Source organism: Sorghum bicolor, chromosome 5, assembly GCF_000003195.3.
Source record: "Sorghum bicolor cultivar BTx623 chromosome 5, Sorghum_bicolor_NCBIv3, whole genome shotgun sequence".
Classification (NCBI taxonomy): domain Eukaryota; kingdom Viridiplantae; phylum Streptophyta; class Magnoliopsida; order Poales; family Poaceae; genus Sorghum; species Sorghum bicolor.
Window position 1 is genome coordinate 1897486 of NC_012874.2, and position 68691 is coordinate 1966176.

The 68691-nt window shown below is 42.1% G+C and overlaps 8 protein-coding genes and 2 long non-coding RNA genes across 19 annotated transcripts in view; 5 read left to right on the forward strand and 5 right to left on the reverse strand.

Moving 5' to 3' along the window:
* LOC8083048 (type I inositol polyphosphate 5-phosphatase 10) lies at positions 3517-10236 on the forward strand. Of its 4 annotated transcripts, none has more exons than XM_021460942.1 (11): positions 3517-4067; positions 6557-6642; positions 6739-6823; positions 6986-7066; positions 7224-7296; positions 7429-7533; positions 8097-8760; positions 8897-9090; positions 9166-9274; positions 9397-9542; positions 9690-10236. In XM_021460942.1, the coding sequence occupies exons 2-11, from the start codon at positions 6610-6612 to the stop codon at positions 9901-9903; spliced, it is 1704 nt and encodes a 567-aa protein (XP_021316617.1). In that variant the 5' UTR covers positions 3517-4067; positions 6557-6609; the 3' UTR covers positions 9904-10236. The 4 variants fall into 4 exon arrangements, with proteins under 4 accessions (XP_021316617.1, XP_002448929.2, XP_021316616.1 ...); XM_002448884.2 differs by having other exon boundaries at positions 3518-4067; positions 6528-6642; XM_021460941.1 differs by lacking the exon at positions 3517-4067 and adding an exon at positions 4831-5533 and having other exon boundaries at positions 6528-6642.
* On the reverse strand, positions 13395-17490 carry LOC8069257 (probable inactive serine/threonine-protein kinase bub1). 2 transcript variants are annotated; one of them, XM_021460939.1, is made up of 7 exons: positions 17304-17490; positions 17012-17156; positions 16286-16443; positions 15836-15920; positions 15689-15749; positions 14096-15469; positions 13395-13783 (listed from the first exon to the last, which is right to left on the reverse strand). In XM_021460939.1, exons 1-6 carry the CDS (start codon positions 17405-17407, stop codon positions 14166-14168), a joined length of 1857 nt encoding a protein of 618 aa, XP_021316614.1. In that variant the 5' UTR covers positions 17408-17490; the 3' UTR covers positions 13395-13783; positions 14096-14165. The 2 variants fall into 2 exon arrangements, with proteins under 2 accessions (XP_021316614.1, XP_021316615.1); XM_021460940.1 differs by lacking the exon at positions 17012-17156 and having other exon boundaries at positions 17304-17441.
* Positions 18080-23312, reverse strand: LOC8083049 (protein DETOXIFICATION 21). The gene is made up of 8 exons (XM_002450147.2): positions 22756-23312; positions 20262-20803; positions 20018-20104; positions 19595-19651; positions 19268-19506; positions 19038-19156; positions 18847-18933; positions 18080-18712 (listed from the first exon to the last, which is right to left on the reverse strand). The coding sequence occupies exons 1-8, from the start codon at positions 23131-23133 to the stop codon at positions 18632-18634; spliced, it is 1590 nt and encodes a 529-aa protein (XP_002450192.1). The 5' UTR covers positions 23134-23312; the 3' UTR covers positions 18080-18631.
* LOC110435421 lies at positions 20696-21467 on the forward strand. Of its 2 annotated transcripts, XR_002453081.1 has the most exons (3): positions 20696-20830; positions 20943-21174; positions 21321-21467. It is a non-coding gene; the product is annotated as an uncharacterized LOC110435421 (long non-coding RNA). The 2 variants fall into 2 exon arrangements; XR_002453080.1 differs by lacking the exon at positions 21321-21467 and having other exon boundaries at positions 20943-21320.
* Positions 30177-35330, reverse strand: LOC8083050 (GDSL esterase/lipase At5g08460). 2 transcript variants are annotated; one of them, XM_021461391.1, is made up of 2 exons: positions 34231-35330; positions 30177-30545 (listed from the first exon to the last, which is right to left on the reverse strand). In XM_021461391.1, exons 1-2 carry the CDS (start codon positions 35252-35254, stop codon positions 30283-30285), a joined length of 1287 nt encoding a protein of 428 aa, XP_021317066.1. In that variant the 5' UTR covers positions 35255-35330; the 3' UTR covers positions 30177-30282. The 2 variants fall into 2 exon arrangements, with proteins under 2 accessions (XP_021317066.1, XP_021317067.1); XM_021461392.1 differs by lacking the exon at positions 30177-30545 and adding an exon at positions 33944-34122.
* On the forward strand, positions 31392-34199 carry LOC110435632. Its single transcript, XR_002453427.1, has 3 exons — positions 31392-32227; positions 32313-32373; positions 34047-34199. It is a non-coding gene; the product is annotated as an uncharacterized LOC110435632 (long non-coding RNA).
* Positions 35410-39086, forward strand: LOC8083051 (ELMO domain-containing protein C). 2 transcript variants are annotated; one of them, XM_021461393.1, is made up of 10 exons: positions 35410-35602; positions 36226-36384; positions 36473-36581; positions 36987-37096; positions 37635-37703; positions 37873-37988; positions 38091-38145; positions 38242-38362; positions 38498-38640; positions 38738-39086. In XM_021461393.1, the coding sequence occupies exons 2-10, from the start codon at positions 36250-36252 to the stop codon at positions 38837-38839; spliced, it is 960 nt and encodes a 319-aa protein (XP_021317068.1). In that variant the 5' UTR covers positions 35410-35602; positions 36226-36249; the 3' UTR covers positions 38840-39086. The 2 variants fall into 2 exon arrangements, with proteins under 2 accessions (XP_021317068.1, XP_002448930.1); XM_002448885.2 differs by having other exon boundaries at positions 36223-36384; positions 38738-39022.
* LOC8069258 (AP2-like ethylene-responsive transcription factor At1g79700) lies at positions 39705-45645 on the reverse strand. Its single transcript, XM_002450149.2, has 7 exons — positions 45258-45645; positions 44452-44537; positions 43965-43973; positions 43675-43763; positions 42792-42916; positions 41795-41871; positions 39705-40602 (listed from the first exon to the last, which is right to left on the reverse strand). Exons 1-7 carry the CDS (start codon positions 45521-45523, stop codon positions 39992-39994), a joined length of 1263 nt encoding a protein of 420 aa, XP_002450194.1. The 5' UTR covers positions 45524-45645; the 3' UTR covers positions 39705-39991.
* LOC110435932 (circumsporozoite protein-like) lies at positions 49849-51668 on the forward strand. Its single transcript, XM_021462041.1, has 2 exons — positions 49849-50493; positions 51378-51668. The coding sequence occupies exons 1-2, from the start codon at positions 50055-50057 to the stop codon at positions 51413-51415; spliced, it is 477 nt and encodes a 158-aa protein (XP_021317716.1). The 5' UTR covers positions 49849-50054; the 3' UTR covers positions 51416-51668.
* The window catches only part of LOC110435372, a 3974-nt gene continuing 642 nt past the window's right edge, over positions 65360-68691 (reverse strand). The window contains exons 2-8 of one of the 3 annotated variants that reach the window (XM_021460868.1): positions 68417-68485; positions 68268-68324; positions 68078-68152; positions 67239-67616; positions 67021-67158; positions 66664-66897; positions 65360-66084 (exon numbers count right to left, since the gene is read on the reverse strand). In XM_021460868.1, the coding sequence (XP_021316543.1) occupies positions 65692-66084; positions 66664-66897; positions 67021-67158; positions 67239-67616; positions 68078-68152; positions 68268-68324; positions 68417-68485 (1344 nt within the window). In that variant the 3' untranslated portion in view covers positions 65360-65691. Of the gene's footprint in view, positions 66085-66663; positions 66898-67020; positions 67159-67238; positions 67629-68077; positions 68153-68267; positions 68325-68416; positions 68486-68691 lie in introns of all 3 variants that reach the window. The other 2 variants (XM_021460869.1, XM_021460867.1) reach the window with 2 other exon arrangements.

Sequence of the window (68691 nt, forward strand, 5' to 3'; positions counted from 1 at the left end):
AGAACAAGAGACTTGTATTAATAGATTTGTATTCAAAGTACCTCTGCTATGGTATCGATTCTTCTTTTTCTTTAATATACAAAGATTTTATGCATCATTGTATTAAGGTAGAAGAGTTTACAAGATGCCAAGGGGTTCACGGCGCAATGGCAAAGGCCATTGGTTGGGGGGGGCTCCCACCCAGGGTTCAAATCCTGGGTGCGGCACTTTATTCTGGATTTATTCTAGGATTTTCCGGCGCTAGTTTACAAGATCAACACAACGTGTTTGCCAAGGTAAGCGCTCCTGCTTAAGCGGCCTAGGAAGAGATAATTAGTCTGCCACAGCGCTGCGAGAAGTGCAGTCGAGTAGGCAAATGAATGACACCAACACTGCAACTGAGGTGGACAATGCAACCTAGATTGAAAAAGCCAGCATGCACCCATTATATTGCTCGTTTTTTCGTTCATCTTGGCTTTCAGCGTTCCATAATCATCATCTTGCATTTCACTCCTTCCAAATCTCTCGTGAGACCAAAATAACAACACATTGTAAGAGGAATAATTAGTGGCCAAAATTATATTATTTTGTATGACTTTTTGCAGATGAAGATATAGAAATAACAACGTTATCATTTTGTTTGGCGCGCGTGAATCGAACCAGGTCTTTTGATTCGGTATTTCTTTATGACATGCATGCATGTTTCATGCGCACCTGCTTGCTTATTATTAGTAGCACTGCCGAATAATATAAGCTGATGAGATGATACTCTATATCATCATCTACTATTGATTTATAATCAGACGGCCAAAAATAGTTAAGACATCCGCCCCATATAATTTGGACGCCGCAGGACCGATCCAGCATCCATTGACCACAAATGATGATGCTTGCATTGCATTGCATTGGCCGCCGTATGTACCATGCCACGGACCATGACCCATCAAATTCAGATGAGTGAATTTGATTCATGGTGGTCTTGTGGTCCAAGATGAGCAATGTGTGTTGAGCGAGGCGTCAACACACATCGTCGGAGAAGAAAGTAGGGAGATTATCATGCTGGATGGACGTATTAAAGTTAAATATTTGTCTCAAATTATATAAGATATTCTGAGTGGTCTAACTCCTATTCCTTATGTGTATGCCATTTAAACTACATCCATGCTTGCCTTTTAAATATCATCTCATGCACAATGACTTCTATAATATGTAGCTGAAATCTCGACAAAATAAATAAAAGAAAGCGGCCCATGGAGCCAAAACAAAAAAAAAAGCTAGTCCACGTGTGAAGCAAAGCTATACCAAATAGGGCCTAAGTTAGACAACTAAACTTCCAATTAATGAGTGACAAGCTAATCTTTTGCTCTACTTCTTATTTGGTCCTAAAATTGTTTTTTGTTTTTTCATTTTAAGAGAATACTCCCTTCATCCTCTTTTATGTGTCTCTTTCTCACGTACGTATGGATGAGTCAAACGTACTCAACCCAAATATATGCAAGATATTACGCATCTCAACGCTAGAATACACTCTATTTCAGAACGGAGGGTGTATTGTTTAAGTTGTTCGGTAGCCTTCTTTCAAGCCGCTACAGCACACAGCCGTAGCTGCAGTGGCTGCCATTCAATGGAAACGAATAGGCTAATTATTTTACGGTACGTAATAAATATCATTAGATTAATTATAATTATTTTTGCAGTACACTTACTTGGAGATGTAAATATCATTGATTTTTTTTTTTTACAAATTTGAATTTAGCACGAACACTTTTTGGATAGGTTCCTTGGTGATCCTAGGTCTCAGCCAGTGGCGGACCCAGAAATTGGGAGCAGGGTATGCCCATGATAAAAAATTTTTGGATAAACGACACAAAATGTTTAGATCTGCTTAGATAAAAGATACATGTAGTTCAAATGCATTGTATATCTATAAATTTTATTTTGCAATTGAAAATGACATTTAATAGAACCAACAAAGGGAAAAGGAAAGAGATTTGAGTTTTATTACCTCTGAGCCCAAGCAAAGGGGGCGTCGTGGCCGACTGGCCGCGCGGCGGCACGGGGACGCCCGATGTCGGGGAGCGGAGCCGCCCAAGCAGCAGCGCGGGGACGCCGGCAACGTGAGTGTCCACACAGGCCGCAGTGCCTGCCTACGCGTCAGTGGCGAATCGCGAGCGGCGGCGCGCGGTGAAAGCGGCGGCGAGCGGTCGAGAGTCGCGGAAGCGCCTGCCTGCGCGTCAGTGCGCGGCTACCCTACCCCTACGGACTAGGCCTGATGGTTTTGGGATTTTGGAGGAGTGGGGAAGTGAGTGGGAAGGTTAGATGAGTCATGGACCGTCTGGATTCACGTGGCTTATGGGCTGCTTTTGAGTTAAAGGTGAATTGCTGAATAAAATGACCCAAAAACACAGAGAAACGTAGTTTTAACACCTTATGTATATTATACATGTATATATCTTAAATACCTATTAATTTTTTTTCCAAAAATGTAGGGTATGCCCGGGTCACAACTGTAGGTCCGTCCATGGTCTCAGCGCTGTTTTCTTTCTTTTTTTATATGAGTTGGGCTGGCTGAACTTATTATGAAATATCTCTGTAATTTCGTTATTGTGGTAGTTAAATTTGGTTTTATTGGCGTGAAAGAAAAATCTAAGCGACACTTAAATGGTGATAGAGGGAGTAGTGAGGAAGTGGTTAGTTTTTTTTTTGTTGAAACAGAGGAAGTGGTTAGTTATTATAATTCATAAAAAGTAGTAGTTAGTTAGTTAGTATATATAAAAAAAGGTGTGTGTAGTAGTATATATTAGTAAACCACCACCAAACAGTAAGTCAAAGGGATGAGTGGCAGCAAGCATGGCTGCTGGATGCATGGCATGGCGGTCTTGTGGTCCAAGTCCAAGATGAGGATGCAGGCAGGCAGCAGCAGCTACGGCTGTGCTACTAGGCCGGGTGAAAAGTTTTTTTTTATCATAATACTTTTGTTGTATTTAGTAATTATTATTTAACTATGAATTAACTAGACACAAAATATTCGTATCGTAAATTATAGACAAACTGTACAATTAGTTACCTTTTTATTTATATTTAATGCTTCATCCATATGCCGTAAGATTCGACGTGATAGAGAATCTTGAAATATTTTCGAATTTTGGTTGGGGTTGTTAAAGTTTAATAGGTATTGTAGCATTTTCGTTTTATATGGCAATTAATGTCCAATCATGGACTAATTAGGCTCAAAAAATTCGTCTCGCAAATTATTCTTTAGCCGTGTTTTTAGTTTCGTAAATAGTTTATATTTAGTACTTCATGCATGTATCAAACATTGAATATGACGGATGGTAAAATTTACCGCAATCAACCAAACAAACCCTTAAACAAGGCCTAACCGCCTATAAGGTGGGATCTGTAATCATGGGAGCAGCATCAGGTAGTACGTAGCTGCACGTCGTCAATCCCTGCAGCAGCAGCAGCCAAGAGCAGCTGGTGCAGGCCTCGAGATGAATGGTGAGCGCTAGAGCACCTGCTAGCTGCAGGGCATTTCCGTATTGCCGTGGTGCACGAAGCATCCAGCCGCTGCGTTGTTGCAGGGGACAGGGTGACGACAGGAGCTCATCAGGATCCGATCGAAGCACCCAGCTGGTTTGTTTTCAGGCTGATGAGCTCTTTCCTCCATTCGAGTTGACCAAGGTAGCAACCACCACCACCACGCACGTCGTCACCAACCAACCGTACGTCGTCGTCGCCGGCGGTGTTTCCAAACCACCACCACGCTCTCTCTCTCTCTCTCCTCTTTCCTTGGTTCTTAATTACCAACCGCCATTTCCCTTTCGTTTAACTCAAACGGCCCGTTTCCTTTCCTAATAATCCTTCCTTCATTTCTCCATCTCTTTAATTCTTTATCTCTGCTCGCGGCGGTTGCGTCTCCATCATCATCTCTCTCCATTTGGCAGTCACGCCGCACGCGCACGCACGGCTGACCGCCGGCGGCCACCAGCTCCTCGATCGATCTCTCCGGCCATCATCGGTCGGTCGCCACGGCGGTTCTCGATCGGCGGCTATCAGTATTGTCATCCAGTCTGCATGAGCATCAGGTAACCATTCGTCTCATCATCATCATTCCCCATCCATCTGCTCCTGCTGCTGCTGCCTGTTAATTCGTTTCCTTCCATTCCATCGTTTCTTCGCTCGACCGTCGGCTCTTCTCCTCTCTTCATCCCTCTCATCTTTTCGTGCTTTCACTTTCATGTTCCAAGAGAGTTCCTTTTTTTTTTAACAGATTCCAAGAGAGTTCCTTCCTTTGCATTTGCATTGCATGCATATATCTTTATGGATTTTGGCCGGCTCCTCGCATTATTTCATTCCATGAGGATTAGTCTTTGCCTACAAAAAGGAGTTTTCCACCTTTTCTCCCTTTTTTTATTACTCACAAAACAATCATTATTGCAATTTCTCTCTCTATGTTATCTTCGCCCATGCCTGTTCCCAACTTAGTACCAGTTATGTAATAAAATACTAATATAATCACCATGCTCATTCCGATGAAGTTCATTCATTCCTTGCCAACTCCAACTAATTCCAGAAGAAGAAAACAACAAATCTTGGGTCAAATCATCTTTTCTTGGAGCCTCAGCCTCAGCCTCAGCGTCTGCGTCCGTTTGATTTGATTTGTTTTGTTTTGGCCTTGTTTAGTTCCTTAAAAATTTTACAAAATTTTTCAGATTCCCCGTCACATCAAATCTTTAGACGTATACATGGGGTATTAAATACAGATGAAAATAAAAACTAATTGCACAATTTGGTCGGAATTGACGAGATAAATCTTTTAAGCCTAGTTAGTCTATAATTGAACAATATTTGTCAAATACAAACGAAAGTGCTACTATTCCTATTTTGCAAAAAATTTTGGAAGTAAACAAGGCCTTTGTTTTTGTTTTTGGACGCTTCCAAGCCCAAAAAACCGGCTGCCTCGGTTTCCGTGTACAATTGCCCATTACTTCACATATTTTCACTACTTACTTGTACTATTAACTTACTATTACGATGAACGACGACATCAAAGCATGTTGTTCAGCTTTCGGCCTCTTCCTCCTGTCTGCATCTGCAACTTTTTGGAGGTTTCTGCCTACACTACTCGCTAGCAGCTGTTCCATTCCATCCTCCATTCAAAACAAGCTGTTTCAAATAAAGCCTTTTTAATTTACAGCCATTTCATTCCTAGCTTAATTACCTTATTAGCTCCCGGTGGTGGTTCCAAGAGCAACCATTGCCCCTCTCTTTTGGATCGAGGAGTTTGTTTGTTAATACAGCACGATGCACACACTTAGCTTGTTGACAGCTGCTAGCTAGGCTTATTATATATAGCTAGGTAGGTTAGTTTATTCAGTTCTTGGCAACTTTCCTTGCTTGCTTCCTTGCATAGTGGAGATCAGTGGAGACAGCTCGTCAAACCCCAATTTTTCTGAAGCCTCTTTTGCTCCCCTTCCTCCAGCCATTCATCATCCCCTTCTCATGCCTCCCAAAGACAAAGCCAGCTAGCTGCTCCCTCCCCATCGATCATGTAAGATCTTCACACTCCGTTTCTACATGCGTGCCTTGTTCTAAAGTTTCATTGTTCATGATTCTTTCTTTCTCTCTCTTTTGTTTCGTTCATCGATCGATTGTATCGAAAAGGAAAATGGTACATACGCGTTCCCTGCAATGTCATTTGGATCTACCAAAGAATTAGGATATAACCTATTGTTCGAATATTCCTGTGGTTGTGTAAACATACGCGAATTGCCGTCCTATTGTCTCTTGTCCACTGGTTTGAGGAGCTAATTTTCTGTGGTTTGTTTCATTTTCACCAGCATGTTAAAAAATGTTTCTCAAGATTCGAATTTCTTAATGACATGTTGATGGCACCAGCAGCAGCAGTTGTGCCTGTATCCCCCATTTGGAACTTCCCATAGCTGATTTAAACCTCTCTGCTTGGTCAACTGCTACTGTTCCATTGGACCGGATCACCGCCACCAAATTTGGATGAGATCGATGTCCAACATGTAGATTCTTTTTCCTTTGAGGATGGACCGGACCATACATGCTTCGTCATCGTCCATGCCACATTTTTGGTAAAAAAATGGGTTTTGAAGAAGACATTTTTTGTGGCAAAAAAAAATCCTTTTTAATTAGAAATGTTCTTTAATTCAAAACTAGTTCTTTTGCTGTCAGCTGCTCGGTTGAATTTTTCCACTCTGTTCATTCTTTTCTGTAAGGTATCTTGCAGAAGACAAACACTATTCTGTTTGGTGATCTGCTGAGATTCTTATGTCCAGTTAGGTTCATATTACTGTTCAAAGTAATGTTTCCAAATGAGCTGTTGGTGCCTTTTCACTTTCTTTTGTGCCTTTGAATTTCTTTTGGCTCCAGTCTTTGTCCAAAAGAACAACTCTTTGAAATCTTTGTGGCTACCTCCAATTTCCTATTTTCGTCACTAGACTCTTCTGCTTGGTTTCGTGTAAAGCTGAAACTTCTACCTACCTACCAACCTGACTTGTTCTGAAAACCTTCTGCAGTGTTTTATGAGATGTTCGTTTTTTTGAAGTGAAACCGGAGGGGTTTGCAAAGCTGGTTGGAGAAATTAAACTGAGTTCAGACATGGACAAGAGTACTAGCAGAAGGAAGAAGAAGGTAGCGTCTTTTGTATTCCCTCCGGCCAAAACTTCAAAAATTAGTCACTTTAACTTTTGAGAGTTTTTTCTTATCTTTTTTGCCTCTCCTTTGTAGTTTCGCTTTCCAAAACTTCACGGAACAAAAGATGGGAATGCCTCACCAAGACATAGCACCACAGCGTACCGCATCGACTCCACAGGTTTTTAGTTTTTACCGCATCCTTTCTAACAGCCATACATACATAAGGATAAGAAAAAATCTATTGTCTACATCCCAAATCTTACGTTATATAAAGGTACTGTACTGTATAGATTGCTGTTATGATTTCAGTCAAATTCAGACAATATTGTTGGTTTTTCAGTTGATTTGAAAGAGTCCCCAGAACTGTCAACAGTTGCTTCCCCGTCAGCATCATCCTCATCCTTCTTCAAAAGTCTTTCGGGTACGTATTTATCCCATTCGGCTCCATTAATTCTACTCCTCTACATTCAGTCATTGATTAGCTTTTATCTTTCCTTGTGTTATCTTAACTCTTTTGACCTTGAAGTCTAAGCCAGGTTTCCTTTTTCCATTTTCTAACTTCATCTTGTTCCAAATAGAAAGTAGAAGTCTAAAATTCGGCGGTTTCGGTTCTCCTGCAACAACCAGTACTACTCATATGGAAGCTTTCAGGTGACCATAGTCGTCAGTCAAGTCACTAGTTTCCAATGGCTCTACTTTTCTTTTACAAGATTCAGATCTCTTTATTTCATCATTTGCTCAAACTGAGATATTTTACTCTCCCTTGCATTGCTCTTATCATAGGGTATTTGCAGCCACATGGAACGTCGCCGGAAAAACCCCGGACAGGGGTCTCAATCTGAATGATTTCCTGCCTTCTGATGACTACTCGGACATTTATGTGCTAGGGTATGCTCAAATTTAAGCATCGCAAAAACTGCATTATTGCCATTGTCTTATCCGACTGAGATTTTGGTGTCTTCTACACAATCAAATGCATATCTTCAAGCATCACATCTTCAGACATCACAGTCCCTGACACGTATGCTTGCCTTTTGGCTTAAATCGTTGTCATTTTCATGTCTCCAGAACCACGAGAGATTTCAGCACATTTTTTGTGTTCTGCTCTTGATCTTCATTCATATCGTGCAATCTGCAAGCCAATCACGATTTTTCCTTGTGGTTATCCTGCATTTCTAAGTTCTTATTCCACCGAGTCACTGACAGTTACCTTGCAACTACTAGCACTGGCAGCTGTCTACTCATTAAACTAATAATTTCATCATACTGGAAAATTAGTTACTGTAGTAACTCGATCGACGTATTAATGTAAGAAGCAAAATGACCATGGAGTAATGTAACAAGGCAAAACTGCAATTTTAGTCCATATAGAAGTTTGAAGCAGTTTAAATTGGTTGGAAGTAGGACCTTTTTTTCCCGCCATAACTGGAATCGGAACCAATACAATGCAGGTTCCAAGAAGTGGTGCCCCTGAACGCCGGCAACGTCCTGGTGATCGAGGACAACGAGCCGGCGTCGAGATGGCTGGCGCTCATCAACCAGGCGCTGAACCGGCCATCGCCGCCTTCCGATGCCTCCGCCGTCTTAGAAGCTTCAGCCAGCTACTCGTTCAGCCGGTCCCTAGACACGGCGGCGGCGGCGGCTCTCCAGACGGCGAGCTCGAGCCCGCTGGACCCGTCCCGGTTCCACAAGTCCTCCAACAGGGAGATCCGGCGCGCCGGCATCACCCGCGGGCGGCGGCTCAAGGCGTGCACCTGCCCGTCGTCAGACCACCACCGCCGGCGGCCGCCGCGGAGGTCCAAGGCGCGCTGCCTGATGGGCTGCGGCGGCGGCGGTAGGAGCGCGAGCGCCGCCGTCGAGGGCGACACGACGACGTCGGACGACGACGACGAGGAGGAGGTCCGGGCCAGCAGCTTCGCGGCGTCCGACGTGATGACGAAGAGCCCCCCCGCCGCCGCCGTGGCGAGCCGGCGCGAGAGGTACTGCCTGGTGGCTTGCAAGCAGATGGTGGGGCTGTTCGCGACGGTGTGGGTGAGGCGCGGCCTGGTGCCCCACGTCGGCCATGTCCGCTTCTCCTGCGTCGGCCGCGGCATCATGGGCTACCTCGGCAACAAGGTCGGTCAGCTAGCTGTCTGCCTGAACTCCGAGTCCGAACCGCCATTGCCATTGCCATTCCCACGCCGCCGCCATCGTCGTCGTCGAGATCGTGTGATGATGCGATGTGTATTAATTGCTTGTGCGACAACTGCAGGGGTGCATCTCGGTGAGCATGTCGCTGCACCAGACGAGCCTGTGCTTCGTGTGCAGCCACCTGGCGTCGGGGGAGAAGGAAGGCGACGAGCTGCGGCGGAACTCCGACGTGGTGGAGATCCTCAAGAACACGCAGTTCCGCCGCCTCTGCAAGAGCTCCGGCCGCCGGATCCCCGAGCGAATCCTCGACCACGAGTAAGTAGCTGCTGCCCTGCTCACTCATCGATGGATCGATCGGATGATAAGTAAGCTGACTGACGACGGGCGCAGTCGTGTGATCTGGCTAGGCGATCTCAACTACCGGATTGCTCTGAGCTACACGGAGGCCAAGAAGCTCGTCCAGGCCAACGACTGGGGCGCTCTCTTCCAGAAAGATCAGGTAACCATGCAATGCAGCCCAAGTTCATATGATTCTGCACAAACTCTGTCAGAGCTTTGTCTGAATGCAATGCAAGTGTGTCATCTGGCATTCTGATGAACTCCCAACTGACAACTGAGCAGCTCAAGGCTGAAAGGGAGAGCGGAGTCTTCAGAGGGTGGAACGAGGGCAAGATCTTCTTCGCTCCAACCTACAAGTACTCGTGGAACTCCGACACCTATGCCGGCGAGGACGTGGCGTCCAAGAAGAAGAGGAGGACGCCGGCATGGTGAGCCTTTCGCGATTCCGATCCTGACTTCCGACAACAGAAAACACCCCTCCCTCCATCCCTGTAGATGATCATGTGTGGTTTCCGAAAATGTTCAGTGTGCTTGCTGATGAGTGATGACCAAACCCAACAAAATTCTGCCTGCAGGTGCGACCGGATCCTCTGGCACGGTGAAGGGATAGTGCAGCTGTCCTACATCCGCGGCGAGTCCAAGTTCTCGGACCACCGCCCGGTCTGCGGGGTGTTCATCGTCGAGGCTGCGGTTCCCGACAACAACAACAGGCTTGTCAAGTTTGCGTCAGGTCCCAACATGAAAGTTGGCGCGGAGGAGCTCCTGCTCGCCTCAAGTAGCAGCAGATAGCAATTGCAGGGAATGCAGCATGTATTTTGCTCAAGTTCAGTTATAACATACAAGTATGTGGTGCTGATGAGATCAGGAGATATGCATGCAGGGGAGGCAACTGGAAGCATGTCCTGAAGAGCTTGTAAATGACTAGCTAGGTAGGTGGTGGGTGTTGACCATAGTGTACTGCAAACCAGTCTAGAGACTCAATTAGGCTAACTGAAAACGAACCACACCACACATTGTCTGTTCATTGTTATTTCAAGAATCAAGATTGTTCCCTTCCACAAAGGGCCAGAAACCAAAGGGTTCTCCCAAGACTATAAGTACATGAGTACAGGATTGATGCCATATCTTGATTCTATGGGGCTGTGATTCATTTGATTTGATTTGTGTCAAGGTTGAGGAAACTAGTAGCACAGTCATAATAACTTAACTGATGAAATGCAGTCATATGCATCTCTGTACTCTGTCGACACATGACTGCCAGCATGTAAATCTGTATAAGCATGAAAGGCTCTCATTTGGTACCAGATCATTGAGCTCTTCAGGGTTCACTAATTGCTGTTACTGTAATACCCAAACACTACATATCGGTTGGTTTATTGTTTACCATGTTGTGAACCAAGTGCTGACTCAAGAAACACATCAATTGTAATTTCATTTAACACAAAACTGGCAATTTCATTTCACAAGGTCGACATAGTCCACAAATAGCTGCATAAACAGCTATATATGGAGTTCGATGTTGTACTTTCTCAGACATATTCAAATCGTTTAATTGTTGATATCGATCCACAATTTTACGACTGACGGTTCCTTCGAGTGTGGTCGATCCTCATTCCTTTTTCTCGGCATTCAGTACTGCAGAAAGCACTCTCTCCCCTGCACCATCAAGTAATCAAACAGAAGAAAGGAGCAAAATCTCCAACTCCAAGGATGTGGAAAAATAGAAGTACCCCCTCCATTGTCAAACTTCTCTAGCTTTAACCAAGTTTATAGAAAAAAATACACAAATAGTTACAACATCAGACTAGTTCTGTTAGATACTTAGATACACCATGAAATATATCCTGATGATACTTTTATTTGATATTGTAGATGTTAATATATTTTCTACAAACTTGGTCAAAATTAGACAAGTTTGACTTAAGGCAAACCTAAATCTGACTTAAAATTTAACATGGATTGGAATAGCATTTCTTACGAAGATTGGTAGGAGTAGAAGATTGAACAATATATAAAACGGATAGAATTCTTTATTATGAAAAGTAACCTGAATAAACCTCCTTGCATGAATAGAACATGTCAAAAGTTAAGAATCAACTCATGTTCTGATCAAAAGTAACTTGATTAAACCTCATTGCATGAATAGACATCACAAAATCTAAGAACCAACATGTAGCAATCATATATCAAAGCTAACTTGATTAAGGTACAAAACTGAGCATAACAACCAGAAATCAGGAAAAAACTATAACTTTATCGATAAATATGTAGCTAGGTACCAAGGCAAAGCCAAGAAACATACTTGTAAATGTATATGTCAACCTCTGGGCCAAGTGTACGGTTGCATGAAGCACAATACTGAAGAAAGCGCAGGGGTTGCATCTGCATGCCTGTAGATGGCACTGAACGAACACATATGCCAGTCTCAATGTGGTGACCTTGTGTTTCATCCCTACCTGTTTCTGCCTTCTGAGCAAGATTCTGTGACATTGAGGGTGTGGTGCTCATTGTAAGTGAGCGGTTTAAGCTATCTAATGGAATAACCTAGTAATGCTTTATTTATAATTTATTAGTTTGTGTGCTTCTCTCTATTTCTCTAGCTATGTCCTTCTTGTCAGGTTGCCTGTCTCACTGTTTTCAGTATAGGAAGTGAGAGAATGATATGTCCGTGCAGTGCTAGTGAATTAGTGATCCATAAGAGTCGGCAGGCACACTTTTTTTCCTTTTTAAGGGAAAGAGGACATGGTAGGTGCCATTTCTACAGGTTGATTGATGACGCTGACATGATGGGACACTAGTCTTCTTCTCGGTAAGCATGGTCATGTTACTAATGAATATGCAGTAATGCACGCCATGGTAACAGTCAGTAGTCAGTTAAACTGCTTTATTTTGCAACACTCAAGTACAATTTTGAATTGTTTCAAGATTAACTGAAGCATATGTCTGAAACTGCGTAAAAAAAAGCATATATCAGTGGGAATGCAGAATGACACGTCTTGCAGCAAACAGTCCTAGTCGGCACAGGCATTTGGAGGCCATTATAGCCTTGAGGTAGGTTGTATAGTTGAGGAGCTGTACTTTCTGGATCATCTCCCTTCATCAAATTTTCATGGGGATGGGGTGACAACTGACAGGATTCGCCTACATAAACATTACTATGCCTGCTGCCTGGGCCAACACACTGTAGTTGATGCGTTGTTTCTTGAAGAGAAGTTATTTGATTTTGTAACTTATGTTGGAAATGACTATTCATTCCAACTTTTGTTGGTTGGTATAATTATTATCACTCTGATAATTGAGAAACCGCAAGTTCTTTTCAATAGGGAGAGAAAGATAGAATCTCGCTGTCAACACATAACATCATCAGCATCGATGGCCCTTTTCAGATGTTACTTCAATTCACTGTTTTGATTTCGTTTTCCTTGTCTTTATCCTACAACAAAACGACGAGGCACTAAGGTCCCGATTCCTCGAGACCACCATTTTACTTACATATGTACTACATACAGCGTTGATTGTCCATGTCCTCCCATTCAGCATTCGCCAAAGGCAGGCATTGCAAACAACTGAACATGTTGGTTAAAGATTTGAGATCCTAGAAATTGTTGGTTGTTGATTTGATTGTTTGTTCCAAGACCAATATTTCAAATTCAAGTTGACAAATTTTGGTAATTTGCTATCACAAAAGGCCAAAATCTTAAACAATTTGTGAACGTTGGAGCGAAAACGTGCGGTTCAGACGAGACTCACCAGGTAACACTCCCGAGCTCCCGTGAATTCCCTTCCAGGCCGCAGGTCCTACAGATGGAGCAGATCGGACGGCGACTCACCATGTATGCTGCTGTCACGTTCCTCCACCGCCGGGCGCCAGGGGCAATCCCTCGTCCTGCAAGCCACGGGCCCCGATGGGCCGCAGCAGCAGCAGCAGCAGCAGCAGCCCTGGTGCATCGTGCTCGCCCTCCCCGTCCCCAGCGACGCCTACTGTCGTGGGCGGAGCCCGAGTCCGACGCCATAGCCCCGGTGGTGACAACGGCGTCGAGGAGACGCTGGCGGAGCTGCGCTTGGCGAGGGAGGATGGCACGCCGGCGCCCCGTAGTGGGATATCTTCATTTTCTAAGGAAGCCGAACGGCTGTTCTTCCATGTCCTGTTTAACTTGTACTGTTGTACATATGATACTGTGACTCATCTGATGGCAATCAGTATTATCACAAGGGGGCTAATCTCTCATGTTTTTCTATCTCAGCATCACGCTGAAACATTATAAGGATTATAGACAATCGAAAGTACCAAATTCTCTGAACGGAAGGCATATGACTATCACAAACAGGTACATGCGCAATCCAGAGACATCAGAGAGGCAGAACAGCACACCAAGGCTTGCTAAAAGTTTTATAATTAGTATAATCCTCAACATTTTGAACTGGAAATGAAGTCTTGAGCCAACATTCAGCCAATGACAGCAATACATGACACCACACCAGCGATAAATTGGTTGGTGCTATGAGGTTAGGATGCTCCCTTCTTTGGATGGATAAGACCATGCAGATCACCTTGTACCAGCAGCAGGTCCAGGCTCCAGCAGCAGTGCAATCGTTGCCAGTTTCTTCGCCCTGAACCACCCATGTAGCAAGCTCTCCTGACATAGAAACATCTGGTGCATATCTCCACCTGCACCAAGAGAACCAATGAATTTGTAAACTTTTCGAGTTGGTACTGACAAGCAAAATCAGGTTGGGAGGGATCTGGAGACATAGTGAGAAGCATTTTTCAAGCAGATCAAAACTCAGGGCATCAGTAGATTTATGTGAAGCTAATGTCCATTTCCGAGCCCCCACTACGATAAATGTTAATTGACAGCACAATCACCAACTGCACGTTATCTTTATGTTTGGATTTCCCACTGACAAAACAATATTTCTAGGTTTGCAGTAGTACTGGACATGAATTGTAAACATTCCAACAAATTAAGAAAATGCTCACCTGCGTATTTCACAATTGAACAGTGAAAAGGTAAGGGGAAATTGCACGAGTTATTCAGTTCCCTCTAATATTAGAAATCCAGTGGCATTCCAAACATATCATTGATCTCTGCCATGACGTCACGGGTGGTGATTGTGGGCTCAAATAGACCATCCTCAGCATCAATTTTGCAAGAGTTGTTCTGATCGGCTTTGCTGGTAGGGTTATCTTTTAGGTCATCATCAGCTAATATGGAGAAACCAGAAGCTGGAGCTGTTTTTCTATCTAACAGTGCATTGACTTTCCGCTTTGTTCTGTCACCCTTGAAGATCAGTGGTCTCCCAAACATATTATTTATATCATCCATAGCCTCCTTTAGATTAACAGTTGGATCGACTAACCCATGGTGGCATGCATTTTCCACCTTAGACTCATCATCAATAGTGGACCCAACAAATCTATGAATGACAGTGTCTTCTCCAAGCCCAGAACTCGCAGGATGAGAACCTTCATGATATCTTGTTCCTGAATCATCTCGAACTGGACAGAGCAAAGTATTATGATCATTAGTAGGCTGCACAGTTCTAGAATTCATATTCATACTGTCAACACTTTTCTCACACTGTTCTTCATCACCATCTGGCAGTATTGCAAATCCTCCAACAAATGGCTTCTGGAAGCCACTTTCGCCTTGATGCTTAGATGAGTCACATAATGGTCTTGGAGGAGACCTATTCTTCCTGTGGCATGTGGCATTCTGGACACTGCCATTAGCCTCATTTTCATCAACAAAGATTTCAAATGCACTTGTTTCCTGATTTAACTTCACGTTTTCCTTCTTAGAGTTCTTGTTTTGCCTCACATTTTGGCCGTTGCCATCAGGACTATCCTCATCAACAAAGATCACAAACCCTCCTGTTTGCTGACCGAATTTCTGATGGTCTTGGTTCATGCTGCTGTTGTGAAGCACATTTGGATTACCTCTAGGTTCATCTTCATCAACAAAGATACCAAATGCACTTGCCTGCTGATCATAATTTGGTTTCTTAGGTTTTGGTCGTCTCTTGAGCATTGTCTCAGGTTCCACTGGCTCCAAAAACATGCTATTGATGGCATCCATAGCCTCCTTAGTGTTTATAGTTGGTTCAACTAAACCATGATGGCAGGCATCTTCAGTTTCTGACTTCCCAACCAATGCAGAGCCTACAAACCGTACAACTACAGTATCATCACTATTACAACGGGGCAAATTCTTTTTAGCTCCTGAGTTGCCTCTGCATAGCATACCCACTTTAGCAGGCCCTAATGGAGGATAACAACCTACTGAGGGATTGGAATTGCTTCTTGACTTTTGCATTGTATTGGATTTCAGTTCTTTACAGTTTCTGCTTTCACCTGCAACATATTCGAAAGTAAGTACAGCAACACGGAACAGATCAACATCTATATTTAGTTATTTATGCTTCAATTAAATTAGAAAATGTGTTGAGAAAACAAAGGTTTTAGGAAAGAATGATTAATAAGCTTTTAACAGAGAGAGAAGTGGCAAAGACAATATATGGTATTATGGCTACACCAGGAACTGATCCGTATACCCATTTTTCACAGGCCTACCTTCAACTTGGTTCATCACTGTAGCACTTGACTCAGCTTTCCTAGGCATTCTTTCCTGCAGCTAAAGTGCACAAATAAAAAACGAGGTCAACAAACCCAACACTGACTATGGTATAAACTGTTGTAATACATAATTGAGAAGTATACTTTATCTTTCCTCCTCTTGTATGATTCTATGCGAAGAAGAAACTGTTCATGTGCCTTTTGCAACTCTCCAATAGGCTCTGCAAGGCTATTAATCACCTGAGTAAGTAACCAGCTTGACTCTTAAAGGAACTATGTATTTAGTGATTTTTAACATGGAGCGTTAGCAATCCTTCTGCCTTAAATTTTCTTGATTGTAAAGTGTATCTCAGAAAAATGATAATACCCAGGGGAAGGGACTAAGTTATTCTTTTAACTAGCTACTAACTTATTCACAGTAGGTGGGTCTGAGATATGCCTAGTTCAAGATGATGGAAGTACATGCAAGATTCAGAAAATGGGAGCTCAGTCCACACAATAAGTCAATAACAATTGTAGTAGGAAGAGATGGTATCAGAAAAAAAACAAAATGAGGGTATCAGAAAAAAAACAAAATGAGGGTAAAAGGCTTACTTCTGGATTCCCAAACAATACATCTTCTCCGCGTCATTGAACCTCCTGTGCTTCTCATAATAAAGAGCATAAGCCATATAGAATGAAGCTCTCTTGAGGCCTATTCTATTCCGCTCCATCTTCTTGAGCAATGGTTTCGCATCCGTCACATAGTCCATCTACATTATGAAGAAATTAAACCCAGTAAGACAATGGCTTATAACAAGGGCTTCAGAGCCAAATGGAGAACAGTATGGTTGAGCCATTTCCTAGAGAGCACGTGCCTTGTTCTACTATGACGCAATCTACAGTCTACAGAAAAGGTTGCTGTGAGCCTATTGCGGTATTGCCGAGCGTTTTCAGGAAAGTTTTCTAGGCGTGATAATGAGTTAATGACGCAATGTACACTATGTGCAAACGAAAAGCTGTGCTGTGCAATCCATACATCAGACGGAAAGAAATGCCAACTGAACCAGTGCAGATTCAGGAGGCAACCCTGAACCGCCCCCAAAATGTCAACTGAACCAGTGCAGATTCAGGAGGCAACCCTGAACCGCCCCCAAAATGTCAACTGAGCCAGTGCAGATTCAGGAGGAAACTCTGAACCGCCCCCAAAATGTCAACTGAACCAGAGCAGATTGAGGAGGCCAGGCCACTCTGAAAAGTGAAAGCCCCCAAAGCCCTGAACCGATGATGACCCTGCCACAATGAAGATTGAAGCGCATGGAGAGGGGAGAGAGCATTGACCAGCTGGATCCAGACGCGGAGGTACCGCGGGTCGTCGCGGTAGCGCGCGTCGGCCTGGAACTGCTGCGCGCACTTCTGCATGAACCTGGGCAGCTTCTCCCGCAGCGTCGCCGGCGGCAGCGCCCGCTCCATCTTCCGCATCCCCCTAGTAGAAAGCAAATCAACGGCCCGGGAAGAAAGGGGGGGGGGGGGGGGGGGTCATCAGTCGATCCGTCATCGGCGCGCAGAACACAGGGACGATATCGCAGGGAGACGAGAGAGAGGGAGGGAGTGACGGGTGGTGGCGCTGTACCGGAGCCACGGGCGGAGCGGGTCGGACCCGGAGTAGGAGCGGATGTCGTCAACTACCGACGAGAGGAGCTCCTTCTCGTGCTCCGCGGTGGCGGCGGTGGCCATGGCTCCGCTTCGATTGGTGGGGGCGGCGGATGTGTCCCTGGCTCTGGCTGGCTGTGCCGCCGCCTCGCCCTCCCCAATTCAAATGGATGGAGCCACGGTCTACGGGCAACGGACATGGAACGTGCGGGACCCACCGGTCAGACCTTCGCTTGCCTCTCTGGCGTGCGGGCCCGACGTGTCATATACCCAGCGCTGGAACCGTGGAGCGCTCCATTCCAGCGATGGCGTCAGTTTCAGAGGCGGTCGACGGATCCGCTGAGCCCTAGACGGACACCGGCGGCCAAGCCTCGATCTGCAGGATGCAGCCCAGCGGCGGGTGGAATCGAGGAGGCGCGGAGCAGAGGCGGCGCTCCGGCGAAGCGGATGCCGGCCTGTAAGGCCAGTGCCACCATGACGGTTGACGGGAGCCGCCCGCCCATCATTCACCTACAGAGTCGCAGTCCACCTCGGTTCGTCCTCTCCCCCCCTCTCATGTCCTCCGATCCCGCATTCGATTTGCTTGGTCATTCGATTTTGCACTTGTGAGTTCTGCAAACTACCAAGAAAATTGATTCGGTTCCGTTCGAAAACAAAACAACACTCGAGTTCCCAGATTGCAAAGCGGTAGCCCTAACAATGAGGCCCAGATTGCAATGCAGTAGCCCCAACGATTAGCATTGCAGTCAAGTAGAATTAGATAAACACAAGACGGAGAGGCCTCAACGTGACACACACCACCACACGCCCAGATGATTATTTTTGTGTGTGTGTGTGCAAGACACCCCTCGATCAGATGATTATTTATTTGTATGCAACACACCCCTCAGATCATTATTTGTAATGCAAACGTATTGAAACAAATCTGTTACAGATTCCAACATCCCCAACACACCACAATCGCTGCTCTGATGAAGAGGGCATTACCATACTGCCCAAACCAAACCTGAGCCAAACTCGCACAAACCCAACAAGGTTGCACACACATCCTCCATGCCATGCCACTGCCAAACAATAGAGTGTCTTTTTCTCTGCTGCTGACAACCACTTCCGCTGCTTGGCCTCGGCTTGAGGAGCAATTAAAATCCTGGGTAGACTAACTAACAGCTCCCTCATTTCGTTCTTGTGAGACGGTGAATGGAAAATTAGTCATACGTGTGTGTCTGCCCCAAGGGTCTCGGATGCCGAGTAGATACTTATAACAGCCTGCAGAGATAGAGATGGAGCTGAGGCCTGAGGGAGGGCGGTTCAAGAGTTTCCACTCAACCCCTGAAGTCTTCTGTTCTCTTGCATGTACCATCTCTTCAGTCTCTCTTGAGCAACCGCCACCTGCAGATAGAAATAGGGGGGGGAGGGGGGGGGGTTGTTAGAGGTGATTCAACATGTTGTGTACTTGTTTGAAGGATGTTAACATTGTTAGTTAGTTAATTGCAATGCTGAGAAAACAGTGAGTCAAGGCAAACCTGTTTTTCCCAGTCGGTCTTTAATGTTATGAAGAGAAGCACAATAGTTTGGACTAGTGTTCCGAGCAGCATGCCAATCCAAATGCCCTACAATGCACAACCAAGGAGAGTATAAGGGCTTAAACCCAACATCCATTCTTCTATAGTTGCACAATGGCAAGGTAATTAAACACCAAACTCTGTATACTCACCTTTACTTCAAATCCCACCACATATCCCAGGACTGCTCCAAGAGGGATGCCAATCAGGTAGTAGGAAGTGACGTTGACATAGGCGACTACGCTTTGCCAGCCTGCGCCGACGGCGACGCCTATAGATTTGATGATGACAGTGGTTATTTTAGTGTCAATAAATCAAGGTGGCGGTACGGTAGTACATTGTAGCGATCTCTATCATTTAGTAGGTCTTAGGCGAAGGATACCTGATAGCACTGGCTGAACACTGTTTAGCAATATGGAGAAGGCTAGCAGAGGTGAGAGGTCAGCAACTGACTCAGCTACCGCTTGACTGTCGGTAAATATGTAGGCAAGGCCTCCACGGAAGAAAAGGAAGAGCACGAACAACACAAATCCGATCGAGAAAGATGTGATGACCACATTGTAAATGGCAAACTTTGCCCTTCTTGCGCTTCCAGCTCCAAGCTCATTTGCCACTCGCACTCTGAAGAATATATTGCATTCATACCAAAATCATTGAAAGTAGATATTATTATATTACTGAATATAAAGCTAAAGACAAAGTGATTTACCCTGTTGCAGCCAAAAAGCCGAAGGAAATCATCATCTCCCAACCGTTGATATTAAGGCTGCACATTTCACAATAAGTTACCACACTGTTTAGGGCCTGTTGGATTCACACTAGGTTGCAACATGCAAAAGCGTTTGGCCTGTGGATTTCTAAAACTGGAGCAAAAGCAGCGGTCCCGTTCGGATCAGCTAGAGCTTTCAACAGGACTATAAAACAAAGTTGATTTGTTTGGATCCCAAACTGAATTATGGAAGCTATTATATTCCAAGATCTTGTAAGATGATTCCAAGATCTAGTGAGACGAGATCCAAACAGGATGGGAGTAGCATGGCAGCCAATTATGAGTGGAAGGACAAAAGTGTATGGAAGAAGTGTGAATAGCAAACTACTAATTAGTGAAGTGTAGAGTAATGCATATTATTACCATATTGAAAGGGCGTCGAGTGCAACCTCTGCATTCTTCATGTACCCTGTGAGCAGCACCAATATGGTGTTGTACCACAATTCCAAACTGTAAAGGCAAAAACAGACCAACAAATATGTATTACAGGTGTATCAAAACCTTGATAAGATTGATAAAAAAGTTTATGATACTGTTAGTATCCCTGAAAAAAAAATGTAGTACATGCATACTTACTGAACCCAAAAAAAAAAATGCTGCCGCTTACCAGAGCATGACACCAGAAGATAGCGAGAGCTTGACGATGGCACCGAGATCAGCAAACGCAGCCGAGGAGAACCCAGTCCACGTGTGAGGGCATCCACCAAAGAAGACGAAGGCAAGCTGCCCAAACACGGGGATCCACATGGCGATGACCATCGACCCCATGACCCCCGCCACGCCGAGCTGGAACTTGACAGTCATGAGCCATGACAGGAGGAGGTGGAGGCCGAGGTTGAGCAATGCCAGGTAGGTGATGATGATGTTCTTGCTCTGCGCCTGCAGGTACATCTGGAGCGTGAAGGCCCAGACGTAGGAGAACATGACGGGGATGTACCAGAGCGAGATGGTGCCCGCCACCACGGCGATCTCCGGGTCCTGGCCCAGCGCGACCAGCAGCGGCGCCGTGAAGAGGTAGATCGGGAGCAGCACGACGGAGCACGCGAAGAGGATGATCCAGGACCGCTGTAGGTAGATGCCCAGCATGTGGTACTGCTTCGCGCCGTAGGATTGCCCACATAGCGTCTCCAGTGCGCTCGCCATCCCCAGCTGCATTGCGGTTCGTTCGTCATAGCGGTAAGATCCATGAAAATGCTCTGTCGATTAATTAAGCTTCTAGTCTAGAGTGTATATAGAGTAATGCAGATGTCATATTGTTTTCAACTGTTGATGTATGATATCTTCACAGGTGGTTTTTCTTTCTCTCCGTTAGCAATGATGCCAGGGTGATGTACTGCACGCTCTACACACCAGAGGAGATATTTCATCTTGGCTACGTAGGAAAAGGAAGTAGTGTTTGAGGCGGCAAGAAAGGAAATCATCAGGTCACGCAAGTAAAGCCATTGGAGACGAGGACGCCCTCCATGCCTTTTTCCACCATGACTTTGGCGATGACCTGATGACGATGATGAGGACGACGGGTAGGTAGCCGATTTTCTTTCTGCATTGCACGTGCAAACTGAAAGAAATTCCATAATGGAGGTTTGTTGGGGCGACATACATGCATGTCCCCAGGAAAGGAACTGATGATGCAGCAATATGTTTGTTTCGCTTCCTTTATTCCCAGCACGGTGGCCACGGCCGGGTTAGTTGGTGCCAAATTCGGGTTGAATTTACACTGCGGTCCCGAAATACGGGTGGAGATCTTCAAGTCGTCGAACCGTGGACCAGAGCCACAGGACAGTTCGTTCGGGTTATAAGGTTATTCACGCCTTGTTTAGTTCCCACAAAATTTTGCAAAACTTTTCGCATTCTCCGTCACATCAAATCTTTAGACGTATGCATAGAGTATTAAATATAGACGAAAATAAAAACTAATTGCACAGTTTGGTCGGAATTGACGAGACGAAACTTTTGAGCCTAGTTAGTCTATAATTAGACAATATTTGTCAAATACAAACGAAAATGCTACAGTGTTGATTTTCCAAAAATTTTCGAAACTAAACAAGGCTCAACCTCCAATGAATGAATGCTGCTGGTATGGTCGACGCATATATCATATGTGAGAAAACAGTATATAGTAGGTTTGGCGTTCGTACGTTGTTGAATTGAAAGCATGATACGATGCTCTTCCTCTGTGTATGTGTGTGTGTGTCACGTTACTCTCACTTGTGCTAGGGCCTTGTTTAGTTCCAAAACATTTTACAAAATGGATACTGTAATATTTTCGTTTGTATTTGATAAATATTGTACAATCATGGACCAACTAATTAGGCTCGCTTTTAATTTCGTTTATATTTAATACTCTATGTATGTGTTTAAAAATTTGATGTGACGAGTAATCTTGAAAAAAAATTAGGTTTTGAGAAGACGTAAACAAGGCCTTAGACGTAGCATGATACGATGCTCTTCCTCTGTGTCTGTGCGTATGTGTGTGTGTCACGTTACTCTCACTTGAGGCCTTGAACAATCTCCTAATATGTGCTTGGTGGTGTTGTCCTTGTCCCGTGCACTGTTATGACCTTTATATAGTACTATGTATGAATGCATAATGCAAGCATGAAGACTGGACACAGGGGAGTGCGAAGACTTCAAACTAGTCATGCTTCAAGTCGCTTTTTCTATGTCGCAAAATATTATTATTAACAGTTGATGATAAAAGTCTTTGTTTAATTTTGTCGACCCATCCTATATATATTTATATATACATTTCGCCCTAGAAAAAAAAAATGACATAGATACGCACATGTGTATGATTTGCAGATCTAGCTAGGTTGTCCACTTGTCCTGTTGCAGACCACTTGTAGTAGGAGTACTCATCTATTTTGTTTGTGTGTAACAATTAGTAGTAAAACTGTAACCCAAATCATACACACACTACACCACCCACCCTATATATGTATCGATTTGAGCAAGGAGGATGCATAATGGAGATTGGGGGAGACGATGGATATATGTATGTATGTATGACATATATATATATATGGATGGATGCGTGAATGCATCGTCGGAGGAGGAGGCAGGAGGGAGGCGACAGCTTATATTAGTAGTAGTAGGCTTACGAGGACGCCGTTGCTGAACCTCATGAGGACGGTGGAGACGAGGGCGTAGGCGGCGAGCTCGGTGGCGCCGATGTGGCCGATGAAGGCCTGGCTGATGACGGTGACGCCGAACGACGCGAAGCGCGCGCAGATGGACGGCCCCGCCACCACCCACAGCCGCTTGTTCTCCTCCCACGCCCGCCGCCGCAGCGGCTGCGCCGACCACTCCGCCTCGTCCGACTTGCCCACGACCACCGCCGCCGCCGCCCCTCCTCCTCCTCCTCCTGCCCCGTTGTGGTGGTGGTGGTGCTCCTCCTCCTCCGCCGCCGCCGCCGCCCGTGGCTCCAGCAGTGGCACCTTCGCCGCCGCCTCACCGCCGCCGCTACTTTGCTCATCCATACCGTACCCTCGCGTCGACTCACCGGCCGGTCACCGCTGGCGCCGGGGCCTGTGTGGACGAGGAGGAGGAGGAGGAGGAGGAGGAGGAGAGGAGATGGCTGCGGCACGGCCGCGTGCGACAAGCTCTAATAAGATCTGAGAAGAAGAGGATTAGCTAGCCGTGATGGTCATGATGATGAGCCGAGCTAGCGTTAGCGTTGGTAGTAATTATAGACTACGGCTCCGGTCCTTCCTGAGCATCTCCAAGAGACTAGCTAAAATTATATTCTAAATTACAAGATTTAGCCATTATGTAAAATAAAAAAACTTACTCAAAGCATAGAGTTGCACAACAGCCTTTGTATAAGATAGCTAGTGAGGACGACATGCTATATATGACAAGCGAAAGTTTAAGAATAGCAAACTTGCTATTTTAGCAAACCAGATAGCACATCTGTTGGAGTTTAACTTTTACTTTAAAAATATAAAAATAGCCTAGAGATAGCACATCTGTTGGAGTTGTTGGAGTTGCTCTAAGCAAGCAGCTGGAGGTAGGTGTGGCATGCGCGCGTTCGCGTTGTTGTTCTTTGTCCACGCGGGCAAGGGAAAAAGGACGAGACTGCCCTCGTAGCCGTGGCGGGCTGGCGGCAGCTGTGTTGGTAGTGAGGGGGGTACGACGGGCACATCACATGCGCGTGTTCGTGTCGTGTGGTGTGGTGTGGTAGGTACCTCGTGCTACATGGCTCGACAATCATCATCCGATCATCCTGTGGCCTCAATCAGGCCACGCCACGCCACGCACGTGTATTGCTTCCTTCTTTGGATCCTTTTTTTTTTCCAGCAGGTACGCCTGGAAAAGCTGAAATCGAATGTACTGTAGCACGTTTTGTTTTTTAATAAGAAAATAGATTATTTATTGATTGATTGGAAAAAAAAAAGAAATTGGAGTATGTTAGCCAAATTCAGCTCATAGTTGTTTAGCGAAGCTCGAAGATAGATGGCCGGCGCGCGCGGCGGCCATGGTCTGGGCTCTGGTGGAACGCAGCTGCGCCGCCGTCTGCGCGGCCGCCGGCCGGTCCGATGCTGCGTCGTCTACGACTACGACTACGCCGTGCCGGCTGGCTGCTCTCCACCCGTATTTCGGGACCGGCGACCAATAATGGAGGGTGGCTGGCTCTGGCTGGGTGTGGGGGCACTGAACAGCAGGCAGCAGGCCTGCAACTGCAAATCGATCAGGTGATCACTCCGGCCAACTCGGGTCTTGTTTACTTCCTGATAATTTTGCAAAAGTTTTTAAATTTTCATCGGATTGAATCTTGTGGCACATGTATAAAACATTAAATATAAATAAAAAATAACTAATTATATAGTTGGTTGTAATTTACCTGACAAATCTTTTTAACCTAGTTATTTCATAATTAGATAATATTTAACAAATACAAACAAAAATACTATAGTGTTCACTTTATTAAAAAAATACAACTAAACAAGACCTCGTCTTGTTTTGCTATAACACTTTTTTTATTTGATAATTATTATCTAATTATAAACTAATTAGATTTAAAAAATTCATCTCACAAATTATAGATAAACTGTGTAATTAATAGTTATTTTTTTATTTATATTTAATATTCTATATATATATATGTTGTAAGAGAAATCTTAAAAAGTTTTTAAATTTTGGACGTACAAACAAGGCCATGCGCCCATGCATGTGCTGTGCATAACTCGTCTTGTAAACTCTCATGCATGTGCATACAGTAATTAGTACTATACTATTACGTTACGTAGGTAGCCCTACAAGCAACGGACGACGGACTGTCGGACTGGACCGAATTCAATTCGCAAATGCTACACACGCAGCAGGAGTACCGGTACGACGTTGTACATGCATGCATTATTCGCATTGCATCTTCATGCAAGCACACATGATGCATGTGAAAGTAGTTTTTTTTTTCTTTCCACGGCTCCATGCATGAACAGTATCTTCAGCTAAACAAATATTGGATAAAAAAGTTCTTTTTTATAATAGTACATACTCCCTCCATCCCAATTTATAACATCAAATAATTGTACTATAAAAATATAATTAATGAAGAATATAATGGTACACTAAGTAGACATTATAAATATTATTATTTTACTATATAAATTTTAGTTAAATTTAAGATAGTTTAACTCTCTAAGATTTTTAAAATAACTTTATAAATTGCAACGGAGGAGTACATCCCAGAGACAGAGCTGCGACAAACTGATGGCCACCCGGCTACGGTAGTTATCTGCGTGTGCAAGTGGCCGCCCGGAGGCGGTCGTCGAGGTATGCGTATACGTACGTACACAAGGCAGCTAGCGACGTATAGTACGTATGGCCCGTACGTGGCCCACTGCATGTACATCGCCGTACGTACACGGTACACATACAAATTGCACGACGCGCCATGCAACCGCAAGCAGCGAAGACACATGCAATGCACTCGATTCGTCGCCCCGGATCCAGTCCCTACCACGCACATGGATATAGTTGCATTGGCATGGGCCCTTGTCACCTCTCCTCTTCAGTTCACCCCAAATATCAAAAATTATTCAAGATTCTTTATCGATATCACATCGAATCTTTCGGTACATGTATAAAGAATTAAATATAAATGAAAATAAAAACTAATTATATAGTTTATCTGTAAATTACGAGATGAATTTTTGAGCCTATTTAATCCATAATTAAATAATATTTATATCAAATAAAAACAAAATAGTACATTACCTTATCAAAAAATTTTGGGAACTAAACAAAAAGATCCCTTGGCCCGGCGCCGGTCCGGCCGCTACTAGCGCCTAGTATGTGACACAGGTCACAAGGTGTTTGGTAGTTTAATAGGTACAGTTGTATTTTCGTTTTACTTAATAATTAGTGTTCAATTATAAACTAATTAGATTTAAAAAATTTGTCTCATAAATTATTTTCTAACTATATTTTTAATTTTGTAAATAATTTATATTTAATATTATATATATGTCTAAATATTCGATACGATGAGAGTTAAAAAACAGAAGCAACAAAACAAGGCCAAATATTTGTCCGTGCATGTCAATTCGTCTTCATATTATATTATTCTAACATCGCCCGAGCATATAGTCCTTTCTTGGCGTCATCGATAGATCTTTTCTGTAATTATTATTATTGTTACAAATCAATCATCCTTGTTCTGTTCGGCTCGCTGAAGTTCAACTGCTGCTGCTGCAAATGCTATTTTTTTTAGAAAAAGAATACTATTCATTCACTAAATAGTAGCACTGGTGAGTGCAAGCGAACAGAGTAGCTAATTAGGCTACACATACATGGTTACACCATCGTTCATGTGCAACCTAAGAGAGATCAGACCTGGATAAGATGATTATATATTTTCTTTTTTAAAAATGAGATGGTTTTTATGGTTCACTCATATATATAATGTATATGGCCTTAGCTAGGCTTTGTTTAGTTCTCAAAAAGTACCTAAAATTTTTTAAGATTCCCATCACATTAAATCTTACGATATATGCATAAAACATTAAACCCTATAAACAAAAATAAAAATTAATTATATAGTTTCTCTGTAATTTACGAGACGAATCTTTTAAACCTAGTTAATTTATAATTGAACAATATTTATCAAATACAAATGAAAGTGTTAGGATACCGAAACCAAAAAAAAAATTTTGCCAAGTGAACAAGGGCTTAGCCTGTTCATGACGAGGGAACACGCAACAATACAAAAGGCCTTGTTTAGTTCTGAAAAAGGTTTTTAGATTTTCACACTATAATATTTTTATTTTTATTTAATTATTATTTTTCAACTATAGACTAATTAGATTTAAAAAATTTGTCTCGTAAAATACAGACAAACTGTGCAATTAGTTTTTATTTTCGTCTATATTTAGTACTTTATGTATATGCCACAAAATTTAATGTGATAGAGAATCTTGATTTTTTTTAAAATTTTGGGGTGAACTAAGGTCTTGTTCACTTCCCAAAATTTTGCAAAAATTTTCAAGATTCTCTGTCACATCGAATCTTTGAACGCATGCATGAAACATTAAATATAGATAAAAACTAAATCTAATTGCATAGTTTGTCTGTAATTTACGAGACAAATCTTTTGAGTCTGTAATTCTAGTTCTCTAAACTTGTTAAGCAATGCATCATGTATTACTTTTGCTTTTATTTGGTAATTATTGTCTAATTATAGACTAACTAGGCTCAAAAGATTTATCTCGGATTTACAGGTAAACTGTGCAATTAATTTTTATTTTCCTCTATATTTGATATTTCATGTCGTAAAATTCGATGTGACGGAGAATTTTAAAAAGACTAAACAAGGCAGGCCTAAACTTGTAAAATGATGCACCGTTGGCCCATTATATTTCTCTGCAGTGCACCACTTATCGAGCATCACACACACAAAAACAAAAATCAGCTAGCTAACCAGCTAATACAGCACACATGTGGTCGTGTGCCGTGCCGTGTGTGCATATTATCACTTACCCTAGCCGCCGCTCGTCAGTCGTCACACATGCTGACATGCATGCATCCTACATGGCATCAACAGCACCTCTTTTCAAAAGGAAAAAAAAAAGTGACAGCACCTGCATGCAGTATAGGATGCCTGCAGCTAGCTGCCGGTGGCGTATACACACACATCAACTGCTGCTGCTGCAAATGCTTTTTTTTTTTGAGAAAAAGAATACTATTCATTCACTGAATAGTAGCACTGGTGATTGCAAGCGAACAGAGTACGGAGCTAATTAGGCTACACATATATGGTTACACCATCGTTCATGTGTAGCCTAAGAGAGATCAGATCCAGTGGCGGAGCCAGGATTTAGATTTTGGGTATTCCCTTGCTGATGTCTGGTGGGCCACCACTCAACTGTTGCCTCTAACCTCATAAGCGACGTGCGCCCTCACCTGTCGCCACGTAGGCGTAGCATGAAGACAGAGACCGCGCCCGCGTTGCACGCCCCGCGCCGCTAGGAGCTTAGGACAATGGGAACCAGCAGTGCCACAACTACGTCATGCCTGGTCAGCTAGGGTTAGAGATTTAGGAATGAGGATTATGGAATTGCCTCCCACTCGTGCCTTGTTCACTCAAACGAAAAGAATAGTTTGTTATACATGTTGTCATGCGTATATTCCGATTTGTCTTGGAAATAAAATATGATTTGTACTAATATTTGGTGGCATGTGCATGTGGTCTGGAGATAAATAATTAGATTTTCATTTGTAGAAACAACAAAATAGAATAATTTTGGCAATCGAGCTAACATAGCACCTATGTGGAAAAAGGAATACAAAGATACACTAAAAAATGAGAGAAAAAATTAATTTGCTAATGTATTATATATATATATATATATAGAGTGTATAAAAAAGTTGGGTATTCCTGGGAATATCAGGAATACCCACTGTATCCGCCAGTGCCTGGATAAGATGATTATATAGTATTTTTTTTTAAAAAAAATGAGATAGTTATTATGGTCCACTCATATATAATGTATGGTCTTAGGCTTTGCTTAGTTCTTAAAAAGCACCAATTTTTTTTAAGATTCTCATCACATCAAATCTCACGGTATATATATGCATGAGCATTAAATAGACAAAAATAAAAACTAAAATTTAATTAATTTATAATTAGACAATATTTATCAAATACAATGTTGATGACGAGAGAACATGCAACAATACAAAGTGTCTGCCCCGTCGGGCCCGGCATCCGCATCCGATGGCTGGATCCGTGTAACACGACACCACATGACGACGACTCTTCTCGCGGCGTCGCTCACGCTTTTCGGTGATAAAATAATGTTTTTACTGAAAATCAGTCAGCTCTGTTCAGCTGCTGATTTCAATCGGATTCTTAATTACTATAGTGTATTGCTTTATTAAGTCTTTAGGGTATATTACTGTACCACGTGTAGTGCTCATCAAAAGAGATTATTTAGGTCCATAATAAATTTCTAGTTCTCTAAACTTGTTAAGCAATGCATCGTGCATCGCTAAACTTGTAAAATGATGCACCGTTGGCCCATTTCTCTGCAGTGCACCACTTAAGGAGCATCACATTCAGCTAGCTAATCAGCTAAGGCCCTGTTTACTTTCCCATCTAAAAATTTTTCATCCATCCCATCGAATCTTTGGACACATGCATAAAACATTAAATGTACATTAAAAAATAAACTAATTACACAGTTTGATTGAAAATCACGAGACGAATCTTTGAAGCCTAGTTACTCTATGATTAGCCTTAAGTGCTACAGTAACCCACATGTGTTAATGACAGATTAATTATACTTAATAGATTTGTCTTACAGTTTCCTGACGAGATATGTAATTTGTTTTTTTATTAGTTTCTAAAAACCCTTCCGACACATCCGATATCCAGACAAATTTCATCTCGGATGCCTAATACAGCACACATGTGGTCGATCGTGTGCCGTGCCGTGTGTGCATATTTATCACTTTACCCTAGCCGCCGCTCGTCAGTCGTCACACATGCATGCATGATGCATCCTACTGATGGCATCACAGTAAACAGCAGGCACCTCTTTTCAAAAGGAAAAAAAAAAGTGACAGCACCTGCATGCAGTATATGATGCAGAGCTAGCTGCCGTGGCGTATACACACACATCAAGTCATGTAGCACGCCAAACGCACGCGAGTGTGGTTCGGCCTTGTTTAGGCCTTGTTTAGTTCAAAAAATTTTAGGAAATGGACACTGTAGCACTTTCGTTTGTATTTGACAAATATTGTCCAATCATGGACTAACTAGGCTCAAAAGATTCATCTCGTCAATTCCGACCAAACTGTACAATTAGTTTTTATTTTCGTCTATATTTAATACTCCATGCATGCATCTAAAGATTCGATGTGACGGGAAATATGAAAAATTTTGTAAAATTTTCTGGGAAGTAAACAAGGCCTTCCAAAAAATTTTGCAAAATTTTTTAGATTCTCCGTCACATCGAATCTTTAGACACATATGCATGGAGTACTAAATATAGACAAAAATAAAAACTAATTGCACAGTTTGATCGGAATTGACGAGACAAATCTTTTGAGCCTAGTTAGTGGACAATATTTATCAAATACTAACGAAAGAGCTACGGTGTCCATTTTATAAAATATTTTGGAACCTACACCTCCGCCGGCGGCGACCCAGCAGCCAGCTGCTGCAGAGAGATGGGGCGGCAGATGCTCGTGGCGCCGGCGCCGGAGTCCGACGACGACGACGTCCAGGACCAGTTGGCGACGAGGTCGTCGGCGGCCTCCGTGGGGGTGTAGAGGTCCCACCACACGTGGCGCTCCGGCGTGCCGCACGCCATCTCCTTGCTGACGCACCCCACCGTGGCCCTCAAGGGGCCCAGCCCGCAGCACGCCTCCCTCGTCTCCTCCAATCCTATACACAACACAATGTAACGTACCACAGCATCATGCATCGTCACAAAAGTATAAGTAAGTTAATAAGCTATTGACTTCAATTTGCCTATCATTCGACTTCAGTGTTCATCCATATCCGTTTGAACTTATTAGCACTACTTTCCATTTATGAAACAATACTTTTTTTTTCTCTTACAACAAATCAGCGTAAGTATTAGCACAAGCCAAAAACCAGCCAACCAAGCATGTAATCAGCACGAGCATTAGCACCAACCAAAGACCTGCCAGCCAAACACTGCTTTTCTCCTATATGTCATTCTCAAATGTGAGGGGTCTGATTTTCTAAAATTTTTGTTCAGGTAAGAACATGCAATTTTGTCATTGTTTAGTTATAGAAAACCAGTGGATTGTATCATATGTATGAGTTGTCCTTAGGGTATGTTTGCATGAGCTAGGATTAGTTACAATTGTGCAAAAAATTAGCTCAAATCAGTTGAGGTTGGATAGCTAGTTGGTTAACGAATAGTTGAAGGCTTAGTTAAAAGATTAACCCACCTACTCCCTCCGTTCTAATATATAATACATAACTACTCCCTCCATCCAAATTGTAAGTCATTCCAAGAATCTTGGAGAGTCAAATTTTTCAAAGTTTGACCAAATTTATATGATAAAATAATAATTATTATGATACCAACTAAATAACATTAGATTCTTCCTTAATTATATTTTCATAGTATACTCACTTTACGTTACAAATCTTAGTATTTCACTCTATAATTTTGGTCAAACGTGAAAATGCTTTGACTCTCCAAGATTCTTGGAATGACTTACAATTTGGGATGGAGGGAGTACTTTTTTCATGTCACATGATATAAGACGTGTTCTCTTACATATATAAATGCAGTAGTACTAGTGCTGAGAGAGAATTAATGTGTTCTTGGTCTTTGTACTAGAGGTTGTTACGCCTTATATAATAGGACGGAGGGAGTATTAGCTAACCCTCCTTTTTTTGAATACACCAGAGCTAATTTTAGATATTTTTTAGCTAGCTAGTAAATTAGCTCTTGTATCAAAAAAATGCCTGATTATACTAGCTACACTAGTTGGTGTAAGTTTTTTTTTTCTTTTCCTAAAAATTCATCCACCTAATATTAATGTAGGAACTCTCATACAGACATATATAAAACGATTACACATATATAATGCATGGATGATGGATCTCAGATGCAAAGAAGATCAGATGGAGGATATCCGTTGCTTTCCTGATTGAAGAAGGCAGATGGAGAATACTGTAATGGACAACCAGAGCGAGCCAGCCAGCGTTAAGCATCTCAATCCTCATCATGTCATTTTCCGCGCAACGCAAGCGATGAGGGAATCACTGCACTCGTTTCGTTATCTCGCCATAAACCCCCGGCCTATCGATCGATCGATCGGCAGGCCCGCAGACGTACACCGGCCGGCCGTAGTATATATATATCTCACGTGGAACAAATTAAACGCAACAACACACTGCATGCAGTCAGGTAGTTTCCCGGCCTGATGATTGATCAGCAAATCCGACCATTTGCTAGCTGCTGCTACGTCACGTCGTCGCTTCCTTTTCAGTGACACGTAGGACAGCCACAGTCCACGTCATTGGATATACAGGTCGTCCAATACTCCAATCCAAAGATGATGCAAGTGGGCACTTCTTCAACGGTGTGTATTTTTTGTTGGCTGTTAAAGAATTACGGTCAGATGTCATTCTAGTTAACTCGCTTCTTCTCTCGTTAAAATTTCATAGGTGAAATGCCAGTCCAGTTCATCTGAACAAGTTTTTTGGTTCACACAATGACCCAAAGTAGGTAATTAGAGCTTCTATCATCATCATCCCTAGACAGGTCCGACATCTCTCTTTTTCTTTGGAAATAATTAATAATCTAGGTTTTGGATTGCTACATGTATTTTTTTTTTTTTTTGAAAGTCACTAGCAAAAAAATGCTGGACATATATTAATAAAGAAGAAACAAACTACAACAAAAAAATATTTAAAGAAAAAACAAAACAACAACCGTCACATGGAACCACACTGTCGGCAAAACCACTAAAGCATCGGCAGGCACGCAGACACCCAGGACCATCTCAACAATTTTTAAGGGCCCTTGGAGAATTGAAGGAAGCAGCATGGGCCTAGTAATCTATTTTTGTTAGAGCTTGTTTGGCATGTCTCTGGCTCGAGCAACAATTTCTGCGGAGGAACCAGAGGAGCCCTACCAAATACTTTAAGAGGATGAGCCATTTTCTAGTGAATAATAGAGAAGCTAGATCCATTTTCAAGATTAGAGGAGGAGCCAAACTGAACAAGACCTTAATTAATATGACAATTAAAGTATGTATTACTTTTTTGCGAGTAAATTAAAGTATACATATAGTACTATACTAATAACAGTTAACTTGTAGCATATATATTAATTACTTTTTTTTCCCAATTTGATTTTTTAAGGCTCTCCACGGCAAAGCCTCAAACATGAGAAAAAAGAGCATAATTGTGGTGAATTATTACTAGTGGCATGGAATATTTGTTTTTGATTTGAGTCACCAAGATCCATCATTATCTCGTCGTGTCTATTTTCGATGACAAACAAAACCACGGTCCTTTAATGGCGAACAAGTCCGATGCCTCTCATTTTCTCCGGGAAGCATGGAATTTGTATTGCTCTGTATGTCCATATATATATATACACACACACACACACACGATAGGAACACCATTTTTGTTCACGAATTGGTCGTGGTGACCGCAACATATATATACGACCGTTTTGAGCACGTTTTGCAGCGGTAGCAAGAAATCTTATATTATTCAACGGTTGCAGTCAGGTTGGCTGTGGGCTTACACCCTGCTTAGGGTGGTAATGGGCCGAGGCCCACCTGCTGTGTCACAGATTAGCCCTTATCTATTTTTGTTGTCAGGTTTAATTTTCAGTGTTCATCAGGCTAGTTGTTGGAATACTTGTTAGTTGCTACTGCCCTTTTTTTTTGTAATATATGTTCAATGATTTAATTTTTGAAGAAAAAAAAAACCAAGATTACCACTTTCTGAAGATAGCTCTAGGCCTCTAATAAGTTCAATGATTTATTTAAGTTCTCAAGTCTGAACTCTGAAGACATACTTTCCATATGCGCACTAGATGGGTTCAGCCGTCCAGGAATGTTAACTCATAGATTTCATACTTGACTATATAACTTGATTAAACATGATAATCTAGGTCTAGACAAGAAACTGCATAGGACTTTTCAGATGGGATGGCATTCCCCTATGCTGTAACGGTGTTTAAATCGTCTTTTGGCTTCTGTTCAGTTAAATGAATAGGATTCTGCCCGAAAATTCTAAAAAGAAACTGCACAGGAAGTATAGAACAGTTAAGATTTCTGAATCACTGGAATATAGAACAGTTAAGATTTCTGCAATGACATCAGATAAGTACTGTTGCATTGTTATTTATTTATTCTTTGATTAAGCAAATGTTGGTAACAGATTAGTTTCTGACCATCGAAAAAGGCTGCATCCCTTCCAGAGTTTCAGACATGCAGCGAGTACTTCAGCTCCCCAACTACGCTCATCGATGAGGATAGTTTCGAAGTCAATTCAAACTATGTGATGTTCTAAGTGAAGACGAAAGATTATTAATAAGTGATTGAAAAATTAGACCTTTTATTACCGTAGGTGGCGGGATTGGAGATGATCTCCATCATCCCCTTGTACACGTCGCAGAACACAAGGTCGGCGCCGGTCAGCAGCGGCCGCAGGTCGTCCAGCCTCGCCGCGAGCCTGCCGTTGTACGCTTCGATGAGCTCGTTCGCCTCCTCCACGCAGCCGCCGCCGTCGCGGGCGGGGATCTGCTCCCACATGACGCGCGGCGCGCAACCCAGCGGCGGCACCCCCATCACCGCCACCCTCCGCACGCCGGCCTCGTACAGCTCCTGCACGCACGCACACCCCGCCGCCGCCGGCAGCACCGCACCGCACCGCCGCATGACGCGCGTCAAGGCGTTCGTTCGTCGTACCGCGTGCGAAGAGAGAAGTGCGCGCGTACGTACCGAGACGGCGCGCGCGACGCGGTCGGCGAGGAGGCGGGCGAACCCGCGGCGGCCGTGCTTGGGCGCGGCGGCGTCGGCCTCGGCGTTCCCCCGCGCGAGCAGGCGCGCGTAGGCGTCGGCGCCGAACGACAGGACGAACACCGCGGCGGACGACTCCCCCTCCCCCGGCGCGGCGGCCTCGAGCTGCAGCAGCTGCAGCGTCTCGGAGGCGAGGCGGACCTGCTGCCCGACGGAGCCCAAGCGGAATACCGACGACCACGGTGACGACCCGCCCTCGCCGCCGCCGTAGAACAACAGCTGCCCACCGCCGCCGCCGAAGTTGACGCCCCGCGCGGCTTCGGACGCGGTGCCGTTGAGCGCGGAGATCGGGGGCGGCGATGGGAGGCCCATCCTGGCCGCGAGGAGGTCCGGGAGCCGGCGCCGGGACGCGGGGAAGAAGAGGCACGGGCCGCCCGAGAGCGAGGACGGCAGCGCGGCGGCGGTGGTGGTCAGGTTCAGCGGCAGAATCCTGCCGCTCGCCGTCGCCGCGCAGCCGACCGTGGAGTCGCCCAGAACGAAGAGCGCGGTGGCCGGGGAGCGAGGCGGTTCGGCGGCCGCGCCCGCGCCACCGGCGAAGCAGAGCAGGACGAGGAGGAGGAGCGCCATGCGCGCGGCGTTGTGGCGCGAACAGGTAGCTGGCGTGCGCGGCGAGGTCGAAATGGAATCGTGCTGCCAACTGACAGGTGGGTCCCAGTAAAATGTTCTTTTCCACGGTAGGCCCCTAGTGGTAGCGTGTCTCGCAACAAATTTGCACGAACACCCCTGAAGTAAAAGAAAAATACCGTGTGCGCAGCAGATGCCGTGCCGTGCAGTGCAGGTGCGGGGATCTCTGAATCTCTGACGCCCAAGCAGGTTCGTCTCCTCGGTAATCGGGCGGAAGAGGAAGCGCGGAGACTGGAAATCGGGCCCCAATCGGGCGTCGAACGCGCCGCTTCGGTCTCCCGAATCGGCGAGGTAAGCGAATCGCGATCTGATGCTGTGATGCAATGCCGCTGCTTGCCCCCTTCTTTTTTTTCTTTCCTTGGAGGAATTTCATGCATGCGGGCTGGATTGGATATGTTGGTGGATGCGACCTTTCCCAAGATTCCTCCCGCAGAAACAGAAATCACCTTCCATATGAAGAAAACCGCCTAGATTTTGGATTTTGTTTCCATGTACTATGTAGGCTGTGAGCTCGTTGGGGGTTGGGCAAGTAGCTGCGAATTAGTGAAAATTGCTTGCAGCGTTCTGATTAGTTGGTGTGTGCAGCACGCTGGGTTAAATTTGCTGGTATTGACTTGCTTCACTGTATTTAGTTAGGAGATTCCTCTATGGATTTTGTTTATCCAATTTGTCCTTTACTGGGAACAGTCCAGTTTTGTATATGTCATCATTCTCTATGGGCTTTGATTCGTGTTTGAACATTTTTGATGAAAGATTCGTGTTTGAACTTCTAAAGCTATTCCTGGGATCGTTGTGGACCAATAGCATATTCAGTAGTTAGTCTGGTCTTTATCCATTGGGCAGCTCACAGCTGTTTTCAATGTATATTCTTCTGGTGAGACTTTGTGACATCCTTCCAATTCTTCTCCCAGAAGGCATGATTCATACAGCCGGCTAGTATGGCCTCAAAAGCTATAAAAAGAAGGCCTTGCAGTGCTGAGACTGATAAAACAGGAGAAAAACAAATGGAAACAACACTGTCAGATCCTATAACAGAATCTCTTCTCGGAAATACTCAGGAAGAGAAATCCAAGGTTCGTAGCTTCTCCTGAAAAGTTAGGGTCGTTGACCAACTTTTGGTTCATGCCTTCTGAACAAGCACTTTCTTTTATTTGTTTGTAGATATATGAGCCTATTACACGGTCAGGTTTCTTGGATGGGACGAGAAAGGAGTGTCTTCGTTGGGCACATCTTCTAGCAACTTTTGTTGCTCAATCTGCAAGAAACATAGGTACTTTCCTTGAAAACTTAATCCACGAAGAGCTAGATGTTATGTTGTTGTCCTATGTATATCAAATAACCTACTCCTACAGTCCAAGTACTTAAATTCGTCATCTTTAGCCAAATGTTTATGGGTTATCACTTGGGTGTTGCTGACAATTCTGTTTCTGGAAACATCTACTGGTCTCACATTTTTTTCCCTCAGTGATTTGGACACCATCTTACAGGATAGGTATTGATAAGCAAATGTATGTTGGATTGTGTATACAAGATCCTCTACTACAACAATTATGTATTGTTTGTGTTGAAATTCACCTCTGTCATTCTTTTCTGAGTTATACCCTGCGCTTACTACTGTTATCACTGCCATTCTGATGTTCCAGTGTTCTAAAAAGGCCCCACTTTTCACTTGCAGTAAATCTTCTTTCTGAATTTGGATCTTGGCTAGCTAGACTCTTTGGTTGTTCTGCTTCCAAAAGTTCACAAAATGGACAGACAGTTGCACTTAATCTCAGTCCATTACAGGTATGGTGGTGCTGGCAAACGTCCTATTTTTCATTTGAACTACTATACAACAGCAAGGGAAGGGAGTCATTTAATTGGAAGCATGCAGTCTCTTATCATCAAGATTTTGTCCTTAGTATTAACAGAAATGTGATAAGACTAAATTATCATATTCTCCTTATAGCCTATATAAGCTAAAGATCTTGGATTAGTTGATTGATGTTTAAAATAAACACCTGTGGTTAACTCAGTGCCTGAATGTCTCTTTTTAGACGTGTGTGAAACAGATGTTCATGCTTGTTTACCTCAGTCGTGAAGAAAACTGTCAGTGTATCCATGTCACATGTGTTAATTTCTTTTCAGTTGATATTCTCCTTGCTGACATGCGTGTTTGTAAAAGAAATTGGATGAATCCTTCTTCCCTTAGTTTAACCTTTTTGAGAGAGCAGCTTTATATATTCTTGGTTTCCTTCTGGGTTGCAAAAGTTCTGTTTACATTGCGCAACTTTGTTATGACACTGCGTTCTGGTATTTGACACTGGACAGTTTCGCTTTGTAGGAAGAAAGGTTAAGATTGTTGAGACAAAGGATAGATGTGCCATATGACTGCTCCTCTGTCAAGCATCAGGTTCTCATTCTGTATATAGTTTACCTTTATGGCATCCCTTTTCTTATCAAATGAATGCCAATTTTATCCCTGGGAAGAATGGGATAAATGTATCTCAATTTGGTATGTGATACTCGTGATCGATAAAGGCATTGTAATTCAGAAGAAATAATATTTTTTTCTGTTACAGGATGCCCTGAAAGAACTTTGGAGGTTGGCTTACCCTAACAGACAACTTCCTCCTCTGAAGTCAGATCTCTGGAAGGAGATGGGCTGGCAGAACTCAGATCCATCAACAGATTTTAGGTTCAGTTCCTCAGTGATGATGTTTCTTGATAAATTATCATCAATTATGTTGACATGACTTGAGCCATATGATTTGTATTTTAAACTATCCTATGCTTGCAGGGCAGCTGGGTTCATGTCCTTGGAGAATCTAATATACTTCGCCAGAAATTACCCAGTATGTTCCTATTCATCCTGGGCACTTACTCTATAAATCGTCCATCAGTGGGTGAGTCAGTTGTGTTTAATGCTCTGCAGTTGATTTTACATGCAGGATTCCTTTCACCGGCTACTGCATAAGGCGGATGGTAAGAGAGCTGAATGGGAGTATCCTTTTGCAGTAGGCGGCGTAAACATATCTTATATGTTAGTTCAAATGCTGGATTTACAGTCAGGTGATTGAATGCAATGATTACTAAAATATTTCAGTACCATTCAGATCCATTTTCCCTTCACACTGCCTTCAGATTTTGGTTCATAAGCAGGCAATCTATGGAGAAGGAAGTCTTATCTTTTTTACCTCTTTGTAGGAAAAATGAGAACAAAAGCTGGTGTTCACTTTGTTCAACTACTCGAAGATGACGATGTGGCTTTCGATAACCTTTTCTGTTTAGCATTTAAGGTGCTTGATTCCCAATGGCTTGCAAGGCGAGCTAGCTATATGGAATTCAATGTGAGCATTCTTTACTAGGACAACAGTTTATGCATGCTAAAGTTTTCCCATGTCATCATCCAATTTGAGTTGATTATCTTTATGCCCATATTATCAGGAGGTTCTTAAGTCTACACGGGTTCAGTTAGAGCAAGAGTTAACCATCGGAGGTATTTCTCGCATTCAAGACATGCCATCATTCAGATTGCTGAAAAAGTAGCCCAGTTTGTACTTCACAGGAAAAGAGATACATTTTAGATGTCAATAGATTGTCTAAATTTGTTGTCCATTCTTTCACTGGATGTTGAAGATGTGATATTGTGTATGTTCATATATGGTGCCTTGAAAAGAAACGACTTGTCTGCAACTACTGACATTAATATGTGAATGTGATGCTTGTGTACATTGGTCCTACCGTCCTAGTTTAGATCAAAAAAAAAAAAAGAAACTACGACTTTCAGACATCTTATTCTCTGGGCAAGCGGTGACAAATTATTTCTGTGTCTCAGGGTAAATTATCTGCTTCGGAAGCGTGTCATTTGTATGGAAAGAAATTTTACACAATGCTTTTTTTTTCTGTGAAGATTAAATATACTCCTCTGCCTCTAAATATCTGTCATTTTCGTTTCTCAAGAAACAACTTTGACTAAATATATATAAAAATATTAATATTTATGGTACATATATCATTAGATAGATATTTGAATTTAGTTTTTTTAATTGAAGATACAAATGTTATATATATTTTCTACAAATCGAGTCAAACTTTTGGTACGGAAACCAACGACGATAGTTGATGGGTACATACAGAGTAGAAGGGAAAAACGATATTCCTTATGTCTTATTCGCTTGTTTGAAAAGTCATGATGATATTTCTTAGGCTTTATTCACTTGTTTGAAAAGTCATGACTTATTGTAAGAGAAAAACACTGCTAAATGATAAACAGATTCGGCAGATAAAGCGAACAGGGTCTTAATCTGGTGCTACTATGGTTACAGCCTTGTAAACTGTTCAAACGAACAAATCTATGCTGCATTGGCAGCATTGCCATCATCATGCCATGTAAAATTGTGATACTGCACAATTACTTCAGATTCAGGATGTGATTAGTTGAATCTAGGCTAAGCGCGACAATGACAAACCCTTAAGGTTAGTCAAGCAGCCTCGAACAAATTCAAAGAATTAAGGAACATCAACACACTTGTCTAATGCCAAGCTGCCATGGGCTTTCTACAAGAAAGTTCAGCTGCTTTTGCAGCAGTGGCTCTGTGGCATTGGACAAATCAAGTATACCCAAGACAGGACACCTAAAAAGTGAAAACCTCCTTGGATATCTCACATAGGCACGCACGCGACGCATAGGTTTCAGAATCAATTGCACACACTGATCATTGTTGGAGGTTGGATTCCCTCTTCCATATCTGAAAGAACATCCTTCAGCTGACCATCACCTGCTTCAAACAGACTGAAATCTTCCAACAGACTGAAATCTGCCAGGCCTACACCATCCTTGCCGCCTTCATCAACCGCAGAACACCCATCGAACAGGCATCCAATGTTGCTGTCGAAGTCTGCATCATTGAACCACTCGCTCAGATTAATCGAGCTGCCAAAGTTAGACCTTGACATGGTGTCTAGCTCATAATCCATGCAAGGGCTCCATAAGCTCTCTTCGATGCTGTCGTCGACTGTGATGAGGGGCTCCGCGATGTCATCAGGCTCTGCATTGTCATCAGGTTCTGCATTGTCATCTGGTGTCTTCGCTTCGCTTGACACAGACTCTTGGGCTATAGTTTCTGTTTCGCTCTGATCAGGTTGAGCTTCTTGGTTGAGTGCTGGCACCACCTGTGGTTCCTGTTGGAGCTGCGCCAGGAACAGTGGGTGGTCCAGGTAGCAGCTAATGTCGAAGTTGGTTACAGCATTGACACCTCGGTATTCAATGGCCGCAAGATCATAGGCCTTGGCTGCCTCTTCTTGAGTGTCTGCAGAAACAAAACGAATGGTAAGTTTGTCTGAATGAATGGATAAAAGCGGAAATTTAGACATGATGCTTTGCTAATATCTTGAGACACTCCACAATGCAAAATTTGCTCAAGTGCCATTGTTCTTAGAGTACACTGCCTCTAGAAAGTAAGACAAAATATTTGGTGACAGATTCTGGTAAATATATGTTTTTGTTGGTTTAGAGAAAACAACATGCACATAAATTATGCTTAATGGGAGACACTGAATTGCAGACTTATGGCTGTTCACTAATCTGAATGGACGGTGGTGGCTGCTTACTTTCACATGTGCCAGTCACTGGACATGTCCAATCTCAGTGCAACTAGTTAACCTTTGTGTTTTGCTCTCTCATTTGCCCTCTATTATGGTAATAGGGGTGAAAGCAAATCTGTGGTCTGGATCTTGAATCTTGATCTAGTTTTGACACAGGGCATGCTTGATGCACGTGAAGAGATCACTGGCTGCTATTGCTGAGTCACGCAGACAAGTGAAAAAAAGAAAAGAGAAAAGGTCGGCAGCGCTGAGGAATTGAAGATCCCTAGGCACCATCATATTATTACTGCCACTAGCAGTGCCTGGCAGGTGAGTGGCGACTACTCCCATCACGTGCTTGTCACATGAGCTTGGAGGGTCATGTAGTTTTGGCTGGTAATTAGCCAACAGTTTGCCACTAATTTTTAGGGCAAGTTGGACCGTTGAGGATCAGTCGTCTGGGGATTGCTCACAGGACAGTAGTATCTTGGTCTCATGGTCTTGATCTTGACAGTCGAGAAAGGGACAATGTTTTTGGGCAGGAAAAGTGCATCAGTGTAATGCTCCTGTAGTATGATCTGATTTGATGGATGATCAGATCCAGTGTTTATCTTTTTTAAATAAATAAATGAGACACTGCAGTTAGGATCACCATGTCTGAATAGTAAAGGGAATTGCCAAGCCTGCATTGAAGGGAAACTAAGAAATACGAGCCATTCAATTGTGTAGGAGTTAGGTTGATCAACCTTCATAAAAACTGGTTAAAGTTAGGTGGTCCTTGCAGTAAGTAGGACAATTCCACAACAAACAAGTGTTGCGCTTAAATGCTGGCATAAACTGATTTGATAAAAGAAGCGCAAAGAGCATGAAACTATAGATATCATTGAGGAATATAGTACACTGCTTGTCCATCCATACCAAATGTTCCCAAGTAGAGGTACTTGTTCCCAAAGACTCGCCCAATCCGTGCCTCCCACCTCCCGTTGTGGTGATGCCTAGACCATCAATGAAAACAACAAGACCATCAAAAAAAATTATTCTTTTAGCTTATAAAACCGAAGGAATTCAAGGCATGCATCTCTGAATAATGATGCACTGGTTGAAAAAAAAACAACTAGTCTGTGATGCATGCCGTTTCAGAGCTGGCATTTTTCGGGTACACAACACAATGCATGACATGGCTGGGGTGTGTGACGTGTCACAGGCCCAGGTGATGCATGGCTCTGACGTTACAGGTGGACCTCAGCTTGTGCCGTGTCACCAACGTGAGTCAGTGTGCAGCCTGGACCCCATTTCACAATCAGTGCCATCCATTTTTGGCACTAGGAGCTGCACAGCCTCTTGCCAGGTGTGTTCCATGGTCAGTGCATGTGCTAACTGAGCTAGCAGAGTACTGCACTCTACATCAATGGTAGATCCTACTAGCAACTACTCTCTCTCCTCAAAAGAATGACGTTATGAGATTAGTTTCAGTTAAAATTTCTTAAGTTTAACTAGGTTCGTTGAAAATATTAGTAACATTTTTATTTGCAAACAATTTTATTATGAAAAATATATTCACTGATCTCTCTAATAATACTAATTATGTATCATAAATACAAAGATTTTCTTACATATACTTGGTTAAAGTTCATAATGTTTGATTTCTTGGAAGCTATAATGATAATTTTTATGGGACGCGAAGAGTAGTGACTAGTGAGAGGGTTTAAATAAACTAACAATAGGTGATCAGGACGCGAAGAGTAGTGACTACTGACTAGTGAGAGGGTTTAAATAAACTAATAATAGGTGATCAGGACGGGGGAGTAGTGGCCAGTGAGAGGGTTTAAACTAACAATAGGTGATCAAATCAAGATGTAGGTGTTCAAATCAAGAATAGTATAATTAATAGATTAATACTAGGGAGTATAAGCACCTGGCGACGCCTCTGTACTTGGAGACGCCCCTGGAGAAGCCGCTGCTCCTGCGGCGGAGGGAGGCCAGGTACTCCTCCCGGGACACGCCCTCCATCTCCGGCATCTCGCTGGAGTAATCCTCCACCTGCATCAGTCAAATCACCATGCTTAATTAGCCGACTGGTTTCATCTAATATACTACTAGTACTCTGACTGTTAACACGCATAGGAACCGCAAACAAACTTTGACGGCCAGTTACTGCCCCCGCTCTGCTTGCTTACGACCACACATTAATGGAGGCTGGTCTTGTCCGCGTTTTCATTATATGATGCCATGCTTCCTACTACTAGTAGGAGTAGTTGCAACAAGCCGACAGGGGTTGTGAGCTCATTTGCTCAGTGTCACCTTCGTTTGTTACTGCTAGCAGCTGCCTGTCTCGTTCATAAATATTTCAGCATATTTTTTTTAAAAAAAAATCCATTTCCCATTCAGTCCCTTTTTTCTGGGTTCTTTGGCCATGCAGAATGTTTTTGTTGCCATGCATGAACAGGAATACAGGATACAAAACATCCTGGCTGGTTCTTGCTAATTAAATGGGGAACAGAACACTAACTTATTTTTGATGCAAACAATGCCAATTCTTGCCTTTTTATTTATGTATATATAAGGAACAGACAGAAGACGGATTTTTTTTCTCATTCATTAGATTTACATTGAGAAGTGTACAAACACATATCTTAATAAAAAATACTTCTCAATACAAATCCAATGAATAAGAGATTGAGGGTAATGGCAAAATAAACTTTACGGGAAGAGACAATTCTTCAGAGACAGAGTACAAGCAAGCAGGGCCGACAGTTTTGTGTTCCTAGGATAAGAGCAGGAGTGCAGGAGGAGCTTACAGGGAAGTTGAGCAGGGTCTCAGGACCCCAGTACTTGAGAGCTGCAAGGTCATAGGCACGAGCAGCTGCCTCCTCGCTGTCATACGCCCCTGCAGATCATGCATGTATAATTGACCAAATTAATCCCTGTTCCGCCCACATTAAGACAAGGACGCAGATCGCAGCACGATCTGGCGAACGACAAGTAACATGAAATGAAATCTGGCAAGCAGTAGCAAAGCATGACCAAGCACAACGTAGATTAGATAGGTATATTAGGGGAGGGAGAGGGGACTTGTTGTGGGACTTACCCAGATAGACTATTGAGGGATGCAGCCAGCAGCAGCAGTAGATCACAGCCACATGCAGATCACCGGCGCAACGCAAAGGGGACCCCCACAAAGATGGCAGAAAAAAAAGGGAGATAAACAAAGCTTGATCAGAATGTCAGCCTTAAGAAATTCGGTGCACTTTTGAAATGAAAAAAAAAAAACGGATCGCTATGCATCAGGATCCCTTGCACAGGACAAAGGACCTCAGTTGGGTTTCCTAGTATTGGTTTTGTTATGCGTTATGCAGTACTACTACCACCACTGTTACTGCTTAATCCTCGTATTAAGATTGATTTTGTTCCTCTTTTGAGAAAATACTAAATAAACAAGATGAACAGTGGGGGAGCCATTTTTCATCAGGAAGAAAACAGTCTCTATTTCCATTCTCCTTCAATCAAGTCAAGTATATAATAGTATAATAGAACAATTGTGGTCGATGAATTCTGCAAAGAAATACAGTACACACCTTGCCTGCCTTTCTTCTTGTTGTGGAGCGCGGCGAGGCAGTGCTTGTCCCAGAGATGCGCCTCGAACCTCCCCGTCCACCTGTGCCTGTTCAAGTGTTGACATGCAGCGCCACGCGTATCAATGCTATGAATGTTGGTGAGCAGCAAGCAGATGAGAGGCATTAAAATTTCCAAAAAAAAAAAAAAAAGTTCTTCATATACAGCGCTCGATAAAGAAAGAAGGAAGATGAAGGGAGAAAATTAATGGAGCAGCACCAACAAGATGGATGGCAGCAGCAATATTTGCAGATGAACCAACTTTTCCTACTCTACTCTGCTTGCCATCAGAAAACGACTTGTTTTCGATCGTCCTCTGACTCGCTGAAAGCGATGCTTGGAAATTTGGGGAGCGGCGGAAGCAGCAGCAGCAGCAGCGACGAAAGAGAAACGGGGAGCAGAGGAGCCCCGCCAGCCGTGGCGTGTTCGATCGACGAGCGGTGGAACGAGCAGGGACTGGCGGCGGCGGCGGGTGTGACATGCATGTGTGCAACTGAAGGTTTCGTGGTCCAAGGCGATCGCAGGGTGGAGGAAGGAAGGGAAGGGATGGAGGGAGCAATCCGGTGGGGTGGTGGTGGTGGGGAAGCGCAGCCGCCGGTAGAGTGGGGCTGGAGTGGGGAGATGCGATCGGAATTGGGAACTCCGGTGGCGGCTGTGAGTGAAGGTGCGGTGGAAAGAATCAAAGAGAGAAGCGAACTTGGCGGCAATGCAGGATCCGGGGGCGGCGGCCGGAATCGAAGGCATGCAGCGGCGAGAGATGCGTGCGTACCTGGTGACTCCCCTGTAGACGGAGCTCCTCTTCCCGGCGGCGGCGGCGGCGGGAGGAGGAGGAGGATCAGCCGCGGCGGCGGCGTCCTTACGGGCCCTCTTAGGCTTGGCGCCGGCCTTGGCCTTGGCCGTCGTTGCCGCCCTCCGCCTCTTCCCGGGAGGGGGCAGGACGGTGTCCGCGGAGACAGAGGACGAGGAGGACGACGGCGACGGCGGCGGCGGAGACTCCGTCGGAGACTTCTGCTGCTGAGATCTCTCCATGTCCATGGTGGTCTCCGTCCCGTCCCGTCCCTCTCCTCGATGAACGGTGTACTGGTGGTGGTGCAGGGGGAGGAGACGCGCGCGGCGGTGAATCTGAGTGGCGGCGACGCGAGACGAGACGAGGACGGGGCCACGGGAGAGGAGGGTTTTTATAGAGGTGTGGGGGCGGGGCGGGGGGGTTTTGCTCTGCCAACTGCCATTGCTGTGTGTTGCGTGGCGCGTGCGTGCTTCCCGTCCGTCCGGCCGGCTGCAGGCTGCTCATGCTCGCCTGGCATTTCGCCATCTCGGTGTGGTGGTGGTGCAGGTGCAGGTGCAGGTCTGCCTACGTGGCATGCCGCCGTGAGCCTGTAGGACTGAGGAGGCAGGTGACAGGTGGACGGACACGGACGCGCGGCCTCCACCACCTGCCAACCTCTCACCTCCGGGCGGGCGGGAGGGAGTAGCGTTGCAATGGCAGCGTCAGTGTGGTGGACGCGCCGTGTCCTGATGGCGGCGCGCCCGCCGCGCTTGCAGTCCCAAGGCCGGCAGGCAGGTTGTCTTCTCTGCTCTGCTCTCTCTCTCTCCGACGCCGCCGGCGACCGACACATGTCGAAGCAGAGCAAGATGTCGCCAAGATCAATCATCAACATTGATGAATCACCCCCCACGATCTTTGTTGGCTTTCACGGTTTCACCGGACCGCCGGAGGGAGAATGGACGGACCAGACCCATGGCTTCTTGCCTGTGCTGACCATGGCTGATGCTTCGGTAAACGAAAAAAAAAACACTGTTTGCAACACGATTTTTGTGTTTGTCTTGTCCTTGAGTTCGTTGTTTTTTTTTTCCTTCAGAAAACCAAACTGATCTTTATTTGAAATTACTATGTGATCCAAACAAACCTTAAAATTATAGCGTTCTCGTGTGAGATTTCATACGCTCCAAACAAACCTACGACGTCTTCGACGAATTGGTTGATGTAGAGCCTGTTTATTTGATTTTATTTATTAAATCTGTCATTTATTTAATAGTGTTTTTCTTTCTCATAATAAATCAACGAATAGTCTTTTAGCCATGACTTTTTAACCAAACGAATACACCCGTAGTTGTACTCAGCATTGTGCTAGTGTCACGCGGCTTAAACTTGGAAACTAAGGTCATGTTTAAGGAAATGTTTAAATCCATAGAGCTAATAGTTAGCTACTAGTACTTACCTTCTTTAAATTAGGTCCAGATGGATCCAGCTAATAGTGTAACTAATTATTAGTTGGATACTTCACCAATAATTATCTTACTAGTAATTCAACCAAACCAGAGAATAACAGTTACTTCTAATAGTTAAGTAGCTAATATTAGCTATCAGCTAGTATTAACTACATAGTAGCTATTAACAGCTAATAGATCCAAACATGAGCACGCTACAGCCATCTCAGTGAGCTTATTACAACTCATCAGTTCCCAGTTCAGATCTCACATTTCGGGTTAATTCATTTGTTTGCTTTGCTCTAGACATTTTTGTCCGTCTGGTGTCCGATTCCAACGACCGCACATTATGCTTGAACAAGGCCCTCCATGCAAGCGGTGAGGTCACGAGCAGTCCGGTTGCTAGAACTGTATAGTACTCAAGGTGTCATTTCGTTGCCATTTTATTGATTTTGTTTTTCCCCTCTTAATACTTCTTCTATTCCAAATTATAGGTCATTTTATTTTTTTTTCTTGAAAACTTAAAACATCTAAGTTTGACCAAAATTGTTGAAAAAATTATAAAAATCTATAACATCAAATATGTAAACTATAAAATATAATTAATTCATAAATAATCAAATGATATTTATTTGGAATTATAAATATTACTATTTCTGTGTTGCAGATGCTCCATGCACGAATAGTTGTACCACAGCTTAAGGCCTGTTTGCTAGAGCTCCTCTGCAGCTCCGGCTCTGGTTCTTCTAGAGGGGTCCTACCAAATATTTTTCTGGAGAAGCCATTTTTAAGTAAAAAGCAGAGAAGCTAGAGACATTTTGGCGAAGCCACAAATTATGACTTCTCTAAAATGGCTCTAGCTATTCTAGAGAAGTTCCTCGTGAGGAGCCGTGCTAAACGCCACCTTAATTACTCAAATTTAGAGGAGTTTCACTTACACAACTTAAACACCCAAAATCTGGAACGACTGTTCGCTTATCTTATAAGCTGTATTTTTTCTATCAACCAACAATGTTTATCTCTTACAATAATTCAGCAAACAGTATTTAGTTATGATTTTTTAGATCAACCAACAATGTTTATCTCTTACAATAATTCAGCGAACAGTAATTAGTTATGATTTTTTAGACTTAAGAGCGAAGAGGCTCTAATGATAACAGTGATATCATCCGACAAGATAAGGCCTTGTTTAGTTCTGAAAAATTTTGCAAAATTTTTCAGATTTTCCGTCACATCGAATCTTTAGACGTATGTATGGAGTATTAAATATAGATGAAAATTAAAACTAATTACACAGTTTAGTCGAAATTGACGAGACGAATCTTTTGAGCCTAGTTAGTCCATAATTGGACAATATTTGTCAAATACAAACGAAAGTGCTACTATTCCTATTTTGCAAAATTTTTTGAAAGCAAACAAGGCCTAAATTAACTGAACCTGTTTGCTTGTCCGATAAGCCATCGCTAAAAATATTATTCACTGATTTATTTTGAGAAAAAACATTGTTGCTTGGCAGAAAAAATACAGCTGATAAGTACTAGTGGCCGCTGGACTGAATTCATTCATGGCGAATTAATCAACGCAACTGTGATTTGTGGAGGATTTGCAGCCACCCAAGCTAGGTAAACAGTTGGCACAGCACAAAACGTACGTGTTCCATCGAATTCAGAAAACTGACAGCTACTAGCAGCCTGACGGCCTCGGATCAATTATCATGTGGATCATATGACCGCGCACGCATGGCATGGGAATATGCATGGGGGAAAACAAGGATTTTCCAAACCAAACCGAAGGCGGCTACGACTACCTCTCCGACGACCCCGTGAAAATCGCCATGACGCCGACCGGGCGCACGCACGGCAGCAGAAGCTCTCGCTCTCGCTGCTCCTGCTGACTCCTGTGCAGCATCAGCACCATGATCGGCTCTGAATTGTTTTGTTCAGACAATTAAGCAGGCTCTAATTAATCACACCGCGTTGCTTGTAAAAACCTGCAATCGAGTGCGTGTGCGTGTGTGCGTGTTTGGTTTAGTAGCTAACCGTAATGCCTCTGGTTTCCCAGCTACTTTTTTGGTTAGTTTTCTGCTGCTGGATCTATCGATCGTCGTTTGCTTGCTTGATGGAGTTGCATTAATTGGTCAAGTGAAAACTAAACGTACGGTGTGCATTAGGTCGCCGGACTCTGCAGCCACGGCAAAGGAAATTCCAAACCTTTCTATCTAATAACCTAACCTCTCTATGCCAGACCAGTCTCCACACAGTTATATATGCAGCAACATGTTTGTGTGCATTGCTTGCTTGCAAGTTACCTCATCAGCTGCGGCATGGAAGGGTGCACTAATTAATAAATTTAATTAAAAGAATCTTCTCACCATGTACCAATGGTTCCATAACCCTACCTTCTTCTGACTGAGATGGAAGTTCCGAAGTGGTAATAATGATATATAGTATAGCATATGTAGCATCGGATGGCACAAGTCAAGCCTGCAATTTCGTTCTGTGAGGATTGGCATATGGAACACGTACTCATCAGTCATCACTCAATATGTTTCTACACTTGAATAAGCAGAGAGGGGTAACAACATGAAATGTTCGCTCTGAAAATTTGATACTCAGTAACATGTACCAGCATATATATATGTACTGTTTCAGTTGCAGTGTCGACAGCAGCAGGGACGTGTGCTGGAAATCCAACCCCATGTCGCTATCATGCGTTGAATTTTGAATAGTGCTCTGATCGATCTGCCGAGAGAGCTTCCCCAACTACTATATATTTAGTTTTGCAGTGTCACCAATTTTACAATCATAATATTTACACTACTACACAAATGATTTTACAAGACATTCCCTTTTATTAATGGAGGCAGGCACAAAAATCAACTGTCACGATTAATGGCTGTGATTTACGGCCTCCGAAAATACATTTATAGAAGCATACACCTTAAGACAACCATCTCCAAAAATACCCTATTTTCCAAGGCGATCCCGTTATAGTGCCCGCCCCCATAAATCTATCTCTGGAGGCGGGCACACTATATGGCCTGCCTCCTAAAAGGCCGAGGCTCAGCCAGCCCAGTCAGAGCCCAATAACCATCTTCATATATATACTCAAACTTAGGGTTCACTGCACTGCTCTCCCACTCCCTCCCACAGCCAAGCGGCGCCTGCACTCCCATAGCCGAGCGCACCGCTCCCCTCCCCTCTCTTCTCCCCCATGACAGCTCGAGGTCGCCAGCCACTTCTCTTCTCCCCCACCTTACCTCCCTCCCTCCCTCCCCGGCGGCGCACCCCTCTTCTCCCCTGGCGACGCTCCCCTCTCATCCCCTTGCCTGGCGGCACCCTCCTCCTCGGTGGTGCAAATGGCAGTGGGCTCCTCCTCGTCGGCGGCTGGATCCGGCCCCTACAACCTCGGTGGTGGTGGATCTGGCCATCTCCTCCTCTGTGGCGGCGGATCCGACCGTCTCCTCCTCTGTGGCGGGGGATCCGATCTTCTCCTGCTCGGTGGCGGCGGATCCGGCCGTCTCCTCCTCCGTGGTGGCAGATCCGGCCTTCTCCTCCTCCGTGGCGGCGGATCCGACCGTCTCCTCTGTGGTGGCGGATCTAGCCGTCTTCTCCTCGACGGCGGTGGTTCCAACCCCCTCCTCCTCGGTGGTGGATCCACCCCCTCCTCGGTGGCGGCGGATTCAGCCACCTCCTCAGTAGCGGCGGATCCGGCCCTCGGGTCATCCTTGGCGGTGGTTCCAACCCCCTCCTCTTTACCGACGATGCTTGGGAGGCTACCGTGTGGCTCAGTTCCAGGCACGTTTGGGATTTTTTTCTTTTTATTTATTTATTTTATTTAATTAACGAAGGCTGACAAAAGCAACCGCCTCCATTAATCTTTGATTAACCGAGACCTTCCATTGGAGGCGATTGCATATGCCCGCCTCCAATAATCAAAAGTGACCGCCTCCATTAATTTTTCTGTACTAGTATTAGTTATAGCAATCTTGCAGGACGATTTAATTAGCAAAGATACGTGGAAAAAGAAAAAATGCTTATTTGGAGATGCGAGAATCAAACACCTTACCTTGTATAGTATAATAATGCGTTACCAACTGAGCTACTACATGCCAAGTTTTACTTAGTCTTGCACTACAACTGATTTTAGTATTTTATACAGCTATCTTTTTGATAATATTTTATACAATTATTTATTTTCAACAAAGACGACACGCAGAAGAGAAAACAATACACTATTTGGACAGAGATGCAATGCAAGGAATATAACCATATATATGCATGTGCCTCTATTCTATCTATATTTTAGTCATTACTGGGAGACGCGAGGAATTCAAAACCGTTCGAGATCGTATCTCTATATAATATATAGAAGATAGGATAGGGCTACATAGTTTTATTCAATTTTGTACTATATAAACAACTCTATATAATAGATAGAATGTGCTCTACTACCAATTAAGCTACATCTCCGGTTTTATTCAGTTTTGTTCTATAAATAATTATTTATCACTAACTCTTGATTTTCTGGGATTTATATTTAGAAAGACACGCAATGAGATACGAGGAATAAAAACCGGTACTTCTATATTCCAATAGAATAGTATACTGCATACTGCACTAAGTTTTACGTCCCTGTTTTGCCATGGCGCACCCCAATTAAGATTTTTTTTTTATTCTAGCCAAGAAACGCCGTGGAGACAATCAGACGGCGCAATGAAGGACTTTGTCAATGAAGATGAAGCATGCCAGGATTCAGATCACTGAAAGGCGACCTGAAGATCCGTGTGTCGTCTGGAATCTTTTGTTTGGCTACTGTTATGTCCTTTGCTTCCGCTATGATGTCAAACGTTTTTAGGCTGGTTTCACTATTTTAGTTCTCTTTTCTGTTCTGAACTGTCTGGCTTTGTTGTCTGTTCAAACTCTGGTAACAATGTATTTCCGTTGTCAGTAATGGAAATGGGATAGCCCCTAGTTCGAAAAAAAATTAAGATTTTTTTTTTGGTGGAGATGCACGTTGAGTTAGAGGCTTGGCTAAACAGTTAGCGCACCTACTAAGGCTAATTTTTAGCTAGTAGCTAACAATTAACTTTTAGTATTCCATGTCCATCCGTGTTTCATACATATCATAGGATCTGTCATTAATTGCCACTAGAGATGTTAATGAGAAATTCCCCGTCAAAGGATAGCTCCCCATTCCTACCCCCGCAGTGACAAATTCCTGTTGTGCAGGGAAATTTTCCCCACAACCACTCACCATTACAAAAATATAATATTTAGAGAGCAAAGGCAAATTCATAGTGTCAAATGAATATATATATTGAATAAGCAAGATTTCATATTATGAGACATCTAATTTAGAGTTTAGTTTGCTATTTATACAAAGTTATGTGTTGAGCATTTGGTAGGCCAAGAACCTAATTTTGAGTAAGAGGTGTTCTCTATCCTCGTCTCCACGAAACCGAGGGGACTAAAATGTTCCCATTTTCAATCTCATGTGGATTAAATTGGCCCCATCTTTGTCTCCTAATAGAGGAATTCCCCGCAAGGAATCAGGGACGATTTGGTCCCATTGCCTTCTCTAGTTGCCACACGCATCATCATACTTCTATCATCGTGGATCTGTCCATCATTGTTGTGGAAAAACTGGCTATGCTCGTGTCACCTCCTACCACCACCACCGTCGCGCTGCCTGCCATCCACCATACTCTCCTTGTGTGGTCTTGCCAAGGACCACGCCATCCCACTTGGCCTCATCGCCACCTGCAGAGCTTATTTGTGTCACGGACTGAGAAACCTACCTAGTCCAGGCAACAATCTCAGGCATCTGGTTTTGAACGTCTAGAGCTAGATTGAGCTACAAAGCCAATGCTTCTAGGCTAGGACAAGCAAACACACCCGCATTGCGTCCTAGATGAGGGTGCATACAATGGGCCTCTCGAATCACATGCATTGGGCGTTGGAGGAAGAGGACAACACATAGGAGGGAAGGGGATTTCAGGCCTCTCCACTTCGACACCATCCACCAAGCCACTTTGCTTGCGCATCTCCAACATTGGCCGTTTGAGAGACCATCTACCAAGCAAACTTTGCTTGGGCATCTCCAACATTGACTGCTTGAGAGGGCGGCATAGGACAAGAGGGAAGGGGAAACCGTTGCCCATGCATAAATGGTATGATTGGGTTAGGATAGAAATTACATGTTAGTATATATAGTATCTTTGTTTATGAGATAAAATTAACATCGATTTAGAAGTATACTTGTGGAGGTTATTCCTATATATGGAGCAGCTGTGGACACTTACCATGGATTGAGAACATGTGTCCATACACAATCATTCAATGGATAAGGGAGATGTAGTTTTTTTCAGCGAATTCTCTGCAGCCATCTCATGGATTCGTTGATTGGGCATAGACACATATCATCAATTCGATGGCCACATTAGTTCATATGACTAACTCTAGTAATTTTTTTTTTCTCTAGACTAGGATCATGACAAAACATCACTTTCACTTCGCCTGGTTATTGCAGACCAAACTAAGTACATTTGCATGATACGGCACATCGATTTCTTCCCATTATTAATTATTACGTGAAAGGCTCACACGTTGGTGTATTTTCGATTCACCAGATCAGCCTCTGGTCGATCTGATTATTCGTGGTGCACGATCTGATCACTTTCACTAATAAATTAAAACTTAAAAACTCAGCTCCTTGTCCTTGCATGCATTTATGATTCAGTGATCAATCTCATACTGACTTGAAAACCCTACAGGATCTGAATAAGGAATGTGAACAATTTGCAGCAAGCTGCGGGCAACTCAGGGATTATATTGTTTGATAAATCAAATCATGCACGTATGTTGTGCAGCAGCTGGAGTAAACGCAAAAGATGATATATAGTATATCATAGATAATCGTAATGCGCGAGGCACGAGCCATTAATGAGCCATTAATCTAATCTCCTTGAAGTCCCGTACTCCGATCCCTGCCTGTGTCTAATATATAAATTAAATACGGTCATATTTGGAACCCACTCGTTCGCCATCACTTTCCCGATAAAAGCCAATCATCAGCTAGGTAAGCAGTAGTACTCCTTCTGTATCAAAATTAGATGAGACGATACGAATACGATTATATCAAGGAGATCAGTACTATGTTACAACGGAAATAAAGTAATACTTCCATCATCAGGTTTGCATTGGTGTTATCATGGCGGTATTTCATAGAGCCCACCATCATAAAACTAATTCTTGAGGGTACCAAAAATCACAACAATACAGTATATACTTCATGAGGGTGACACTGACACCACCACAAAAATGTATTCGAACCAACACAAAATATGTTTGCCTGGGCCGTTAAAATCCGTCATGATAATTTATTACCGCACCAGCCACAATCATCCACCTTGAAAATTCATACATACATATAACAATTACAATAAATTCAATTTACCGTACACATACAGAGCCTTTTTTTTTAATGCACAGGTACTCTTCAGAAGGTGAGGCACCCGGGGCAGCGTGGGCAGCTGCTCGGCCTCAGTCAGGACTAGCCAACCGAGTCCTCGCTTGTCCTCATAAAAAGCCAAATCTCATTGTAGCACATCCATGAATGAGTCCCAACTGTTATTTTAAAATCGATAATGTCATATATACAAGACTTACAATCACATACACCCACTTAAATTTACAACAAAACACAGAACATCCACGTAAGTGTATGTTTTCCTGTTCACCTATAAGCATGATTTTGTATCTGAAATAGATATGATGTTTATCAATCATCAGTTTAGGCTACCACAAAAAAGCACATGAGCACATTTTTAAAAGATGCAAAATAGAGATGATATTTCACAGTGCATGAATGCAACTAACATAACTCAAAATTGCTAAACATAAGACCTTTCACTCACCTTTTGACCTTACTTGCTAAAACAAAGTAGAGATGGTTCAGTTTCAGATCAGATCATGGGCAATAACACAAATAAGATAGTAGAGGTATTATCTGAGCAAACAGAGGATGCTAGAACATAAATGTTTTGTTAATTAAGTGGGCTTTGTTCTGGTACTCCCTTACAACTATGAGCATTTCATTTAATAAGATCAGATGGTTAGAATCATATACGGAGTACATGTTACTTACTAGGAGGTAATATGTGAAATAGGATAGTTAAAGAAAGTTTTAGATATAAAAATCTTCTTTCTAGATCTAATTGATGCACATGCATGATCTATTTGATATGGTAAATTCTTTTATTTTTCAACTTTAGACATTACAAAATTTTATTAGTATAAATTGTCATGACAGTCAATTTAATTAGCATGCAACTTTTTGTTCTCCTGTACGTGACAGCTACACGTTGTAGCACGTTTCGTTCCCACCTTCCATTAGCTGACGTGCAACATATTTTAATTTAGAAGATCCTCATAATTATATAATATAGCTTTAATCAAGTTAGCATCAGGCACATCACATTTGACTACATATATAACGTATTAGTGTGTAACATATTTTAGATTACCAAAATTGAAGACTCAATTAATGTGTTAGCTACTTATCCTTTTCCCGCATGTAACCTATATGTTTCTTTAGCTGACTATTGTTCAGTTGATGAAATTTTTTGGTTTTGAGTACTGTAGCACTTTCGTTTGTATTTGATAATTATTGTCTAACCATGGACTAACTAGGCTTAAAAGATTCGTTTCGTAAATTACAGGCAAACTATGCAATTAGTTATCTTTTTAATCTATATTTAGTGTTTCATGCATGTGCCGCAAGATTCGATGTGATGAAAAATCTGGAAAATTTTTTGAACTAAACAAGGCCTATGTTCCATGACTTTTTCTATATATTTATTTGTCAAAAATAAACAGAATATGTGCAATAACATTTTCATATGTAAATAGACCGGTGCACATGAAAAAAACGCTTCTTGTGCCTTGCGCTGCTACACATGGTGCGTTGTGCAACACGCGCAAACGAAAGAAAAGGAAGGGCCTTGCTCCTATGTAAAATCACGGATATGGAAGGGTCCCTTTCCAGGTGATTACGGGATTTTGGCAGTTTTTTCTTTATTTTCTTTGGTATTTGTTTATGTAATTAATTCAGAAAATCTAATAAATCAATGGTTGTGATTGTTTTAAGCCATTACCTCCTATCTAGTAGGTAATGGGAGTACCATAGCATTGCTCTAATTAAGTATTCGAGACTGTGAGCTATCAAATCAACAAATCAAGACAGGTGAATATACTAAATCCGTGCTTTGAATGGTTTAAACCAGTCATACAATGCTGCCATCAGTTCCTCTGCTAACCTCAAACTGATGAGGTCCTGCTGCCACATCAAGACTGAACTGTTGTTGCTATGCCTTAAGTTCCTGTTGCCTACAGACAGAGATATGACAAAGAGTTGCTCAAAATAAAAATCCAACGATTGAGGCCTTGTTTACTTCCCTTATGAATACTTTTTGGGACAATGTAGCACTTTTGTTTGTATATAACAATTATTATTTAATTATGGACTAACTAGACTTAAAAGATATTCGTCTCGCAAATTACAGACAAACTGTGTAATTAGTTATTTTTTAGTATAATTTAATGATTTATGCATGTGCTGCAAGATTCAATGTGACGGAAAATTTTAAATTTTTTTTGGCTTTTGGAGAAACTAAACAAGGCCTGAACAAAATCGTGCATTTGGAATAGCTTAGCTTCAAATTAAAAGAAAAGAAAATGAAGCATATTAGCCTGAGTTTGAGGTGCTACACGAACTACAAAATGATGAAAATCTTATGGAAAGGCCGTACCCACAGTATAAGTGGTAATTTTGCCTTCATTACTCCAAGAAAGGTACTTCGTCAATTCTAAATTATAAGTCGTTTTGATTTTTTCATTCATCTATTTTGCTATGTATCTAAACATATTATTATATCTAAATGCATGGATACACCAAAAAAATTAAGGTGACTTATAGTTTAGAACGGAGGAAGTATGGGACAATGAATGTTCATGAACAAATATGCAGAAAAGTACCAAAACATTATTTTTCAAAGGGTAGCCATTTTTTTATGTGTGTACAGAGGCTTCTAACGACATGTAGTCATGTAGTGATGCTAGGAGCTTTCCTTACTTCTGTGGCACGCCGGCTTGAGAATCGAAGAGGCAATTGGGATTCAACATCCAGGCATCGATAGCACAGGCATCCAACCAATGTCTGGAATCATTAATACAATACAATACAATACAAATATAAATTGATGATTAAAACATGGTTCGTACAGCATTTAATTAAAAGGCACAAGATAACGAATAGATGACACAAAAAGACTGAAATGAAATGAAACATCAAACCTTTTTAGGGGAGAGTACTATTAGAGGCTTGGAAAGAGTGGCATTTGACCATGTTCGTTTGGCTGAAAACTCATAATAGAAAGTATTGTTCGCTAATTCTTTTTGTGAGAGAAAACCACTAATAAATGACGGCTCATAAGCTAAAGTAAAGTACATAGTCACCAAATTTTCTATCTTTGGGACTCAATTTCCTTTTTCCTTCTAATGATTAGGAAATCCGGTCAATAGAAACTCTGCTCCTTAAAATCTGGCAACCATGCATTCAGGAAATTCAGAAACTGGTGACTGATTTTCTTCTAGGACTACGGCCGTTTCAATTGTACAAAGTATCTCATCATTTAAGAGCTTATTAAAATTTACTAGAATGTTTATTATCAATATTTTGTAATATCAGTACCAAATAAGACCGGATATCCCAAGTTAGGCCTCGTTCGGTTATCACCGATCCAGCCTCAGAATTAATCCTGGCCTATCTTTTTTTTAATATTTTAAATAACGCTGGAACTATTTCTGGCCAAACCAGGCCGGGAATATGGTAACCGAACGGTGCCTTATTGATTTTTAGAACCCTGAGGAGCCTACTAAGCATGATAGTTCGATAAAGAGATGGGCTAATTAAGATACATGGAAAAAAAACTTTAGAAATTAAATTAGAAAACATTCATACTTACAAGCATTGCATATTACATCTGCAAAATTCAGTAAAACAAATCGGAAGTGACATGTGAGCATCCTTCAGAATAGAGATATAACATAGTTGTTTAAGTGTATACAAGGTCTAGCTTATAGGCGCATATACCCATAAGGCGCTCTCTCTCTCTCGTCATCTCCACTAATTAATGGAGAACTTATCTTTTGTACTTTAAAAGGTTATTAGTAACATGGTTTCCAAGGTGGTTGCATAGTGAATTGAAGGTACGTATAAACTATTAGCACCTATTAGCAACTCAAAACCTGCTAATGGAATTAATATATAGTTAGCAGCTCTTGAGCTAATAATTAGCAGGTCTATTTAGATCCACTATTTGGATCTAAATAGGTCCTGGTGGCGTGGAAGCGAGGTGGCAGCTTCGGAGCCGTGTGACGTGTGAGCAAATGAAGAGGCGTGGATCAATTTTCCTTTTGCATTCTTGTCTGATGCTAACAGTTTCGATCGTTCCCCAGCTAGCGGGTCTTCTCCCGCTGTCCAGACAGACTATTAATTAGCAGGGCCGTGGATTGCCCTGCCTCGTCCTAACAACAGCTAGCTAATAAAAACCCTGAAACGATGCGACAATACAGGGGTTGTCCTGTTGGATTGAGGCCTCCTTTAGTTCCCAATTTTTTGGTTTGGTTTGGATACCGTAGCATTTTTGTTTTTATTTGATAATTATTATCTCGTGATTTAGAGGTAAATTGTATAATTAATTTTAGTTTTTTTACTATATTTAGTGTTCTATGTATGTACTGCAAGATTTGATGTGACGAAAAATCTTAATTTTTTTTTAGTTTTTGGGGTGAACTAAACAAAGGCCTGATTAACCGGAAAGGCTAGGCTCCTGAAATACGAAGGGCAGATCGAGCACAACTGTTAACACGTACCTGAGGTCTTGTTTAGTTTACCCAAAAACCAAAATTTTTTAAAAATTCCTCATTATTTCAAATCTTGCGGTATATGCATGAAGTATTAAATATAGATGAAAACAAAGGCTAATTACATAGTTTGTCTGTAAATCGCGAGACGAATCAATATTTATCAAATAAAAACGAAAATGCTACAGTGTCAAAATCCAAAAAACTTTTTGGATCTAAACAATGCCTCATTCTTATCAACACACCAATGTTAACGGCCAATCAGGCCTCCCAATGCAAAGGCTCCATCGATCATGTGAAGCGTGGCTGGACGCATGAGAAAGTCTCCACGGAATAATGGCTCCGACAGCAAAGGCAAATTTTCGTTTTGAGTGAAAATCGTAAACATGTATGTATGCGTCTGTTGCTTGTAGTGCATGGAGTGTTTGGTTTAGTAGTTAACCTCGTCGCTCATCTACCTTTGCCTGCTGCCAAATTTGAGTTGACAAAGCCGTCGTTCCCGAACCATGCAAGACAGCAGGATTAATTCGAAACATGTCAAGCTAATCCTAAATCATGCATCGAACAAAAAAAATAAAAGAGTGAGCTAGTTCGAAACAAGTACTTGGTTTATTACAGAAAATTAATGGTGAGAAACTTAAGCATGGCAACCCGGAATACGACAAGAATCGACACACAGTACATCATCAAGCCACAAAGGACAAAGTTTGTTGTGCGTCATCGTTACCAAGCGTATCACGATTGTGACTAGCAACTAGGACAGTGGGTGTTAAAGTTTAACATGTAGTAGTTTCATCTTATTTAGTAATTAGTATCTAGTCGTGGATTAATTAGTCTTAAAAAATTTGTCTCTCAAATTACTCTTCAGTTGTGTTTTTAGTTTTGTAAATAGTTTATATTTAGTACTCCATACATTTGTCCAAACATTCGATGTAACAGGGCAAACCAAACGGGGCCTGTACTAAACATAACGGATAGAAATCAAGCAAGGCCACAAAACACTGCCGTCTACACATAGCTTATGACCACTAATTAGCTTATCAGTCGAATCAGTCAGTCATTCAATAATATTTTTCTTTCATAATGAATCAGTCAACAGTACTTTCTGTCACGGTTTATCAGCCAAACGAACAAGACGATAACAAGAGTAAAATACGGCATATGAATACATGATGGTTATTGCTAAGCTTCAGCGCACCCACAATGAGTAATTCAGATTTCACCACTACAAGCTAAAACCATAGTTAAGTGACAGCGGTACGTGTGCCATAAAGCAGGCAGCAATAGCTAGCTAAGCTCGCGTGGCACTAGGATATACACATAAAATTTAAAGTCAACACTTCGCTTGGCTGAGGGATGCATACAAGAGGACGGCGATGCTATACATACATGGTTGTTTCAAAGAAAATAGAGATAGAAGATAAGTTTTATATATTTGTTTAAACCAAATAGCTCACACTTATTTTATAGTCCATAACTTACATCAGCTTTTTCACAATCCACATCTCACAGTAGCTTTTTCAGAAGCTACAATCCAACTAAACACAGCCTTATATTCTTTAATTAATTAATTATAAGAGGGGGTGAAACGGTGAGTTAGCTGGTTGGAACTAATATTTGGCCCAAAATATGACCTAGTGTTTGGTACAAGGCCCAACACATAGCGAGGTAAGTTTTGTCCAAACTTCAGATCATCAATCAAAATCCATTAAATTAAGACAAACTTAAACCTAAGAAAAACTCGCATGACCCCAGCAAAAATAACGTAAATGGGGATGCAAGGAATTGAACTTCATACATTTATCATGCTTATATTAGCGCTCTCTACGAATTGAGTAAATTAAGACAAACTTAAATCTAAGAAAACTCAGATGACCCTACCCAAAAAATATGTAAATGGAGATGCAAGGAATTGAACCCCCAAAAAATGCAAATGGAGATGCGAGGAATTGAACCCCCAAAGATGTAAATGGAGATGCAAGGAGTTGAACCCCATACTTTTATCATGTTTAGATTAACGCCCTCTACCAATTGAGCTACAACACCATTTTATATTTATTTTTGCATTATAATCAGTTTATGTTGAATTGTCAATAAAAATATAAAAGATCAATTTCCCAATTTCTGTTTTTGCACTATTAATTACTTTTTTCTTGAATGTCAAAAGATATTTGTTAAGAAGAGGAATAAAATGCATATATTATTATTTTTTATTTATTCTGCGCTGTTGATGAATTGTTTTCTCTCGAACAATAGAGGAGATTTGATAAGAAGTGAAGGAATAAAACGCATATCATTTTGTTAAGAAAAGGAATAAAATACTTGGAGAGAGGCAACAAGGCCACTCTCTCACACACACACGCAAACTAGATTAAATATAGTTTTATAATTTATTTTTCAATCAAATAACTGAAAAATAACTTTTTTTATTGGAGATGCGAGGAGTCAAAATCGAACCCGTCGTGCCTTTATCATGCATCATGCATGCATAGATAAATGCTCTAACAAAATAAGCTATTTTTGCACTATAACTATACTTAATTGTCAATATAAATAGAAGAATATATACTTTTTCCGTGAACGTGCCACCCAAGTATTTCATTAAGGAGGTGGAATTGGACAAACGTCTAGAATATATATTTTATTGCACATGCAAGCAATCGAACCCATCAGCAAGGCAAATATTCTACTCAAAATCATAAGCACGTTGCTTGTAGTTTGTAGTGCACTTAATCAGGGGAATGTACGTTTGGTTTAGTAGTTAGTGTTAGTTAACCTGGTTTCTCATCTACTTTTGACCTACCATTGAGTTCACAAAGTAAGAAGGTGTAATGTTAACCAAGGCAATGGAACTCAAACCCGCCCATCTAGTCTTTCTACCGTTAGTAATTGACTTAATGCAGCGGCCTACAAGTACTGTGTAATTTTTTTTATGGGTACAAGTACTGTGTATTTAGTGTGTACTGAAATTAATTTGAGAGGTCAAATGTAGAGGTTTGTCAAAACTAGGGATTTAACAAGTAGATGTTGGCCCATGTTTCATTAAGGCCTTGTTTAGTTCACCCCAAAAACTCAAAATTTTTCAAGATTCCCCGTCACATCGAATCTTGCGGCACATGCATGGAGCATTAAATATAAATGAAAATAAAAACTAATTACACAGTTTGCCTGTAAACCGCGAGATGAATCTTTTGAGTCTAGTTATTCTATGATTGGACAATGTTTGTCAAATAAAAACGAAAGTGATACAGTACCTCGAACCACAAGTTTTTGCAAACTAAACAAGGCCTAAGAGGGGAAGCCCTAAACCTAAGTAGAGGCCAATATAGCCTAGTCTTACTCCGTGGCCCAACATAGCAATACGTCCTTAAGTTTAGTTTACTTTTGCACCATAAAATTTATTGTTTGTGTGTTGATTGAAATAGATAGAGCAGTTTTATATTAGAGAAGAACTAAATCCGCACCTTTATCATGTTTAGATTGCCAATTGACGAGTTACACACCCAACTTTTGTTTAGTTTTGTACTATAAATTATTTTCTAGTTTTATCTACTAATATGATAAATAGAATATTTTTTTGGAGATGTGAGCCCATACATTTATCATGTTTAGATTAACGCTCTAAACATTGAGCTATATTCCCAACTTTTTTTAGTTTTGTACTATAAATTATTTATAGTTTAGTCTATCAAAATGGCAAAAAAAAAAATTTGTGATGCGAAAGAATCAACCCCAATATGATACTTTTTTGGAGATTTGAGGAAGTGAACCCAACTTTTGTTTACTTTCTAATATAAAATATTTCTGGTATCTATCATTATTATGATAAACGAATATGAAATGATTTTTTTAGAGATGTGAGGAATTGAACCCTGTACCTTTATTTATATCATATCATCATGTCATTCATGCTTAGATTAATGCTCTATTAATTGAGCTGCATCCCCAAATCTTATATAGTTATATATTATCAATATTTTATATTTTCATTATTGGTTAATAGGAAAAGAAATATAATTTATACGTATATGCAAGGAATCAAACCTGTAACTTATACCAAACTTTTGTCTTGTTTGTACAATTATTATTATTGAATTATTTGATAATATTTCATGTCCTCTTTTTTTGCACAAGTCATGTATATCAATGAGTAATAACCAAACAAGAAATGTCCAAGTAATACAGATTACTAGGAAGATTATTGTAATGCATGATTACCTTTTTTTATCTAATCCATGTGATGTGCCGACAAGGTTCTTTCTTCTATCAATACCAAACGATCGGAATGCAATTCGACATCGGAAATCGAGCCGATGGTACTCCTACCTAAAGTCTACACCTCAATAGACAGCATGGCATGTCCACTCTGAAGAAAGTGATAACATGCATGGCAAACACTATCGTTTTTTTCTCGAATACATGAGAGAGCTATGTATTATTATATTAAGAAAAAGGGTAAGAACCCTTACAACATCCAAACCAACACTCTAGTACAGGAAAATATCACCTATTAAGAACATAGGGGGGGAAAACCTAATCTGCGCTTCCTTCAATTTTTCAGTCCATAGATGTGCTCAGGCCTTTTTCTCTATAGCTATGAGGACAGAAGTGGCTAGTTTCTAAAATTTTTTAAGATTCTCCATCACATCGAATCTTTGGACGTATACATGGAGTATTAAATATAGATGAAAACAAAAACTAATTGCACAGTTTGTGTAATTGACGAGACGAATTTTTTGAAATTAGTTACTCATATATGGACAGAGTATTGCAGAATTAGCACCACAAGTCTTTGCAATAGTATCCAACAGAAGAGCCAGGAAAAGAACTGCTCAGGCCTAGTTTAGATTCAAAAAGTGTTTGGATTTTGATACTGTTGCGCTTTCATTTGTATTTGATAATTATTGTCCAACCCTAGACTAACTAGGCTTAAAATATTCGTCTTATAAATTATAGACAAACTATGCAATTAGTTATTTTTAACTATTTTTAATGATCTATGCATGTGCCGCAATATTCAATGTGATAGGGAATTTTAAAAAGTTTTCGGATTTTGGAGTGAACTAACTGTGGGAGTCATAATATCTGACCTTTATGGGATTTACTCTCTGAAGTGGGCCTGCAGCGAGAGCTTGATGATACTCATATTTGGAGGTTCTCTAGTGATGGCAAATGCTCAACAAAGTTAGCTTACGAAAACCAGTTTCATGGAATGGTGATCTTTAGCTCATGGAAGAGGATCTGAAAGACTTGGGCGCCTGGCAAAAATGCCGATTCTTCATGTGGTTGGTAATCAAAGATAGGTGTTCGACAGCCGATCGCTTAGCAAGGAGGAACCTACCTCATCCTACAGGCTGCCCACACCGTGATCAAGCTCCTGAAAACATCAATCACCTTTTACTAGAGTGCATCTTTTGCCAGGGAGTTTTGGTGGGATCTTAGCTCCAGCAGTGTTCCTGATCTCATTCGAAAAGGGCTAAATTCTCTGATCGTCCTGGGTGCTTGGACGCTGTGGCCTGTGGAACCGGATGTGTGTTTGATGGGGCCTCTTCCAGTGTCGCTAGAGCTTTGCTGTCAGCTAGTGATGAAAGTTTTTCATGGGATCAGTGGGCGTTTTTTTCCCTTTCTAAGAGTTTGCCAAATCTTACTTGGCAAATCTTGTGATTTGGCAAATGTTTAAACCATATGACAAATGCAAAAAGACTGTATCTCCAATAGTTTGCCATTTAGGTTTGGTAAAATTAAAAAACTAGACCCATTTCTAAACCACATCAACTAATTTTCATTGTCGTCTCATCTGGCCGCGCGCCGCGCGGACAATTCACAAGAACTGAAAAGAAATACTAGGTTGCTGCAATAAACAAAACAAAAATACTAGGTTGCGGAAAAAGAAGACAAAATTTCACAATACTAGCTTCATGACTGCAAAAGAAAAGGACAAGCCTAGCTTCTATCCCTAGCTGGACACACAGCCCATGCCTAGCTTCTATCCCTAGCTCGACACACAGTCCATGCATGTCCTTTGAACAAATAAGGTGCTGATCTGATAGGACGGGATGGAGGCCAGCGCCACTTTTCATCTAGCTTCTATCCCTAGGCCTTGTTTAGTTCACCTCGAAATTCAAAAACTTTTTAAGATTTCCCGTCACATCAAATCTTGTGGCACATGTATAAAGCACTAAATATAGAAGAAAACAAAAACTAACTGCATAGTTTATCTATAATTTACGAGAATAATCTTTTGAGCCTAGTTAATTTATGATTGGACAATATTTATTACAAACAAACGAGAAAATACTACAGTACCAAAATCCGAAATCTTTTTAGAACTAAACAAGGCCCTAGCTGGACAGATGGGATGGGATGGGATGGAGGCCAGCGCCACTTTTCATCTGCTCACCACGGCATGCGTGTGTTGATCTGGACAGGTGAAGATTCCTGGCGCGCGCGGGAGATGAGCCGCGCGATGGCAAGCGTAGTTCTGCGCACAAATATGCGCGTATTCAGCCAGAAAATGCCAACTCCCCAAATTATGCCAAGCCAGTTACCAAACTATTGGACAATGATTTTTCATGTTTTACCAAAACAAACAAGGATAGCAAGTGCTTTTAGCAAACTCTGGAGATGCTCTTAATAAGTGGCACATGCTATGAGCCTAACACTGCAGACAAAAACATCGGTAATAGCACGTAGTGACTCGCAATGTTGGTAACAATCAACAAACACTACAGACAGATTTAATAAACAAAAAAAGTGTCATTCTCGTCCCTGAACAATTCTTGCATCAACTGCTCAGACATCATGATCAGTTCTTCGTCCTACAGTGGTACACGGTGTAAATTATTCCCAAAAAAAGAAAACATGCAGGATCAGTACAGAAACATGATAAAAGGTTATAGCGGTCACCAAAAAAATCACATTTTGCCAAGAAAAAAAGAAACAGACGGACTACTATGCCCACTACACAAATAATTACACAATGATTATTAAAAAAATTGCACAATGGTAGTCTTTTCATAATTACATCATAATATACTTAACTTCTTTGGACAGTGGCTCTATTCATTGTCAGAATGTTCTAATGTTACATATAACGAGGCCTCCATATTCTATTCGATTCTGAAAGGTCACCATATCCTTTAGTAAGTCCGGATTAACTTTCTGTGAGGCATAGTCATCAGCAACATAACTTGACCTTGTCTCTTTCATCTCTCTACTACTGTTTCCCCTTCCGAAATTCCCAAGGTATTGCCGAACATCGCAGTTTTCAACCTTTTTTACTGGCTCATGGGTGAAAGAGAAACAAGAACTTCTGCTCCGTGGAGTGTCAAAGCCATCAGGATCATCACTGGAGATGCTCCTAATTTTCAAGCCAGCACCATTTGTGTGACTAAAGATAACACTGTCAGACACATCAGATCCAGTTGCGCTAATTGAGCACTGAGTTTGCTTGTCAGACTCCTGGGAGAAGGGGGGAAATCAAAAACGCATTCTAACAAGATGCCAAAGATAGTTCAAGGTGACAGTATCCTATAAATCTATACATCATACAGAAAGAACTAATACAGATAACCCTATAACATGAGAACAAGAGAAGGGTGACAACTATGAAGGATGATATTTTGATTTATGACAACCGATCGATGTATAACATAGTATATTAGTATATATGGTTTTCAGGATGATCCACAGCTCAGGTACTAGTTGTATATAAGCTAGGTAAGAAAAAAACATGTTTATATCCAAAATCAACTTAAGAGGTGTTTACATTTTCCCCTTTTTTCCAAAAAAAGGAGAAAATATATCGAATTTCTGAATATAATACTGAGATTTTGTGGTGCTCCCCATGATCCAGCACACTTAATTTGCTGGAGATCATATCAAGAAATAAGGATGCACAACATTTCCCAAGAATACTTCTGAGTCTCGGTACAGGGTCATACTACTGTGCATAAACATCAATCAGGAGCATATTAGAAGGACCTCAATGAGCAGACTTGAACTACAACTCCAAACACACAGAAAAATCAATTCACTAACCTCATGATGGCCATGTTGATCAGCTAGAGTGTGGGATTCTTGAAAGATTGATCTCCCTTTGTGGAAAAATCTACTATTGCTCTTTGGTGGCACATTCACAACTGAATTTGGTTGAGGATCCTCAGGTGATGAGAAATCAGTGCTATCCATTGTTGAAATTGAAACACATTCCTCAAAATAATTCATTGCCTCTTCAGCTAAATGCCTTGACACTTTCAGTCTTTCTATGCTACTCTGTAATAATCCCAAAGCAGATATAACAGTTCAGCTCAAGATTGCATATTATCAACACAAATCAATCTCTAGATGGATCATATAAATGTGTTCTATTGCTGTCTGGAATAGTAGATTCATTACCTTTCTTCTTGGCCGTTTTTTATGTGTCTCAGTAAAGTTTGGAACTGTTACTATGCCCTTCAGCATTCTGCTCAGTTCTTGTTCCCGCTGTTCTTCAACTGCCAGATCTGCCCTTAGCTTTCGAGCACGTTCATGTGACTGCAATCCAGCAGTAAAAGGTTATAATTGATGACAACATTTGACTAAAGGCATGACAGAGTTGGCGACAGTTATCAGACCTGTTTGAGTTTTAATGTATATTCTGTTATGTCAGGAGCCAGCTCAGAGGTGTCAGGATCAAACTCAAGAGGAGCTTCCAATTCCCCCCGTTGCTGGTTTGCTCCATGGTGCCATATGTCTGAAACCAGCTCAGAAGCATCTGTATCAAACTCAAGAGAAATTTCCATTTGCTCCCAGTGCTGTTTTGCTGCAATGTTCCTGGACTTAGAGTCCAGCTCAGCAGCATCTGTGTCAAAATCAATAGGGATTTCCAGAACATCTTTCTTTCCATATTCTGTGACATAATCGCTTATGTCAGAGATAAACTCAGCAGAATCTGGATCGAACTCAGGAGGAATTTCCAGAACTGGATCCACTGGTACAGTTGAATGATTCTGCTGCCAAATGGTCTATGGTCAAAGAAGAATAGTAGCATCACTAACAACTTAGCATAAGGGAATAAAATATGAATTAAAGGTCCATACAGAATATATTAGAGAAAAACAGAAAAGTTTTTTTTTTCCCAAAGATCAAAAAACAGTAAAGTAGAATTCAAAGCAAAAGCTGGAAATAAAGGCTACCTGACATTCTGACAAAGAGAAAGCAGGACTAGCCAAATATTTCTAAAAACACATTTTCAACCTGACAATATTTTATATCTTATTGAAAGAGACCATGCTGTGAACTCAGACAAACAAGTGGGCAGCATGATGGCATATGCATTGCAATAACTGTAGAAAAGGAAAATTGCATATGCGCAACATAAATGTTCAGAAGTAATCCTTTTCTCGAGTTGATAGCTTCACCAAAAAAATTGCAACGAACAATAGCTTTAACACAAGCATTCACTAATTCTTACATGCTCGAGATGGCTAGGTGAAGAAACAACAGTGCTTGATTCTGAATGGATAGTTTCATCCATTTGCCGTCCCCTCTGTGTACAATAAACACTAGTAGTCACTCCCATATTCATGTTGCAAGTAAATCCCATGTCCCGTGGCATCCATCAGCTGAACAAAGCATCAAACTACAAGAACTATTTCACCTACCGCTCCGGTTGTTGACCCCTGGGATGAACAACTTGCATCAGTTCCCCTATGCTTGCCCTGTGAGGTGTGTAAATTTATGAGAATACAAGTTCATTTGAAGTGCATATAGTTATGCCACGCAGCATATACATAAACCAGAGTAGAGATACCTCTGGAACTGAATGCCGGCTCTTCCATGACTGCAATTTCCTTGCCACATCCCTGGTTTCTGCATCGGTCTGTCAAGTGTAGCAAGACAAAAACTTCAGATTAATTGGCATTCCCTGATGTCAGTCAGGAGACAGTGCAGATTGAGTGTGAGATTAGTCTGCATATCCACACGTTATACTGCTTTGACCATAAATAGAAAGGGGAAAACATGGAAAGTTTGCAAACCCAAGATTATATCGAAAAGAGGAGAGCTTTTCTTGAGACGCAATTTCCG

Bases quoted from the DNA above. Each gene is read 5' to 3' on its own strand.
- LOC8083048 (XM_021460942.1), top strand. From the start codon at position 6,610: ATGGACAAGAGTACTAGCAGAAGGAAGAAGAAG. The intron at 6,643-6,738 runs GTAGCGTCTTTT...TCTCCTTTGTAG, and splicing joins CTAGCAGAAGGAAGAAGAAG to TTTCGCTTTCCAAAACTTCA. The intron at 7,534-8,096 runs GTATGCTCAAAT...AATACAATGCAG, and splicing joins TCGGACATTTATGTGCTAGG to GTTCCAAGAAGTGGTGCCCC.
- LOC8069257 (XM_021460939.1), bottom strand. From the start codon at position 17,407: ATGGCCACCGCCGCCACCGCGGAGCACGAGAAGGAGCTCCTCTCGTCG. The intron at 16,444-17,011 runs GTCAATGCTCTC...TTCATAATGTAG, and splicing joins TCCGCGTCTGGATCCAGCTG to ATGGACTATGTGACGGATGC. The intron at 15,750-15,835 runs GTATACTTCTCA...TGTGCACTTTAG, and splicing joins ACAAGAGGAGGAAAGATAAA to CTGCAGGAAAGAATGCCTAG.
- LOC8083049 (XM_002450147.2), bottom strand. From the start codon at position 23,133: ATGGATGAGCAAAGTAGCGGCGGCGGTGAGGCGGCGGCGAAGGTGCCA. The intron at 20,804-22,755 runs GTAAGCCTACTA...ACCGCAATGCAG, and splicing joins GGTTCAGCAACGGCGTCCTC to CTGGGGATGGCGAGCGCACT. The intron at 20,105-20,261 runs GTAAGCGGCAGC...TTGCCTTTACAG, and splicing joins TCTTCTGGTGTCATGCTCTG to TTTGGAATTGTGGTACAACA.
- LOC8083050 (XM_021461391.1), bottom strand. From the start codon at position 35,254: ATGGCGCTCCTCCTCCTCGTCCTGCTCTGCTTCGCCGGTGGCGCGGGC. The intron at 30,546-34,230 runs GTAATAAAAGGT...TGTTGTGTATAG, and splicing joins CTCCAATCCCGCCACCTACG to GATTGGAGGAGACGAGGGAG.
- LOC8083051 (XM_021461393.1), top strand. From the start codon at position 36,250: ATGGCCTCAAAAGCTATAAAAAGAAGGCCTTGCAGTGCTGAGACTGAT. The intron at 38,363-38,497 runs GTGATTGAATGC...ACCTCTTTGTAG, and splicing joins AATGCTGGATTTACAGTCAG to GAAAAATGAGAACAAAAGCT. The intron at 38,641-38,737 runs GTGAGCATTCTT...CCATATTATCAG, and splicing joins CTAGCTATATGGAATTCAAT to GAGGTTCTTAAGTCTACACG.
- LOC8069258 (XM_002450149.2), bottom strand. From the start codon at position 45,523: ATGGACATGGAGAGATCTCAGCAGCAGAAGTCTCCGACGGAGTCTCCG. The intron at 44,538-45,257 runs GTACGCACGCAT...ACACTTGAACAG, and splicing joins GTCTACAGGGGAGTCACCAG to GCACAGGTGGACGGGGAGGT. The intron at 41,872-42,791 runs GTGCTTATACTC...TTGATGGTCTAG, and splicing joins AAGTACAGAGGCGTCGCCAG to GCATCACCACAACGGGAGGT.
- LOC110435932 (XM_021462041.1), top strand. From the start codon at position 50,055: ATGGCAGTGGGCTCCTCCTCGTCGGCGGCTGGATCCGGCCCCTACAAC. The intron at 50,494-51,377 runs GCACGTTTGGGA...TTTTTATTCTAG, and splicing joins ACCGTGTGGCTCAGTTCCAG to CCAAGAAACGCCGTGGAGAC.